Source organism: Rosa chinensis, chromosome 2 (assembly GCF_002994745.2).
Source record: "Rosa chinensis cultivar Old Blush chromosome 2, RchiOBHm-V2, whole genome shotgun sequence".
In the NCBI taxonomy this organism is placed as follows: domain Eukaryota; kingdom Viridiplantae; phylum Streptophyta; class Magnoliopsida; order Rosales; family Rosaceae; genus Rosa; species Rosa chinensis.
The window spans coordinates 46,901,354-46,972,283 of NC_037089.1; the positions used below are offsets into that span (position 1 = coordinate 46,901,354).

At 38.9% G+C, this 70,930-nt stretch overlaps 7 protein-coding genes and 1 long non-coding RNA gene across 11 annotated transcripts in view; 5 read left to right on the top strand and 3 right to left on the bottom strand.

Annotated features, from left to right (window-relative positions):
- The first annotated feature begins 1,139 nt into the window (after positions 1–1,139).
- LOC112188667 (pentatricopeptide repeat-containing protein At5g46680) lies at positions 1,140–5,958 on the top strand. Of its 4 annotated transcripts, XM_024327830.2 has the most exons (6): positions 1,140–1,348; positions 1,467–1,579; positions 1,713–1,808; positions 2,553–3,970; positions 4,092–4,216; positions 4,387–4,633. In XM_024327830.2, exon 4 carries the CDS (start codon positions 2,592–2,594, stop codon positions 3,963–3,965), a length of 1,374 nt encoding a protein of 457 aa, XP_024183598.1. In that variant the 5' UTR covers positions 1,140–1,348; positions 1,467–1,579; positions 1,713–1,808; positions 2,553–2,591; the 3' UTR covers positions 3,966–3,970; positions 4,092–4,216; positions 4,387–4,633. The 4 variants fall into 4 exon arrangements, with proteins under 4 accessions (XP_024183598.1, XP_040370893.1, XP_040370894.1 ...); XM_040514959.1 differs by lacking the exon at positions 4,387–4,633 and adding an exon at positions 5,425–5,958 and having other exon boundaries at positions 2,553–4,216; XM_040514960.1 differs by lacking the exon at positions 4,387–4,633 and adding an exon at positions 5,487–5,957 and having other exon boundaries at positions 2,553–4,216.
- Positions 5,959–7,464: 1,506 nt separating this feature from the next.
- On the top strand, positions 7,465–11,946 carry LOC112185635 (chaperone protein dnaJ C76, chloroplastic). Its single transcript, XM_024323898.1, has 9 exons — positions 7,465–7,701; positions 7,981–8,109; positions 8,215–8,344; positions 8,515–8,635; positions 9,160–9,241; positions 9,475–9,528; positions 9,851–9,889; positions 10,722–10,821; positions 11,639–11,946. Exons 1-9 carry the CDS (start codon positions 7,465–7,467, stop codon positions 11,767–11,769), a joined length of 1,023 nt encoding a protein of 340 aa, XP_024179666.1. The 3' UTR covers positions 11,770–11,946.
- Positions 11,947–15,444: 3,498 nt separating this feature from the next.
- LOC112187656 lies at positions 15,445–16,224 on the bottom strand. The gene has a single exon (XM_024326537.2). The coding sequence runs from the start codon at positions 16,222–16,224 to the stop codon at positions 15,445–15,447; it is 780 nt and encodes a 259-aa protein (XP_024182305.1).
- A 6,687-nt stretch (positions 16,225–22,911) lies between these two features.
- Positions 22,912–23,596, top strand: LOC121051256 (transcription termination factor MTERF6, chloroplastic/mitochondrial-like). The gene is made up of 3 exons (XM_040513430.1): positions 22,912–23,214; positions 23,295–23,522; positions 23,585–23,596. Exons 1-3 carry the CDS (start codon positions 22,912–22,914, stop codon positions 23,594–23,596), a joined length of 543 nt encoding a protein of 180 aa, XP_040369364.1.
- Positions 23,597–31,562: 7,966 nt separating this feature from the next.
- Positions 31,563–54,540, bottom strand: LOC121051257 (the record flags this gene model as incomplete). Its single annotated transcript, XM_040513431.1, has 8 exons — positions 54,468–54,540; positions 38,870–39,003; positions 38,420–38,485; positions 37,498–37,689; positions 37,083–37,293; positions 33,203–33,210; positions 32,035–32,162; positions 31,563–31,788 (listed from the first exon to the last, which is right to left on the bottom strand). Coding segments are annotated over exons 1-8 (1,038 nt in total), but the record flags the coding sequence as incomplete, so codon positions are not given.
- On the top strand, positions 33,297–34,517 carry LOC121051959. Its single transcript, XR_005807617.1, has 3 exons — positions 33,297–33,996; positions 34,137–34,216; positions 34,380–34,517. It is a non-coding gene; the product is annotated as an uncharacterized LOC121051959 (long non-coding RNA).
- Positions 54,541–59,848: 5,308 nt separating the features above from the next.
- On the top strand, positions 59,849–61,857 carry LOC112189102 (probable WRKY transcription factor 69). The gene is made up of 3 exons (XM_024328376.2): positions 59,849–60,166; positions 60,287–60,430; positions 61,165–61,857. Exons 1-3 carry the CDS (start codon positions 60,027–60,029, stop codon positions 61,619–61,621), a joined length of 741 nt encoding a protein of 246 aa, XP_024184144.1. The 5' UTR covers positions 59,849–60,026; the 3' UTR covers positions 61,622–61,857.
- Positions 61,858–67,829: 5,972 nt separating this feature from the next.
- LOC112188180 (ras-related protein Rab11D) overlaps positions 67,830–70,930 on the bottom strand; it is a 4,793-nt gene continuing 1,692 nt past the window's right edge. The window contains exon 2 of the mRNA XM_024327246.2: positions 67,830–68,529. Coding sequence (XP_024183014.1) covers positions 68,094–68,529 — 436 coding nt within the window. The 3' untranslated portion in view covers positions 67,830–68,093. The remainder of the gene's footprint in view (positions 68,530–70,930) is intronic.

A 70,930-nucleotide genomic window follows, 5' to 3' on the forward strand; every position in this document is an offset into this window, starting at 1 on the left:
ATAAACACAAAAAATTTCTATACATGGCTTCTCAATTTAATACAAGAATAAAGTTAGAAACTATCTAATTTAATCTTTCCTTAAATAAATTGTAATTAAATGAGGTTAGAAACCATAATATTTAGAATTTCAAAATCAATGGCAATAAATATTTTTAAAACATATCACTTTACTCCCATTTTTTAGTTAATTTTCTTTTTTGTTCTAAGAGTTATGATTAATCAATTTATTTTCTAATATATAACATCACATGTGAAAAAACTTTGTAACTGTTAATTTGTTTGATCCCTCTAATGACAACTTTTTAGTTCCACTACTGTGGCGAAAGTGAGAAACTACTGATATAGTTTTGGTTGAATGTTCAACTCATAATTTTATACTTGATTAACATGGTGTTTGGTGGATGTGAGCTCAAATAACACAAAACCTATTTATATGCATCTATTTAAAGGGAACAATAATAAATCTTTATGGATTTCTCAATAACAAACACAAGTAATCAATATTGTCATTTACAAAACGTCAATATAATAGAATATACTAATCGTATTAAATAGTAATCCTAATATAGTAAAAAAGTAGAATATTTCATGATTTTTCAGATTAAGGATATTTTAGGTACTTTGGGTTGTGTATTTAGTAAAATATTGGAATAAGAAATTAAATGAGTGGTGTATTAAGTATGGAATGTGTATTAAGTAATTAGGGGTGTGTATTTAAAACTTCTCAAATATATAAAGGAAAAATAGGACGCCAAATCTGATCTCAAACCCGCACAAAAGCAGGTATCCCCCGTTTTCTGATTCTGCGCTCCCGGATGACCCAAACCGAACCGAAACGAAACAAACCGAACCCACCATTCTGCGCTCTCGGATGACCCCACCCGACGTATAACGCTCCGTCCATTTCAAATGCCTAATTTTGCACTCTCTCTCAAACTCACACACACACACTATTGCAGCAGCAGCAGCACACAGACCCAACCTCGGTTTGAAATTATGCATCCAATTCCAGGTCTGTTTTCTCACCCATACACGGGGCCGGTTCTAGGCACAAGCTGGGTTGGGCTCAAGCCCCACCGGGCTTTTTGGGTCCAAGAAAAAAATTAGCTAAATAAGTTATTTTATTTATTTTGGAACACTTCGGCGTCTCAATCCCCACCGAACTCCCGAGTGGCCGACTCCGGACTCCCGAACCTGCTTCTGTCCCGAGTCTCGGCGTCTCCGGTCTTTCAAGCTCCACCCAGCCCCCACCGCCGAGCTCCACCTCCAGCCTTTCAAGTTTCAAGCCCAACCCGGCAACTAGCAATTTAGCAAACCCGTCTCTGGTCTCCGAGTGGAGGCTCCAGGTATCTCTCTCTCCGTCTTCTTCTCCTCATCGGCTCCTCCTCCTCTTCTTCTCTTCTTCTTGACTTCTTCTTAATCTGCGTTTCTGAATGGTTGTTGAATACTTGAATGGTTGGACAGGGGCGGACAATGCCGAATTGCTGACCGGCACTTCAAGCTGCAAGTTTTGATCTTGAATGCTTGATGTTGAAATGGGTTTGACTGTTTGATAACTCGATTTCCATTTAATTAAGGTAATGGAAATGGGTTTGATAAATGATAACTCATAATTTGATACTGATTTTGGGTAGTCCGTAGTTAGAAATGGGTTTGATTTTGATACCTTGATTTCCATTTAATGGTAATAAAATTCTTCTTCAATTGCAGTTTGTAACAACTTGTATCAGACTAACAGTGTCACTAAGGTTACTGAGGAGAAGCAGAGGCCACAACTCCGTTGAGAAAGCTTGAAAGAAAATTAAGGTAAATACCGTCATTAAATATTTAAATCTTGCTATTTTGATAAATGTATTGGCATTACTCTCATAATTGAAATTTTAGGTGTTACGTATTTGTGAATTATAATTGTATTGGCATAATGGATTGTATGGTCCTTCACATTGAGAAAGACTATGCTGAATCTATTGACAACGACGAGGTGATTAAAGAGTTTGAAGCTTCATGTACTCGTAGAGTTGGATTTAGTTAGTTATGCTCTTGCATTATATTGCATTGCACGTTTATTTTATTGTTTAATTTTGTATATGCATTTGAGGGGTAAGGCTCATTATGTGCCCCCCTGACTAGGTGTATCTTTTTTTTCAATTAATAAAATTCTCTCGCACCGTTGAGATTCTCTACTATTTTTTCCCCCTTTGTTAACAAGTTCAAGCCCCACCGAACCTCAAATCCTGGATCCGCCCCTACCCATACATATATAATTTTGGGCATCACCTATTCGTATCCAATTTACAGTCTGCCGCCATTGTTAGGCCTATTGAATCTCACCTTTATTTCTTTCTACTCTACTACTTGTTCGTATCTTGAAGAATATTGTGCATATTCTGCTATTACTGTTGTTGTTGAAGAATTGATTATGTATTGAGTGACAGATCGATAGGTTCAATGTTGTCATGGTCGCTTATGTTGGGGGGAGATAATTTTGATGATACTGAAGATATAATGAAGTGGAGTATCCTTAACACTTTGTGTTTTGAAATATTTCAGGTTTTGGTTTCTGTTAGCAAGTCATTATGTGTGATGTAAATGATGGTCTGTAGATTATCGACTTTGCTGTTGAACGTATGCATATCTTCATTTTGTAAAGTCCGGCTATTGGGGAGAGCGGAGGCAGTTATAATTGATGGTATAAGATTAGGGGTGATTCCAGATGTAGTCACTTACAATACTTTGGTTCATGCATATTGTCAGTTTGTTAGCGTAGATGCGGCTTATTCCGTTGTTCATAGAATGAAAGAAGCTGGGATAAGTCCAGATGTCGTTACTTACAATTCTTTGATATCCGGGGCCACCAGGAATCACTTATTATCTCGAGTCCTGGATCTGTTTGAGGAAATGTTACAGGAAGGTATACATCCTGATGTGTGGAGTTACAATATTCTGATGCACTGTTTCTTTAAGTTAGGGAAACCTGATGAAGCCAACAGAGTCTTCCAGGATATTTTACTTAGCGACCTCACTCCTCATGCAGCTACATTTAATATTATGATTAATGGGCTTTGTAAAAATGGGTACACGGACAATGCTCTTATGTTATTTAGGAATTTACAACGTCATGGATTTGTTCCCCCGTTAGTGACATACAATATTCTTATCAGTGGGCTTTGCAAGGCACGTAGAGTGGGGCAAGCGAGGAGAATTCTAAAGGACCTTGGAGAATCAAGTCTTAAGCCAAATGCCGTAACCTACACTACAGTTATGAGTTGCTGCTTTAGGTCTAAGCAATACGACCAAGGACTTGAGATTATGTCAGAGATGAAGAGTAAAGGGTATACATTTGACGGCTTTGCGTACTGCACAGTCATTGCTGCTTTACTTAAGACTGGAAGGATGGAAGGAGCAAATGCTTTCATGGAACAGATGATGAATAGTGGCATTGAAATGGATTTGGTGTCTTATAACACCTTACTTAATAAGCTTTGTAAAGAAGGCAAGGTTGAAGCTGCCTATAAGTTGTTGGATGAAATAGAGAATGGGGGCCTTTTGTGTGATAAGTATACCCATACAATCATGATTGATGGATTGTGTAAGGCGGGCAATATTGCTGGTGCTCAACAACATTTACATTATATGAATATGATGGGATTCCAGGAAAACTTGGTTGCCTTTAACTGTCTGATTGATGGCTTGGGTAAAGCTGGTGAAATTGATCGTGCAATGGAATTGTACAATTCAATGGAAACTAGGGATTCTTTTACCTATGACTCCTTGGTGCTCAATCTTTGCAAGGCGGGAAGGGTCCTTTGTGCATCTAAGCTTATGATGAAATGTTTAAGAGAGGGAATGATATTACTCTACTCTACCAGGCGAGCACTCCTTGATGGGCTTCGATCTTCAGGGTTTACAAATGAAGCAAGAAAGCTTCAATCAAAAATTCGGTTAGCTCGGCTGTTACGTTAATAATTTGGCTGCTGGAAATGACCTACCCTGAAGAATTATGTGAACCACCACCCCCACTCTAGTTATTTTTGTAAGCATCTGATGATTTGGGTGATAAGCTTGCTCTACAGCATACATTATAAATGGTGGTATTTTTGCTGCTGGTCCTACTGGGTTCTGCAACTTTAAGACACTGCTTTTAGTGAACAAACTACTCCCATACCATGTAAGACTTGGCAAGTCATTGACGCCAGTTTCTTCAGGGCCTACTGGTGAGTGTCTTTTCTTACTCCAAATTAATACTCAATAAATTTCCTTTTACTGTTTAGACGAACTAATGCATTTGGAGAATTACTGCATGAACATCTGCATTATTGTATTCTCTTCCTTTTTTCTCATCTGTTTGAAATAAGTTTTTAAATATATGCTTCACTTTTTCCAGGGATGCTGGTTTGCATTGTTGAGAGTCAGTTCGGATAAAACTGAGAACTCTAACCCAGAGAGGGAAACATGTATATTGAATTCTTTTCATGTGAGTAATTGTTCACATGAAATTAATAAATCGGTTTCTTACATACATTTTATGGCTGGACCAGACCAGAGAGGGATAAAAGGTTGAGTCCATTTTCAAAAATGGTTTTGATTCCTAAAAGAGAAATATAGAAGTTTAACTCCACTTCCTACAGTAATGATTACAAACTTGTTTCTGTTTTATAAAGATAATAATATGAAGTCATTGAATATTACTTAATATTTGCTATTCTGCTACTTAACTTTCAAATGAAATGATGTTTTCATTTCTTATCGGAGGAGATGAGAGATTCTTTGAGAGCAAAGTACTACTTTTAGAGTGGTTCAAAAATGCTCATTATTACTTTATTTATATTTATTTTTTACTCCCATCTCTTTCTTCTCTACCAGGATCTCTTATGTTAACTTCTCAATATTTGCAGAATTGCAGATAGTGGAATATTAACTTCAAAAATTTTGTTTCCTTTTATTAGTGTGTCTGCAGTTTAAAAAGAAAAAAAATAGTTAGATTAACTTAGGATGTCATAGAAGTTGATACAAGTGGCTCAAAATAATAGATTTATGAAATTCAGATTCTAAGCAGAGGGAGAGGGTCCTGTTATGTAGATGTTGTGGTTGTTAGATGTGATCTTATATGTTACCAAGCTGATTTGATGAATCAAGATCTCAATTCTTCAATTCACAGAATCAATATTGGTTAGGTAGAACAGTAGAAGAAAGGAAAAAGATATGAAAATATGATACCGGGGTTCCTTTCTATTGAGCATGAAACTTGTTACTGAACATGTAGAAGATGGGTTCATAGGCTAGGCTTAGTTGAGGACTTTTGTGGTAATCATGAGGTATTTAGGTAGTCTTGCTGATTTATATCTTTTCTGGATCCTTTTTGCAAGTATCTGTTTTTTATTTTTGAAAAATATACTATGAAGTGTTCGGGCAAGTTGTGCAGTGTCAATCTGGGGATTCTCTTGATATAGGGAGCAAGGATTTGAATTCTGACTCAGCTTTCAGTTAATAAGTTTCAGCCAACCTTCGGTAGCTCTGGCTTCTCTTGAGGTTCTGTTCTACAATACTGAAGTTAAAAGTTGTTGATCTTCTTGTATTGCTATGCTGCTGATGATGTTGGTTACCTGAGCTTGCTGTGTTATGCATACTTAGGCACTAACTTGAATCAAGACCTGAGCTTGCATTGTGATGTATACATAGACACTAACTTGAATCAAGACTCTCTGATTTAAGTTTCATTTGCTTTGTGAATCTGTTTTCAACTGGATCCTTCTACCGCCAAAGAATTCCCTTTGACACATCATAATATTCTACCATGTTTAGTAAACTAGTAAAGTAGTCCTGCAAACCTAGACCATAATTTCTCTCTCAGGTTTTTTCTTTTTTATTGCGCAAAGTTATTTGATACTGACTATTGATCACTTGATTTCATTCTGGAATTTAGACAGATGTAATAATAGTAATAGCATCATTATATATTACCATGTGTTGCAAGTGATGAAGTTTTTTTTTTTTTTTTTTTTCCGATACAAGTGGTGAAGTTGAAAGTTCTAATTATTTCAACTTTTACACTGTTGATCTGTTGGAGCTTGATGAATTGTTTACTTGTTGGAACTGTTATCTTTTAGGATGATGAAATTCACCCGCTAAGTTGTAATCTACACTCATTTCCTTTTTTAATTAAAACTTTTAGCAAAAAGAAAAACTTAAGTTACAAAAAAAAAAAAAAAACGTAGATTGTAAAATGAGAAATTTGAATTTTACTCTTTTTCAAGTCCATATAGCAGATGGTTTACTCGGCTCAACTCGTGATAATGCCATCACATAACCTCTCAGAGGACATCTCCATTTTTTTTGTTGGACATATGACATATTTACAATTGGTGCATATAGATAGAATATACAAATCGCAAATGTCGCATTAGGTTGATTTCTCTATTTAATAGATGTTGATAGACGCTGAGGTTTAAAGAATATATTGATACGGAGAAATGAATCAAGGTGCTAAAACTCCGAGCTTGCCTTGAAGAAACACAAAAACAGGACAAGTCTATGGTATACAAATACATTAATTTGTTCAACCTCCAAATGGGAGCAGTAAGAATATTTCCACCTTGTTCGAATCGTGGTACTCTAGCTACAAGCAACAGCCTCGAGTACAAGAACATTTAATTAATTACAAATAATTTCTCAACCCTAATAATTAGAAACACCTAATCCTAATTAATTAGCTGTCTCTAATTTTTAAATTTGTATTCAGTTTTCAATTAACTCTATGCTCTTTCAAGTTGAAAACTGTCATCATAGATTTCGAGCGGTGCCTGAATTTGGGTAGTTTGTATATTGTCAGCTAAATGTTCGAGTTAGGACCTAGTTATCTACAGGTTTAAGGCTATTCGGTTCATTATCAGCTAACTTTGATGGATCGAGAAATCTTAGAATTAAGATTGTTAATTCTAACACAAGCCGATAACAGACTTGAAACCAGCACAAAATAAAACGAGCTAAAACCGGACGATTAGAAATTTGCATGTCAGCCCGATCAACCCCACTCCCATGCCCACCCCCTCCCAAAACCCAAGCGCAAAATGTGGCACGATCCAAGCTATTCCGCCTAATGCAGATAACCTAAAGTTTGGAAACTTCCCCAAGCTTGCCACTATGGACAAAAAGCAGTTGCTGGAAGCGTGAAGCAACAATTAGAAACGAGGTGACACGTGTCCTATGTATGCTATACGTACCTGACTGTGGGATTCAACTGAGGTTCGTCCAGATTCTAAGGAAAACAATTGGCTCTGCAACTGCCATCTCAGCATCACACACACTTGCACGCCAAAATTTCTTCCACCTCAAAAACCTTCAAAAAAATCCATTTTTCGTTTATTTATCTCCCAAAAATATCCAACTTCAATTAATTCATCGATCATTTGACTCTGGTCTCATTTTCTTTCTTTCTCTGTAACAAGGTTGAGTTTCATGTCCAATGGCTCAGTTGCTGTCCCCTGTTTTCACTGAAGCTCTCAAGTTCCATAACCCATTACTACCACCGAGCGGTTGCTCAAGAAGCCCATGGCGCGTGTTGGCCAGGACCGGCAATAATAGCTTGAGTTTGATGGGACATGCTGGGAAGCGAAGAGCCATTGGCAGAGTCAGAGTCGCAACTGAGGGCTCTACTTCAGTTGACGCTTTGGCTGATGACTATTACTCTGTCTTGGGTTTGGTAAATGCTTCAAAACTCATCTGGGTTTTGTTTGTTTAGTTCTGAGAGCGTGTTGTTTGTTTGGTTTGATGGGGTTTTGTTTGAATATGCAAAATGTTGTAGTCAGTGATGCATGTGTATTTGTGAATTAAGAGACTTCACATCTGGTTGGCAAATTGTATATCTTATAATGGTTTTCTTGATTTGTTTCTTTTTTACTGCGTACTAGCTTCTTGTGGAATGCGTGGATTTGTATATATGATCTCTGATTATTGGTTGGGTTTGAATATGTTACTATAGCTTCCAGATGCCACACCAGCACAGATCAAGAAAGCCTATTACAATTGCATGAAGGCTTGTCATCCTGACTTGAGTGGTGATAATCCGGAGACAACAAATTTCTGTATGTTCATCAATGAGGTCTATGAGGTGGGTTTCCGTAAATGTTCTGAGCTCAAAGCGGTTAAAATGTTTTGGTCTTCCTTTTGTTGTTTGTTTTTGTGATTTCACTAGAATTAAAGCGTTTTAGTGCAGGTTCTCAGTGACCCTGTGCAGCGCATGGTTTATGATGAAATTCATGGTTATGCATTGACTGCAATCAATCCTTTTGTAGATAGCTCTGCACCAAAAGATCACACATTCGTTGATGAGTTTACCTGCATAGGTATGCCCATGTTAAGAGGCTAAGAGGTTATTCCATGTATGAATTTTATTGGACCTTGCTTTCTAGGACATTCGTGTAAAAAAAGAAAAGAAAAAAGAAACACTTGAACTCCTTGCTACCTTTGAGTACTGATGTTAGTATGACAATCTATAACCTATTTATCTTTTCAGGCTGCAAAAACTGTGCCAATGTTGCACCAGATGTCTTTGCAATCGAGGAAGACTTTGGAAGAGCCAGAGTATACAGTCAGTGTGGAAATCAAGATTTAGTTCAACAAGCAATTGATAGTTGGTAGGTCCTGCTTCGTGGTCATGATAATATGATGAACATTTGCAATGAAAGTTGTCAAGTTCAGTTTCCAATCTTGTTTGTCAATTGAATTCGATGCCTGCTTCATTGTTGTGCAAGGCTTAAAAAACTGATATCAGATATGGGAGGATAAACCTAAACAACATGTAAGAATATTAAGGAATAATGTATCTTTTTGTGGTCATTGTTTGCTTGTAATTAGATACAAAGTAGGATACACTTCCAAAATGAATGATAATTAGTTTCACTTGTAATATCGGGTTGGCTGCTGAAAAAGTTACTTTATATATGGTTGAGACAATCTATCATAGCATCACTCCTGGTCCAAAATTTTCATCAATATTAATTCCTATGTTTTCATGCATGTATGTGCTGTTGTCAGAAACTTGACGTTTAGATTCAAGTTTCAGGTATCCAGAAAATCATTAATTGCAGTTCCAGATGTCTTGAAGTTGCTACAACAGTAGACTTCGAACTGTTAGTTAACAAAATCTTCTTTATTTCAGCCCTGTTGATTGCATCCATTGGACTTCTGCTGCACAACTATCATTGCTTGAAGATGAAATGCGCAGAGTAGAAAGAGTAAATGTAAGGCAAACAATCAGTGTAAATTGTATTTTCCATTTAAGTTCCTTTTTTTATATAACCTTCTGATTAATGTCGCCATTTTGAAGATGCTTTACTTCTGAGCATCTTTGTAATCTCCTTGATCACAAGTTATTTGTGGTTATCAGTTCTGTGTATGTGTAGCTTCTAAACCTTCTTAAACCAGCAGAACTGCATTTATATTGGTGGCTAAAAGAGTTTTTGTGGATGGTCAGGTTGCACTGATGCTTGCAGGTATGGGCTCAGCATCAGCGGATGTTTTCAGAACAGTACGTTACTATTTCTACTCTATATATGCATTTTCTATACAAATGAAGCCAGTCTTGTAATTATGAACTAAGATATTGCGTTGTATTTATTTATTTTTTGAAATTTCTCATTGGTGTTACAGTCTTATGTTATCAAAAGACAAAGGGAGAAGGATGTAGAAATATTTATTACATGTATTATTCATTACTATCATTAACTCTTGGTTCTAAAACTCTTCTTCCTAAAACATCTTTAAAAAGACACTTATGTAAGGCATCTCTTTAGCATTGTGATAGCTGGCTGAGTTGTTTTATTACTCATACATCCTTTATACTGTGACAGGCAAGTTCTCGATGGCAAAAGAGGCAAGCAAAAGTCTTGGTAAGAACTGATATTTGTTTGTGACCTTCATCTATTTTTCTATGTTCTGATCTCACAAATTACATTATTAAGCCACGTTAAGTCATGAAAAAGAAATTTGAGACACAATAAATTTTTGCCCTGGGATTCATCCTGATACATTTGAATATGAAAGGTAGCTATCAGTCTTGTCTGTTTAGATACATAATTGATTGGAATAGTTCAACCCACCTAAAAATCACTGTTAGGTTGTTATATTCAAATTTCTCCCGAAAATTTGAAGCTAGAGAACTTCATGCCTATCACATAGCTTTATCGTATAGAGTAACTGGCGTACTTTTGGAACTTATGATTTACTAGGAAACAAACTTTTATTACGACAGATTGTGAAGATTCTACATCAACTAGTTTGAATCTAGGAAATGTACTTTTTTTTTTTCTAGACTTGATAAAAGACCAGAAATACTTATGTAACCATGGTGAGCTAAGCAGCAGTAAACAATATTGCTCCCAGGATACAAGAATGAAAAATAAAAAGACAAGGACTGGGGAATGTTTTTCACTTTAGGACTTGGAAAGTCAAATTGGGGTGGGAAGGGGAGAAGTAGGGAAACAGGAAGGTTACAGTTGTGACTCATGTTAATCTGTGGTTGTGTCAGTCGTATGAACCAAAGGTGTCCCTGGATAGTTAAATAGTCTGATATTCTACTCCAAAGAGACGTGTTCATAAATTGCTAACTCCTATATATGCTGGTCTTTCCTCTTGGTATTAAAACTCTAGATGGCTGTCTATAAGTTTTAAAATTACTGATTGCATTCTACTCTCCATTTGAATACATGGATATTATTACAGGAACAGGCTAAAGTGAGGATGACAAAGCAGAAAGATTCAGATAAAACAGAATCATACTGGGATAATGTATGGGGCAAACCCAAAGAGTACCAGAGTTCAGGTATAAGAAAGTTTTTCTTTGAGTAAATTTCATAATAATTATACTAGATGACAGTGTGCTACTTAATGTTGGATAGATATACAGAATTAAAAAAATTGAATCTAGTGTATATGAGTGTAGTTCACCTCCTCCTTCATGTATCACACTCACTATTTTAGCCTCCTTTATGTATGATCCTAAGAGCTTTGGACATCTGGATGTGTTTTTTATCTCAAAGAAAGTCAATCTCTCTCAAATATTCCTCCCTTTCGTCAATACCTTTTTATAACACCACTAAGAAAGCTTTCCAGAAAATAAGAAAAAAAAAATACTGCTTGTGGAACTATTAGTGCCTCAAATTTGATCTAAACTACCTTTGACTTAGATATTTCAGTGATTGCTAAACTACGTGTTTGATAACCACTGGTTATAAGGTATCATACATTCTTATTCTATGCACATATCCAGCCGTGTTACCTTCCCTGGAGTTCTTCTACACCCCTTATTTTGGTAGATGCTTCTTGGATCACAGCATCTTCTCGATGTACTTTGTTACTGGTTTTTCCTACCTCAGCTAGTAAAGGCTTTCAACATGATATAATTTTTAACTTCAAGCTTGCCATTAACTAACTCATCAAACAATTTATGATGCATGCTAGGATTGTAGGCACTTAAGAGTTAAATCTTGAGTAACGTTTTCTGTTTCCATTTGTAACCTTGTCTGCATTGTTGTGGTCTATTTAACATTAACTCTGCCTTTTAGATGTTTGTGTATGAATCAAAAATTGCAACATTAATTTGTTTTCCTTCTCTTTTTTTTTTTTTTCCCTTGTTGCAGAGGAGGAAACAAAAGAAAGAGCAACGAGAGCTGCCGCTGCAGCTCGAAGATGGAGAGAGTACTCAAGAAGGGGTGCTGATAAGCCTCCTAGCTATAAACTTCCAGAGGCAATCTCCGACAATGAAAACTGACCATTAGATTTAAGACCATCAGTATTCTTATAGTCAATTGTAATTAATTGATCATATAGCCTATACGTCTTGTAAATTTGTAATCCTGTAAAACTTGAACAGATATACAATATGTATAATCAGTGTAGTTGCTACAAAATTACCATACAATGATCTCTAAGGAAGAGATTTAGAGAACTAAACGAGTATCCTCTGTTTATGTTCATTTCTATTTGATTATAATCTATAAACCTGGAAGCTTTGCTTCAAACTACAAAGTTGATGAGTGGGAGGTTAATAGACCTTCAAAGTTACCCATTTGTTTTACCCTTCAACATAAAAACATCGCACAACCAACCTTCAGAGCTGGACTCATCTCCATCCAGAAGTTGGGAAGCTAGCTACTGTGATTACCAGAGGAACATGGCGTCTAGGATAACCCTACAAACATGTGGTTGCCTCACCCTCCCTCTTACGGGGTGTGTTGTACCCCTTCTTACGGGGAGCGATTTTGCATTGGAGAGCTGTATCCTAGTCAAGATGCCATATGATCCCAACGGCATATGCTCTATAACGAATTTATATATATATATTCTATCTAGAGCGGAGCTCCGCTTTGAAATTAAAGTGTGAAGTTCGAGTTTTTGGTTACTTTTCGGTCGCATATCCACATCTCGACCGTTTAGTTTTTAAGTGCTAATATATAGATCATCTCTGCAAATTTTCAGCCAAATTGATGATCATTAAGGTATCTAACTCCGTTAAACCAATGGACGAATTGAATCTGTCAACCTAAACTGTACTAGTTTTAAGCCAGTTAGCAATGCCTTAACGATCATCAATTTGACTGAGAATTTTTCAGAGATGATCTATACACTAGTACCTAAAAACTGAACTGTCGAGATGTGGATATGCGATCGAAAAGTAATCCAAAACTCGAACTTCACATGTTAATTTCAAAGCAGAGCTCCGCTCTGGATAAGATCTGTATATACACGTACACACACACACACACAACCTTGCTTAGGTGCGGATATCCGTACCTAAGCAAAAAGGTGTGGATTTCCCATTTTTACCCACTTTCCGATCATATTTTCACATCTTAATCGTTCAGTTTTTAGATCCTAATGTATAGATCATCTCTACAAAATTTCAACCAATTTGATGATCGTTAAGGCATCCAAAACTGCAATTTACACGAACGAATTGAATCTGTCGAACCGGAACCGTTCGTGTTTATAATGGTAAATTATAGTTTTAGATGCCTTAACGATCATCAAATTGGCTGAAAATTTGCAGAAGTGATCTGTACATTAGGATCTAAAAACTGAACGGTTAAGATGTGAAAATATGATCAGAAAGTGGGGAAAAACTGGAAATCCGCACCTTTTGCTTAGGTGCAGATATCAGCAGCCAAGAAGGGCTGTATATATATATATATATATAGATCCTATCCAGAGCGGAGCTCCGCTTTGAAATTAACGTGTGAAGTTCGAGTTTTGGGTCACTTTTCGGTCGCATATCCACATCTCGACTGTTCAGTTTTTAGGTACTTGTGTATAAATCATCTCTGCAAATTTTTAGCCAAATTGATGATCGTTTAGGTATCTAACTCGCTTAAACCAATGGTCGGACTAAATCTGTCAACATGAACTAGACTAGCTTCAGGGCAGTTATCAATGCCTTAACGATTATCATTTAGGGTGAAAATTTGCAGAGATGATTTATACACTAGTACCTAAAAACTGAACGGTCGAGATGTGGATATGCGACCGAAAATTGACCCAAAACTCGTACTTCACACGTTTAATGCATGCAGCTTCAATAACCAGTATAATAATCTACTGATGTTAACACAGTTGGATTTAGAGCCCAGTTGGAGCTGTTTAGAGTTGGCCGGTGATCAAAGTAGACCAGTAACCCATAATACAAGTTTGTTCCATATAACAATTATGAGCTACACATGATCAAACTTCAAATACAGACGATGCCAAAGCTGCATAAACAAAACAAATTTAGATTTTAATAAGTCAATGCCAAAGTTGACTACAAAGTCCATGTAAATGTTCTGTACACATTAGAAGTATCTGTAACTCTTTTTCGGGTCTTTGAAATATCTGGGATTAAATACTTTATCTGAATTATTGATATCAAAGGCAGCATAAGAAGACCCCAAGAGCATGGCGCATCATCTGTTTGGTGAGGAAGGTGGAGAGGAGATTTATTAAGCGATGGATCTAATACCACCCCACATTTCTTTCTTTATTTCTTTTCTTCTTTTTATATTTGGTTTGTATAATAGAATATAGATATAATAGGAATAGAACAAGCCCTTGTACATGCACAGTATTAAATGTATTAACGTTCACAAATCACATGTGAACAGTTGATTTGGTTTATGAAAATACATACTAGTATAGTAGTATGCCTGTTGATGATAAAAAAAGACAAAAAAAAAAAAAAAAAGGTAATTAAAAACACGTCAACAAGGTTGTTCTTAATCAGTTTAGGATCATCGATCAGTATTTTACAACTGAAATTTAGGTATCGAACATGTCATGATTAACTTTAGATTATTTTTTTCTGGCGGTTCGCATAATGAGTGCTACAGTGTTACACATTGTGATTAGTTACCAAATATTTTATTTTATTTTTTGGTTATAATAATTACCAAATATTGTTCACCAAGTAATGTCATTATAAGTAGTATATATGATTGTGTATATTCTTAACGAAGCTTTAGAAAAAGGAGCAAGGGTATAGTGAACATTACGTGATAAGGTTGTTTATTTCAATGATGCATGTTTCAACTTCGAGGTTAGAAAGCCAAAAAAGTTGGTATATAAATTTTGAGCTCCTCGATCTTTTCTGTTTAGAACTTAAGGGGCGCGGGAATCACGTTGGAGCTCACTTTTTCTGCACTAGGGTTAAGATCCACACCGTGCTCAAAGTTGGGAGCCAGTCTCCATGTGAAACATTTGTTAGTGGCCTAATGGCTCCACGTTTTGGCTTTTAGCGATGGCAATTATACCATTGTCCTTGATCATTGTGACCATTTTGGTTTAGTTTTTAGTCTCTACTTGACAACTTGGTTTGGAATAGGTTTCAAATTCAGAAGATATCAGTATCAGCTGTGAAAGAAACCATAAAATATGATATTTGAAATTAATATTGTGTTTAGCCAGTTAAAATTTGTGAACTTTTTTTTTAATTTTTATTTATTTATCGTGTACCTATAATTATTTAATATTTGTAATTTAAAACATCTATTCAATTAATTTAGTAGACCAAAAGAATACGTAATGTGGAGAATTTATCTTGTAATAAACACGTTTTTGTAAGTAAATTTATTAAATAATATCCATACTATATGTATTTTGTAAAATTCAACCCAAGCTACAAGAAGACCGATTCGCTTAATTTATCTTGACTTTAGATAAATGAATTAATAGCACATAGCTAGAGCATTTACAATATACTTTCTATTGTCAATAACTAAAACAAATGCAATATATTTAGTTAAAAAAATTCGAAATATGAAAACACACAAAAGAAAGAATCGCACTCAGTTTATTACATTTACAAATTCTGCATTGACGGCCACATATTGTAGCCTAGCTGAAAAAGAAGTTATTTCCAAGAAATTTCTAGTAAAAAATGGAAAATGGAAAAAACAAAAAGAAGTCTCTGCCAATGTTATCTTACGGTTGATGCAACTGTATGAGCCCAGAACTTGAGATGATGCTTCATCTCTTTATCAACAGCAGATGGAACTCTCCAATTCATCAACTGGTCCTCTTTTCTTTGATATTCCAAAACATCCCAAGCTTCAGACAGATAAGGCCTGGAAACAACATGTGAATGATGATGACTTCCATCAATCCTCTTCTCTTCATCTCTATCTTCTTCCCCACCTTCATCACTAACTCCTAGTCTTTGCAAGCCGGGAATTATCGAAACCAGCTTCGAGTCCTTGTTGTCTTCCTCAGTGAACACAAACCCCAGATCCATAAACCCTTTAAGCTCGTCAAACTCGAGGTCCGACAAGCTCTTGCTGCTCCCTAATATTTTCCTTGTTTTTGATCTTTCACTGTGCAACACCCTTTTCCTCAGTGGTGCTGACCCAACCTCAAGTACTTGTTTTTCAGGAACACTCTCTCTAGAGAAGTCTATGAGTACTTCTTTGCCGGAGGGGATTGTCTGAAGCTTTCGTGACCGAGTGGGGAGAACCGAGTGGGGAGAGAAGCTCGAATCGGAGAAAAGGCTTGACTTGGTGTCCAAGAATTGGTCACTTAGTGACCTCACGATAAGAGTTGGCAATCCTGAAGGGTTTGGTTCTTGGAGTATTTGATCTTCTTGGTCCAGTTGGAGACTTGGGTTGTTTGCTGCTGCTGCATGGGGTTTGGAACTGAAAATTACGTGTTCAAACCAGTAGGAATCAAAGAGGTTGAGCAGAGGTACTTCATCTGCAGCCATTTTTGTTGGCTTTAATGGAAAGTACAGAGAGTTTTGAGGTTAGAAGCAAGGGTGAAGAGGTTGGTTTGCCAGTTATAGATAAGAAGAAGGATGGGGGTAGGTTGACGTCGTACATATATCATATATGTATATTGGGTATTGGCTTTACCTTATTTCAGGCTGCAAGTGTAGTTGTTATATATTATCGAGCTACGCAAGTTGCTTGTTTTCTGTAGTTGATACAAGACTTATGTAAATGTAGTGGGCACATTTATATGCCATAAACTTAGGGCGCTCCAGCACATTCGCTTCTGATTCCAATTCGCTTCTAGATAAGAAAGATGAGAGGGTTGACGTGCGTGGCCAAAAGTACTCGTGGCAAATGTCGAATAATGATTTACTTGATTTGAAAACGAGTCTTTCACTCTTTTTAAATCGAACATGCAAATATCTAAATATACTTAATAAATTTTTTACGCCCGGTAAAATTATAAAATCTCTAACTACATGGTCTACACTCAACAAGTTTTCCGTTAATATCTTTTTCTTTTTTTAATTAAACCCAACAAAACCTATGTCAAGCAAACTCTACACAGCAGCCAACAAGTTTTTTCTTTCTCTGACTTAAAAGAATCTCTGCTTCTTGAAGTTTTTATGTTAGCACTTGATACATATATACATCATATATTCATATCTCTTGGTCTATGCTCTTAATTAAGGTGAAATCGAGAATAACATTTTGCCGTCTGCAATCAAAATAAAGTGATAGGTGATGTCAATTTCTCAATATGCTGCTTGTTATGTCGATAATTTACCAGATGTATTTTTGGCTTTTGTGTTCTAATGATTAAGTTAGGCATAATTGGATTTGACTTAGTACAAATAGAACAAGATGACCACGCAGTCTGTCTGATCTATTCTCTAGATATAACCAAGATGAAAAAAAGATAGGAAGTTAGGGTTTAAGAGGATCTCTAAATTGCAGGGAAAGGAATCTCCTAGATGGCTAACTAATTCATAAGCTCGGTGGCTCTATGCAGATAAGCAGCAACAATGCAATAGCTGTGTGATATATAAACTCAGTGTTCACTGCATGAGCAGTACAAAGGAGATCCTCAGCCATCCTTTGCCGACAATTGATCAGGTTCAAATCTTTGTGGAAAACAAGTTCTATCCACCCTTCATATTCCCAGACGCAATCCAAACTCCATGTATAGGTTTAGGGATAAACGTAACATCTTGCTTCCATTAGGTCCAGAAAAGATTCATAATTCATGTAAACGAGAGCCTAATTCAAGATGAAGCAATTATAATGAAAAGTGAAATTTGGGTTCAAGTTTTTTTTCCGGGAGAAAATGATGTTATGTGAACACTGAACAACTGTCTACTAGGTACAAATAGAAAAGGGGAAATGATAATTAAGGTCGTCTATACATTAGGGTTGTCAATGGGTCGTGTCGGGTCAAGGTATTTATAGTGTCGCAAGAGTCAAACCCAAATCCAAAGCCAACCCATTTAATAATCGTGTCAAAAATTAAAATCCAAACCCAACCTATTTATTAAACGGGTTACCTGTTTCCAACCTGCTTAACCTATTTAATAAATAGGTCGTGTAATGTTAGACAAAATGACACATTTAAAGGTTAACAATTCGACCCATTTGTTAACAAAAAAAAATCGACCCATTTAACAAAAAAAAATACATAAATTGATTAAATTCACTAAAAACTCCACAAGAAGAAGAATATAAATAATTATATATAATTCATAAATAATTAAATCAAATAATTATAAAGCAAAATATTTCAAATTGTTTAATCCTATGATCAAATACTCCCAACGTCCAAAATTTCAAAAAGAAGTGCAACATAATTGGATTATACGGGTTCACTTCGTGTTGGCAGGTTGGCCAGTGGCTGACCCATTTATTAAATGGGTCATGGCGGGTTGATCAATGGCCGACCCGCTTTTTAATCATGCAGATTCAATCCGCTTTATTTCGTGCGGGTTTCGAGTCGTGTTATCGGATCATGTCGGAATTGACAGTCTTACTATACATGTGTTATGATAAATTAGGTTGCATAAATAATTCTTGTTAAACCATTCCATCTCTTAGTAACATGACCTTAAAAGGACTAAAATTTACATCTCATGCCATCATCTCTCTTCATCGTCAAAGCCTTGGAAGGCGACATGGCCACTGATCAAGCCCATACCGCCCCTCTCCCTGACGTCATGAAGGCCTCAATCTAACCGATATCATCACCTTCGTCTGCCATCATGCCTACGCTGTCTCTAAGAAGGCAGGTAACTAGACCTTTGCCAAGTCCTACATCCGGAACTGGCTGTGTTGTCTGGCATTTTCCGGGTGGCGAGACCAACCACGTCGGGCAGAGTAAGGTTCAATCACTGTCATATAAGAACACAGGAAGGTAAAAAGGTAAAATTGTAAAAAAGAGTGGTGAAAAATGGAGGGAGGGTGAAATTCTGATTGAGTTGCATGGAGGGCAGATACCATAATTTTTGTCACTAACCAGGTCACAATGCATGTCACATGTCACATTATAAGCCACAGTCAAGGTTGCACGTCACAACCTTGTAGGTCCACATTATAGGTCACTGATCAAGTCAAATGCATTGTAAATTTTTTGCAAGAGATAAATATATAACATTTCACAGTACATGATTAATGACATGGTTAGTGACGATAGTTTATTTCACAGTTCATTGATTTATGTCACAGTACATGTCATGTCACAACTCATTGGTTCATGTCACAGTTAAATTTTTATCTTATTATATATATTGCTGCAATGTGGTTGATATAATACAAAAGATGCTCTATAGTTCTCATTTTTTTGAAACATGTGCCTTGATACACACACACAAAATAAAAATCTATATGAGCCATACACTAATATGGTATCAAGCCTTGCAAGTGATCATCAATTAATCAAGCTTTGAACCATTTAGGATAGAGGGGTGAAAGTGAAGAAATCCTTGCCATCCTTGGGACTGAAAATTGGGCGTACCCTATTCATCCGCCCAGCATAAGCACTAGCAAAAACAATATCAACTTCTACAATCTTATCTAACAAAAGACTATCTTGACTTCTCATTTTGCAATTTCCGACGTAAGGAAGCTCAAAAACTCAACCAAGTTGCCCAATAACACAACAACAAAAAATTCTCAATTTCTAATGCAAAAGAAGAAACAAATTGGCACAAAAAACTTCAACAAAGTGGCATTGATCTCGGAGGACAACTTAAACAATTTCCTATACTCCATGTAATTGTTCAAAATCAAAGTTTCCCTTAAATCACACTCCATGAGAACCAGAATCTATTTAATTTTGGCAAATCCAGCTACACATTCACCCACAACGTACTCTGCCATTTGAATCCCACCTTCATAGTCTCATAGACAACATGCAGCTCCTTGTTTTCTGTGGTCACCATATGGAACATGGTCATTCACAAGCCTCTTTTGGGTCGAAACATGGTTTTTCAGTTGCTTCAGCTCACTCTCCCGCGCCTTACTTCTTCAAAGATTCTACAAATATTCACCCACCACTTATTTTTGCAATCAAAGCATCACCTCTGTTCTCTATTGACAAGTAACCAAGTCGACACCAAATTACACCTCAGAGGTCGTGTCGCGCTGCGTGGAGTTCTCCATTTTCGGGAGGTCTGTGAAGTGAAATCAAGATCTGACCTTAGAGTAACTTAGAGAGAGACAGAGAGAGAGAGAGGCCCCAACTATTCTCAGATTCTCCGGCAGCGATATCCAACCTCACATTTCTCCCCAAAACAAAAAATGGCAGCCACTCTCTCCGTCGGCTCATCCTTCCCTCGGCCTCCGATCTGCCAACCCGGCCCGACCCACATCTGAAAACTCGACGACCAATTTGAATCGTGGAGAGGCTCAATCATTCTCTCTCGTCAGCTTGGAGTTTTGACTCGAGCGTTAAGAACTTTACACTGAGAGGAAAATATCGGCTTGATAGTTGATATGCCTTGAAGGGTAAAATTGGAACAAACGTTAGGTATTACCCGAAGTAGTTAGGAATATAGAAAATTACACACAAGTGTCAGTTTGAAACTTAAATTAGCCATAAGGCTACCAAAGTTTTCTTGTATACGTAAGGCCACTTGTAGCTTTAAATTATTTTCAACCTGACAATTTTACCCTTCCACTAACTCCATGATCATCTGGCCAAAACGAAAAGAAATTCTCTCTCTCTCTCTCTCTCTCTCTCTCTCTCTCTCTCTCTCTCTCTCTCTCTCTCTCTCTCTCTCTCTCTCTCTCTCTCTCTCTCCCCGATCTCTCTTTTTCTTCTCTTCCCTCTGCAATCAACGGAAATAATCAATTCCAGCCACCATCTCTCATCACTGTCACCATCAATTGAACCACAACACAAACCCGACCAAAGCCCAGCCACCCCATCACCGATTAAGGCACGACGCTCTCTCCATCCACCCCGCCCCGCCCCGGCCCGATTCCGATGACCACTGCCTTCGATCTGGTGAGATTCCAATGGATTCAAGTTTGCAAAACCTAGAAACGGAGCCGCATTGCCTGAAGATGATAACGACGACGATGACGAAGAAGCTCCGATCGGATCTACCTCACTGGAGTCCAACTCAGATCTCTCATATTCTCTACACATCTCCGATTCTCTCACTGAAGTCCAACTCAGATCTCTCCGGCGGTGAAGAAAGCGGCTTTGATCTCTCCGTCACGTGCAAGGCCGACACCGCTGCCCTTTGAATTTGATGTTGGTGCGCTTCCGAATTGCGTTCTCGGTGTAGATTCGAGCGTCGTCGACGTTGCCTTGTGTTATCATGCTCCCGCTTGGATCTCCAGGCCTCGGGAAAGTATGATTAGGGAGCTTACAAATTGAATTTCAATTTTCTTGTTGTGTGATTTTGTATCTCTAGCAGTTATGAATTGTGCAAAGTTTGATGGTCAAGTAAAAAGTAGTTGTTTGATTTCTGATCTTGCACTTTACTTGTGATATGATTCATAACACTCATTTGTTGCTTTTGCAAATAAATAGATGTATCAACTTCAATTATTCGTGTTTTTGATCAAGAAGTTCCTGAGCTTCCTTTAGTTGCAACGAGTAGTGGTAATTATAGCAAGGCGAGACTAAATGTACTTTTCGCTTAGATTAATTGACAACATGAAGTGTTCAAATTATGTGGTTTGTGCATTTTGTTAACGAATATGTAGAAATCACTTATCCAATTCGTTTAATTTCCTTTAGTTGTGCATATTTTGTTTAGTTCTCTCTATAATTGTTATAATGGATTTTCAACACAATTATAGTAGCTTTTTATGCCTATTTTAGTATATTTTCAAGTGGATGTCAGTAGCTTTTCTGTTTCATTTTGATTGATTTCAAGTCAGTAACTCTCTACAATTGTTATAGTGGCTTTTCAATACAGAGAAATTAGCTTTCTATGGTTACATTAGTATCTTTTCAAGCTGATAACAGTAGCTTTTCTATTATTGTTTTGATTAATTTCAAATCAATAGCTCTCAATAACTGTTATAGTGGTTTTTCAACACTGTGATAGTAACTTTCTATGCTTATGTTAGTATCTTTTCAAGCTGATGTCAGTAGGTTCTCTGTTTTCATTTTGATTGATTACAAGTTGTCTTTTGTTAATGGCTTATCAAATTGGAAAAGCATGATTCCGAATGAAATTCAATTTTCTTGTTGTGATTTCGAATCTCTAGCATTTCTTGTTTGGAATTTGTGTTACACTATCAACATGTACAATTAGTTGGTTTTGTGCAATCAGTATCTATGTCAGTAGTTTTTTATTATTGGTCCAGTAAATTTGTACATGTGTGATAGTAGTTTTCTGTACCTATGTCAGTAGCTTTTTATTATTAGTTTAGTAGCTTTGTACATGTTTTATAATAGCTTTTTCTACCTATGTCAGTAGTTTTTTATTACAGGTTTAGTAGCTTTGTACCTGCGTTATAGTAGCTTTTTGTACTTATGTCAGTAGCTTTTTGTATGTATGTCAGTAACTTTTGATTTTGGGGAGCGTAGCTTTTGTTTGTGACAATAGCTTTTTTCGTTGGTGATAGTACGTAGCTTTTGTGACCTCGCCGGAGGTTGCCGAAAATCTCATCAGAATAGTTTTTGTTGCTAGCCACAGTAGCTTTTGGTGTTAGTGACAGTAGCTTTTGTGGTCGCCGGAGTTTGCCAGAGACCCGCCTGAAGTCTGCCGGAGTTGGCCGGAGTTGACCGAAGACCTCGCCAGAGAGTAGAGAGAGAATGATTGTTGACTTTTTACTCTAGTGGTATTTATGTAAATATGTTGGTTTTTATATCTAAAATATAACACATTTTTTAATCTAGTGGTCTTATGAGGGAAAAAACCTAGTTGGTGGCCTTATGGCTAAAAAAACATTCAAATATGCACTTATATGTAATTAACCCTTAGGGATAGGTGAAGTAATTTAACATGAACTTTAAAAATATATGGACTAAATTAGGATATGGCTTTTTACTTCAACAGTGTCTGAACTCTTCAAGGACTTTTGAAATGATACCTGAACTTTCAAAGTGATCAAAGTGATACCTGGACTCTAATTTTCTTGTCAACGGAATACCTACGTCAGAATTCCGTTATGGGTTCGTTAATTTTATCACGTGAGGCGCATGTGTGTCAGTAAAACAGAGCAAAATGGCTTATTTGCCCTCACACCCAAGAGTCCTTTTAGCTGATGCTGAGAAAACCCTTTCACCCGAGATTGAGTTTTTCAGCTCTGTTGGGCTCTCAAGGGTGGACCTTGCTAGAGTTCTTAGTTTTAATCCACATCTGTTGTCAAGAAGCTTGGAGAATCAGATTGTGCCCTCTTATAATTTCCTCAGGAATATGATTTCCCAGGAGAATGTTGTGGCGGTTTTGAAGCGCAAGTCTTGGATGTTCTTGGAGAATCATTCCATGAATGTGATTCCCAATATTGAGGCTTTGAGAGAGAGTTGGGTATGCCCAGAGCATGCATTTCTCTGTTGCTTGCTCATGACACCTAAGTGTTGACGCACAATCATGATGAGCTTGTTCAGCTTGTGAATGAGGTCAAGGAAATGGGATTTGATTTGAAGAAGTCAACTTTTGTTGTTGCACTGAGAGCATTGTGTGGGAAGAGCAGTAGGGCCATATGGAATCGAAATCACGAGATTTACAAGAGGAGTTGGGGTTGGTCTGATGATGATGTTATCTCTGCTTTTAGGAAGAGCCCTCAGTGTATGATTTTGTCTGAGAAGAAGATTATGCAGACAATGGATTTTCTGGTGAATAAGATGGGATGGTCTGCATCAATGATTCCCACATATCCTATAATTCTGTGTTTCAGTTTGGAGAATAGGATCATCCCGAGATGTTCGGTTGTCAAAGTTTTGATGAAGAAAGGATTGGTAGATGAAAAATTGAGTCTGGCTGATGTTGATTTGATGGGGATTGGGGAGGAAGAAAAAAGAAAAAAATATGAAGTAGAATTGCAGAACTAAACACAGAAGAAGAAGAAGAAAGGTCGAAGACCAGGACACAGAGAGAGAGAGAAGATTCTGTTTTGTGTTTAATCTATCACCTAAGAACATTATAAATATAAAGTGTGTAGAGGTTATAACACCGGCAGCTCGTGCTCCAGTGGTAAGGAGTAGAGCTGTTGTGAAAGAGGTTGGGTGTTCAAATCTTATGTGTTGGAAGGTTTATGTATTTTGTTTAATTATTCGGTATCGCCTAAAAAGAGTATAAATACAAAGTTTGAAGGTATTATATTGAGGACAGTTCGTGCTTCAGTGGTCGGGAGTTGAGGAGTTGTGAGAGAGATTGGGAGTTCGAATAAGTCTTCCAAGGTTTATATTTTGTATAATTATTCGGTATCTCTTAAAAAGACTATAAATATAAAGTTTGGAGACATTATATTGAGGACATTTCGTGCTCCAGTGGTGGGGATTTGAGTTGTTGTGAGAGAGGTTGGGGGTTCGAATCTCATGTCTTCCAAACTTTGGAGAGAATGGAGTTTTTGATCGATTTTAGGGGGAATTAGGATAAAAAGTCTGTTTTGCCCTCACTTTTTTGATCACATGTGCCTCACATGCCTCCAGATAATGGACCCGTAATGGAATTCTGACGTAGGTATTCCGTTGACAAGAAAATTAGAGTCCAGGTATCACTTTGACTACTTTGAAAGTTCAGGTATCATTTCAAAAGTCCTCGAAGAGTTCAGACACTGTTGAAGTAAAAAACCCTTTAGGATAACACATAACTTTAATCTAGTTTAACATTTAGTTGGTCATAATGATTTTTTTTTTAATATTATTTCTCCAATAGAAAACATAATTTCAAATTTTATTGTTTTTTCAAGGACCAAAATATCTACCATTTAGGAAATTTCGACGGTCTGATATATAGATATTTCGATGAAAATATTGAGAAATTATAGATATTGATGAATTTTCGAGATAAATGATGGAAAGAGGGTTAGATATATGGAGAAGCTGTATATATAAATGTACATAAAATAACCAAATAACATCCTAGCAAGGATGGTTGGAGTGTTTTGACATACCTTGGGCAACCAAGGTTCGGATCACCTTAACTTTACCTAGTCTTTTGTCCAAATTTTTCAAATTTAGGCCGAAGTTTGGAATTTTTGAGTTTGGGCCCCAATTGGGAGCGTGGGCCATGAGCTAGGATATCAAGAATTTCGCGGTAATTTCAAAAATTTCTCAAAATATTGTGAAATTTAGAAAATTTCGCACGATACTCTTTATATGTTAATTAAATATCAAGATTATGAAAAACTGTTTAAGGACACCTAATTTAAAAAATTTTGGACGATACTCTCTTGATATGTTAATTAAATGTTTGTTGTAGAGAAACTGAATTTGAGATGAATTTGCTGTGTGTTCTCATTGATAATAGGGGCTTCTTTATATAGAGGATTACAATGCATAGAATCTCAATCATACAAGGAAAGTAATTCTACATTGATTAGGATTCTAGATCCTTCTAATTAAATCCTATTACCACTAGGTCAAGTAACCTAGAGTTTGGGCTAAACACAAATTAGGTTTTCCTTCAACACTCCCCCTTGTGTTGCCCAAACGCGGTGCTTCTCTCGTTGCCTCGTTAAAAACCTTGCCGAGTAACAAAAACCCAGTGGGACAAAAATAACCTCGGTCGAAGGGGAAAAAGAGCACAACACACCCTTCACGATTCGAGACGAACATGTAGACATCTCCCCCTGATGTCTGCACCTCCCCCTGATGACTACGATCATGGGAGTTCAGATAATTTCCGCAAGTCAATTCTTGCCACATGTTTCTCGAACGTGGTATTGGGCAATGACTTAGTAAACAAGTCTGCCTCACTGTCCTCAGATCGAACCTAGTTCACTTTGATCTCGAGGAGTGTCTGTTGTTGCTGATTATGCTTGGTGTTGTCGCTTTTGATGTAGTCTTGCCTCATTTGTTCAAAACAAGTAGCATTATCCTAAATGCTCGTAGGCTCATCTGTGGGAGACTTCAAACCACAACTGCTCGAACATGCGTAATTATGGATCCAATCCATATTCATTCACGAACCACTTCATGAAGAGCAATGATCTCTGCATTGTTCGAAGATATAGCGACTAGGGTCTAATATGTAGACCTCCAAGATGTCACGGTCTTTTCCCATGGTGAACACTTAACCGGATTGGGAATGACCATTGTGTGGGTCAGACAGATACCCAACATCAGCAAAACCTTCCAAAACACATGTCGTTTTGGAATGGGGATAGAGAACGCAGGCCAGCGTTGGCGGCGTTTCTGGTGTGTGATGGGTCCGAATCCATCATCTCTTCGTAGGGATAGAACAAGCCCATATCAATCGTACATCTCAAGTATCGAAAGATATCTTTTACACCAATCCAATGGCGTCGCGTTGGCGCAGAGCTATATCTTAGCTAACAAGTTCACAACATATGAGATGTCTGGTCTTGTGCATTGAGATAAGTACAATAATGCGCCTATTGTACTAAGTAAGACACTTTTGCCTCTAGCACATCTTCGTCATCATCCTTTCGACGAAGATGATCCTTTTCAGGATCAAGACTACGGACGATCATGGGGGTGCTTGAAGGTTTGACCTTGTCAAAATGCCTAAGCATCTATCGACACGATGCTCAAGTTCCAAACTGAGACATAATCGTGTTCTCCCAAAATCCTTCATCTCAAACTCAGATTTCAAGTGTTCAACGGTTTCCCTTAACTCTTTAAGGGCTTCTAAAGAAGATCATGTCCAACATGAACCGCGATAGAATCTGAAACTTGTCATAGAAACGCGTGGGCATATCCCTTCCCAATCAAGTAGTCACTTTAGTGAGCGTTTCAACCTCTTTGTAAACACGCTCCATGGTCTAGAGCCACTTGACTTGGGTAAATGAAGTTCACCATGAATCTTCATGTATATTCCGTATCTAGATCCCTATACAGATACATAGTGACCACATTTGTAGGCTGCATGTTCAGTTATTCGGAAACTACCAAACTGACAGGGTAGTGGAGTGCAATGACATCCATTACGAGAGAATATGTCTCATCGTAGTCGATTCCAGGGCGTTTTGTGAGAAGCCTTGCACCATAAGGTGAGATTACCATCTCTTTTTCTCATCACGCTTTCTAACGAAGACCCATTAGTCAACAGGTTTTATGTTAGGAGGTGTTGGCATCTCTAGCTCGAAAACCTTCCTCTTCGTTAGAGAATCCATCTTAACCTGGATCGCATCTTTCCATTTAGGCCAAAAACTCTCTACGTTGGCATTCATTCATCAACGGAGCGTGGTTCGACATCATCGGACTCAACAAACTCATGCGCAACAAAATGCGTAACTACATCATCAATTATGATGGAGTTTCTATCCCACATCTCATGTACACTAGTGTAAGTTTCATAGAGCTCTATATTCTCAAGAATAGGGTTTGACGTTGAGGCGTCCCCCAACGATAACCATAACCCGGAAGATACTCATGAGATGGATTTTGAGTCATGATGATTAAAGGATTGGAATGTGCCAAAGTATCCTTCGAACCCACGGGCCTCCCACGCATCCTAGCTGGGGCCAGGGCCTGTGATGCGGCTGAAATAGCCTCACAATTTAACCCTGCAAAATGTAGTTGTCAGTATAGGATAAGCAAGGATCGTTCAGTCCGGGGATTGTAGGGTACACCTACACAAAAAGGTCAATTAACAAATAAAAGAATAAAATGGGGGGTTTTGAATTTGGTTTCTAATCTACTTAAAAAAATAAAAACAAAAAAAATAAAATTATCTACAATGATCGACTTCCCTAACCTAGACCAATACCACTCAGAAATTACTAAGTGTAAAAACAGAAAATTCATTTCAACATGCTACAAAAATGTGCCCACCTTAAATGCCTAGATAAGAGCCAAAATGAAAAGCCTCAGCGGATCAATCCATTTATCTGATTCGTTCTAATGTAGGCTTGGATCGGAAAAGTCCTTACCAAGCCTAATACTACTGATTTTCGAAAACACTCAGCGTAATTCTCTTAACTAGTAGTATTATCTAACCCTCGAATCAACTCACACGTGCAAATTAACCATTACACATAGAATTTAACACGTAATTTCCAGAATCGTTTAACCATTGAACATAGTTTTTACCACCCGTTAGAACTAATTGCTACTTGTTTAACTCAGCGTCTTAACAAATAACAATTACTCTTGGTAAATTAAGAAAACACACAAAAACTCTCACCGTTATTCTAGCATGCAAACTTATAAACCTAACTCTGAAAATTACCAAAACACATAAAAGGGCACAAGATTGTAACATGCATCATAAAAGAATTCTCAAAATTAACTCAATAATAAACTGAAAATCTCAAAAATATTAATAAAAATATTCTGAAAATTTCATGTCTCCAATTACACAACTCACAAATTGAAACACACAAAACCGAAACAAAAATTATAAGTAGAGTCATAGTTACACTTTGAAGCTTTCCTCAGCGGCTTAGCAACACGGTGATGAACTCGTCTCTGCGATGGTGGTGGAGCGTCCTTGACTAAGCGCCTTAGAGCTTTGTAGATTGATGGATGGATGGTGTCACGGTCTTGTAGGTGATGAAAGTTTAAGGAGTGAATTGGGCAGTCTTGGAATGGTTTTTGGCCAGGAAGTGATCTTGGCTGGGAAGTGATGCAAATTATGTTCTGGATGTTGCCTATTTATAGGGGAGCATTGGTTGGCTTTCCCAACTGAAACGACTCCTTTATGGCCTTAACTCCTCTCATAATAGGGCAATTCCTTTAATTTCCAAGCTGAAACGTCTTTCTCTTATTTATTTTTCAGCTGAAACATCTTTCTTTTTTATTCCTCAACTGAAAACGTCTTTCTCCATTATTCTTCAGCTGAAAACTTCTTTTCTCCTTTATTTATTTTCCAGCTGAAACGTCTTTCTCTTTTATTCCTCAACTGAAAACTTCTTTTCTCCTTTATTTCCCTTCTTCATTGCTTGGTCAAATATCTTAATGCTTTATTTTATGACTCCATCATTGCTGTTTCCAAGAGTTCCACCAGGCAATGTTTCCTACAACAAGCAGGAGAATATCAGAATTTTCTAGAGAAAATAAAGGGAATTAAAATGTTAAAGACCGCAAAAACAGTTGACAGTTAGGAATCCTGATCCAGCTAGGATTTTTCATGAATTTTACTTTTTTCGCCTATTTCACTCCAAACACTCAACAAGACTCTGAAAACGACTCACTGACTCAAAACACGAAACTTAAGGGAGAAACAATGCTAAAATGGGGCACATATTCAATAATATTGTCACACTTTTTTCTCCTATCAACTACCCCACACTTAGCTTTTGCTAGTCCCTTAGCAAAACAAAAATACAAAACAAAACAAAACAAAACAAAGACTCAACGAAAAGCAAGTAAATGACTCTATTGCTCCTAACTGTTGTCTCAGAGACTCCAAACTCATGGCTTTCACGTTAAACACTTAATCAAAATTGCATAGATAATTCCATGGTTAATAAACCTGTGACATTCATATGACTAAGCAAGATATGGAGAACTTAAGTTATACAGTGAATGATAGCATGTTTCGAACAAGTCCAATCCAAACTCACAGGGCATACTCTCGATTTTTCTCTCAGAAATGGCTATGCTTAAAAGCTTCACTCTCAAGTATATGCAAGAGAATAAATTGTAAGGCAACAAACAGCTTGCATATTTCATCAATAAACGCATTTTGTGAAGAATTTATTAAAGACCTCATGAAATGACTAAGTGCACAAATGGACCTAAACCATAAGCTCGACTGCGTACCTGACTCCACTAACCAAAGACTGCCCATCTCAAGGATCAAGTCAGCACTTAAAACAGGTTGTAATGGGGCTAAGCTAGGGTTTTCGAAATGAAGATTAAGGATACAAAAATCCTAAGGACCTAGCAGAGCATATATGGACCACCTTATGTCATCATTTTTGTAGGCTAAATATCATTGTTTTGGGCCAAACCTTCACTCTAACCAACATGGGAATGGACAAAGGCATAATTTTCAACTTTGAGCCTTCTACAAATTTGAAAGTCCGAAAACCACACTTCAACAATTTCCCAAGAGTTTTCTTTTCAATTTTTCTTCTATTTTGCCGCTTTTCTTTCTTTCTTTCTCATTTTCATTTTTTTTTACGGCAAATTTTTTTTTTCTTTTTCTTCTTTTTTTCTTGGATTTTCCCCACCCCACACTTGTCTTTCATCGTCACCCCTACATACTATGTCATGCTCTACTAAGTCCCTAAGACAAGGGTAGAGATATCCTGTACTAAGCTCATGGTAGGGTAGTGAGGGTGATGAAACAAAGGTTTTCAACGTAGGCTCAAAGGGGTTCATTCTAAGGAGTCCCACGACGGGCACAATTGGGGACACATGCTTGTTTGGCTATGGTGGTTACCCTAATGCCTTCTATCCTATCCAGGATCAGTGCATATTATGGCATACAAGTTTTGACAGTCGCAACAGCCGAGTTCTAGTACTCTCTAGTCCATTAAAATCTATGGCACATGATCATTGGATTTTCAAAGAATGATGAGGTTTTGCAAATACAGCCACGAAATTCTAGAATTATCAGTTAAGCACTCGAAAAGAAAGTATTTTAGCTCAACAGCTCACTTAGAGTCAAATGAATCAGACTTAATCCTAGCATGCTTAATGAACCAAGTTACAATCCTATCTCAAATCTTCATACAAGCATCACAATGTCGATTAACCACAGAATTCAATTAAGTCCTATTTCGATTGTGAAAACCTTCAGCCCTGAATTCAGAGACATGTTCATCCTAGACGTTAGGGGCATCCTAAGACTCAAACAAACAAACAAAAAAAGACTCTAAAACCATTTTTTTTTTTTGTGAACTAAAATAAAGGTGTAAACCCACCCCACACTTAGAATCTACATTGTCTCAATGTAGGCAAAAAAATATGGTATATAGACCCTAAATGTGGGGGGCTACGAAAATAAGGGAAAAGTAAAATAAACAAACAAATAAAGACACAAGTACAATTCAACCTAAGCAAGTGAAGGGATAGAAATGTCAAACTCTCGTTGATGGCTCCTCCACAGCTTCAATTGAAATGGGTTGCCTCCCATGCAGCGCTTAATATTTATAGTCCTTCAGCCTGGACTCTTCTCCTTGTTCACACGTCATGGGGTGCCTCCTGGAGGGGTATCTCTTCCAATGTATGCTCCACCAAGGATTCGTAGTAGGGTTTGAGACGATGCCCATTTACCTTGAACTCCTTCCCCGTCTTCTCACTCTTGATCTCTACAGCACCATGAGCAAACACATTTGTAACTATAAAAGGGCCAACCCAACAAGAACGAAGTTTACCCGGGAATAGCTTAAGTCTGGAATGGAATAACAGAACTTTCTGGCCCACTTGGAAGCTTTTTCCGCGAATCATTTTGTCATGGTAGGCCTTTGTCTTCTCCTTGTAGATCCATGAAGCATCGTAGGCCTCATTCCTTATCTCCTCAAGCTCATTTAGCTGTAGCTTCCTATGTAGGCCCGCTTCATCATAATCTATGTTGAACTTCTGGACAGCCCACCAGGCCTTGTGCTCTAGCTCCACTGGAAGGTGGCATGCCTTTCCGTAGGCCAACCTAAAGGGAGACATCCCAATAGGTGTCTTGTAGGCCGTTCTGTAGGCCCACAACGCATCATCCAATCTCTGGCTCCAATCCTTCCTTGTCGGGCCCACTGTCTTCTCGAGTATCCTCTTGATCTCCCTGTTGGATACCTCTGCTTGGCCACTGGTCTGAGGGTGGTAGGGCGTTGACACCTTATGGGTTACCCCATACTTCTTCAGCAAAGCCTCTATTGTACGGTTGCAAAAGTGAGAACCTCCATCACTGATTAGCACACGTGGCACTCCAAACCTGGAAAATATGTTAGTTTTCAAGAAACCTGCAACCACTTTTGAATCGTTAGTCCTGGTGGCTTTTGCTTCCACCCACTTTGATACATAGTCCACAGCCAATAGTATATATAAACAACCATTAGACGAGGGAAATGGGCCCATAAAGTCAATGCCCCAAACATCAAAAATTTCTACATTTATTATTGGGTTCATGGGTATTTGATCTTTTGGGCCAAGATTACCAGTCCGTTGGCACTTATCACAAGAAATACAAAACAAGTTTGCATCCTTGAAGATAGTGGGCCAATAAAATCCACAATCTAAGACCTTCAAGGCTGTTCTACGAGGCCCAAAGTGGCCTCCACAAGCCTCACTATGGCAAAATGACAGAATTGACCTATGCTCAGACTCTGGGACACATCTCCTAATGACTTGGTCACTACAATGTTTCCATAAATAGGGCTCATCCCAAATAAAGTGCCTAGCCATTTTCTTCAATTTATCCTTACACTACTAGAAAAATACCATTTAAGGACACCAAACAAGGACACATAATTTTTGTGGAGTCCTTGAAGGTTTTTAAGGACACGCATCATTTAATTGAAATTTTCAGGAGGAGGGAGAGTGTTTCCACGACACAGGACATCTTTAATGTTGTGTCCTTAAATTCAATTCGACCCCAATTTTCATTGAAATAAGAAAACGCGCTGCAACACTTCCCGTTTTCCCTCCCTAAATTTCACTTCCCTCCTCTCCCAATTTTCAACTTCCCTCTTCAATTCAATTGAAACCCACCAAAAGAAAAAAGATGTTGTTTCATTCATTCTATTTCCATTTTTTCGGTGTAATTGAAATTAGCACAGAGACTTCTTCTTCGATCTTCTTCCAATGAGCTTCTCTGTAAAGCCACTGCCATTTGCCCTACTCTCATGCACACCTCACTCCAGTTCCCTCCGCCGCGACTTCGTCAGGTGCCCCCACAGCCTCCTCCCCCTTGTCGGCGGCCTCAGGCCGCTCAGGAAGAACAGGAGCACCCTCGGACATCAGCATCCGCCGTCGCAGTTCTTGATTAAAGCGTCTCTCGATTCTCACTGTATTCTACTGTTCGTCGCGGTGGTGACGTTCTCGGAGGTGTCTGTGGTGTACTTCAATCAGCCATTGAAGCCAAAGAAGATGAATCACAGAGAGGTTAGCAGTGAAGTTCCGATCAAAGATCAGAGTATTGTTTTGTTGTTTTGAAGGATGAGATTAGAGATCTATTGAAGTTATCATCTTTGTTATAAAGTACCTTTAATTGTTTATAGAAATCTATTGGTAGTTTGTTATAAACTCATCCCCAAATTTCAGTTACGTGATTTGAAGGAAGTGAATGAAGAGGTTGCCATGTACAAGGTCAGGTTACTCGATCTTTCCCCCCCACCCCCCCCCCCCCCCCTAATGTTTTTTTTTTATATAATTTGTTTGATATGTTCAGTGTGTATTGATCTTGGATTATAATCATTTTCCTTCCATCAGTTTAAGGATTATGATACCAAGAACTCTGGTATTTTGAAAGAAATCTGCAGAAACTGTCCTGCAGTACAGCCTTCTTTGGTACTTCTTTTTCCTGACTTATTGACCTCCAAATGACCTGAATTTTTGATATGTTTCACTTCTGTTAGTTAACAAAGGATCTGGAAAGTTTCATCGCATTTCGACGTAAAGTGAATGTTCTGTGAATTTTCCAAGTTTGGTCTGTAATTGAGAAAGTTCCAGAATTTTAAATGTTCCTCTGATTTTCTGTTGAGATTTGAACTTCTACTTGAATCATTTAAGTTCTGGTTTTTCTGTATATTGAACTAGACATCCCAATGCTTGTTTGAAAACTAATTCCTTGTCATTTGGATTTGCAATGAATTTTTGGTGAATTTTCGAAGTTGACCATGCTGCTGAGAAAGTATGTGTGGAGATATTCATAGACTGTTAACTCAGTAATTTGACTTGGATTTGACAATCTTATTTCAAATGTCATTTACAATTTTAGGAAAATCTACTCAAGTTTTGCATATTATCACATTTCTTAAAAGGATAAACAGATAAGATGGAAGGCTAGCTGTTTCAGGATTTCCAAAACTAGTATAACTAGAACTAAAGTGTGCCACATTTTTGAATGAGTGATCATCAGCTTTTGGATTGTTCCGATCAATCTTCATCCTTTATTTTCTGTGAATTTAAGTAATCGCAAGATTTGATTCACTTACTTCTCTGTTTCATATCCTATTGAACTTCTTGTTCACTCTGGCTTGAAGAAGGTTCTTCAACAATGGCTTGCTTGAGGCTAGGATAGGTATGCAGTACCTGTTTGATTCTAAATCCTAGTTTGTATATTTTCTTTTGATAAAGAATTGAATTTTGAAAGCTGCTTGGCTTCCTATTGGACATCTTGCTTACTAAATCCTAATTTGTTGTTCTTTTTCTGACCCACAGACTCCACAGAGGAGACATCAGGCCTCCCTTGGTCTGGTTTGAAGTCAACTATGGCCTTCTTCTGCTCTTCAGGAAGATAGGTATATATGCATAATCTTTTGCTTCTTGTAACAAAAGAAAAAGAGAAAACAAAGTTCACATAGATTTTTATTTCTTCGAGCATGAAAGCTTTATTTTTATTTTTTTGCTTTAAGAAGTGAAATTTATGAAGTTGATTGCTTCTTCTGGAAACTTTTCCTTTAGCTGCAGGTTTCCAAAGGCTTTCATGGCAACCAAAAGTACCTCCTCCTCAGTTTTTCCTTCTTCCTCTTCTTCATATCCACCTTGGACCTATGATGTCTTCCTCAGCTTCAGAGGTGAGGACACCAGTAAAAGCTTTACAGATCATCTATATTTTTCTTTGAAACGAGAAGGAATATCCACCTTTAGGGATGATGAACTTGAGAGAGGGAAACCAATTTCATCAGAACTCGTGCAAGCAACACAAGAATCAAGGTTTGCGCTTGTTATTTTCTCAAGAAACTATGCTTCTTCTAAGTGGTGCTTGGATGAACTCGCAGAGATTGTTGAGTGCATGAAAGAGATGGGACAGACGGTGCTTCCCATTTTCTGTAATGTAGATCCATCAAATGTACGGAAACAAACGGGAAGCTTTGCAGACGCCTTTGAAGCACATGAAGAACACTTCAAGGATAACTTAGAAAAAGTGCAAATGTGGAGAGCTGCTTTGACTGAAGTGGCCAATCTTTCCGGATTTCATCTCCAAGATGGGTATGTAACATTAACCTTGTGAGAAAGCCTAGCAATTTTTTTTTTTTGTTTCATGAATTGACTTTTACAGAAGTATGCATGTAGTTTAGACATATATCTTGTCTTCCTGATTAGAAATTGAATTTGGAACTTTGACTGCTTAAATTTTGGAATCAACCTAGTAGGATAATGATCCAAAAAAAGATTTCATCTACCTATGCATATAAAACTAAACTTACCCAACTGCAAACACATAGATAGATATGTACAAGGGGACTGCTGATACAGAAAGGGATACTGCAAATAGATATGTACAAGGGGACTGCTGATACAGAAAGGGATACTGCAAGCACAACCCCAGGGAAATGGTGAAGGTATGGGCTGAGAAAGAAAATAAGAATCTGGACAGGTAAGATGGACAATGATCTTAACTTATTTCTTGATAAGTAGATTATGGCGATATCATATACAAAGTACTATAATTGAATTACATGGATTGTTGAATTGGGTTCTATAATTTTTCATTTTGAGGTGGGTGTATATTAAATTCTGATTATGGATGATAATAGTTTTGTAAATTAGTTCAAATTTTGGTGCTAATCCTTTCCTTTATGTCTAGGTAATTGCCCCTCTTATGCAACATGCCCTGACAAAGTTTGGGAGTTTAGATTATGTGAAAAGGTCTACTCGGCTGGACAGGTAGTTTTTACTTATTCATAATGCCATTAGATATTAGGTTTCATATATAGCTAGCATCATATTGTGTATGTAAGCTGATAGTGTTCTTTGCTTTTTAGACCTTATATATACAGTAGTTGATGCTCCTAACTCTGTGATTACATCCTATTGCCGCCTAAGACTAAGTAAACTAAACACAGTCAATAAACTAATGTGAAACTGAAAAATTATATATATATATATATATATATATGGAGGTATACTTTTCTTTCAAAATTAAATAAACTCTATGTCTTGAATGTTTCCATTATGTTGAATGATTTCGACAAAGTTTGGAGGTCAGCTTATGTTAAAGCTCTACTTGGTCGAACATGATTATAGTTTTCACTTTCAAGGGGTTGTATGTTTATAACCTCGATGGTTATAACTTGAACTTATTTTTATGGTTGGGCTCAATTATAACCTCCTGAAGTAATACTATTTCAATGGTGGTAATAAGGTTAGCTCAATTATATGTACTGCTGTTTTTGATTAGTTGTGCACATGCTTACTGGCTTGCTTTTTTGTTTAGTGTAATATTCACTTATGCTCATCATTTCAGTTCAAGGAAAAAGACACTAACACTCAAGAAGAGATTGATGTCGTTCGAGTAGAGTGGGCAGAGCAGGTTGATAGATATATCCAAGATAAACTAAAGTAGTTAGCATATGTATATGCAGATTTCTTACTTCTAGTATGAATCAAATTAGTTATATATATTTGAAGCCTACTTAGTGTAGCAGCAACTTTGAATTAAATTGGTCAAAACAGTAGTATGACATTTTGGATCTTTATTCACCTTTAATGAGATGGACTTATGGTGTTTATAAATTACTTGTATTGGATGTTTTCTATATTAATTCTCATATTATAAGGACTTATGGTGTTTATAGACTACTTGTACTGGATGTTTTCTATATCAATTCTCATATTATAAGGACTCTTATTGATGTGTCATCTATATGCAAATTTGATGGGAATGTACAGAAAATAGGACACAAAAATGCATTCATATGTGTCCTAGTACAAAAAAGAGGACATATGAGAATGTATTTTTTGTGTCCTCTTATTGATTTAAGGACTTCATTTTCAAATCTGTGAGGACACAATTTGTGTGTCCTAGAATAGAAAAGATGACACATATGAGAGTTTATTTTTTGTGTCCTCTTATGGATTTAAGGACTCCATTTTCAAAGTTTTTAAGACACAATTTGTGCGTCTTTGTATAGAAAAGAGGACACATATTAGGTAATATGAGGATGCAATTTAGGTGTCCTCTTATGGATATAAGGACACCATGCCTAAAGCTTTTAGGACACACAAACTGTGTCCTCTGATAGATAAGAGGACACATTTCTAGTGTCCTTGTTTGGGACTTATGATGACTCCCGGATAGAGGACTCTTTTTTAAAGAGTCCTTGTATGTATTTAAGGACACAGTTTCAATGTCCTTAAATGGTGTTTTTCTAGTAGTGTTACTAGCTTTGGAAAGTGTGTCAGGAAATGTCCTAGTGACTAAATAGTTAACTATGTCCGCATACCAGGGCACACTAACCTCTATCCCAAAGAGCTGCTCATCTGGGAAAGTTTCCTGTAGGGGCTGGATGTCTTCCTCATGTATTATCCTACTCAAATGGTCCGCCACAACATTCTCACTGCCCTTCTTGTCCTTGATCTCTAGGTCAAACTCCTGAAGCAACAAGATCCATCGAATCAATCTGGGCTTGGCCTCCTTCTTGATCATCAGATATCTCAAGGCTGCATGGTCAGAGTAAACAATTACTTTAGAGTGCAATAAATAAGAACGAAACTTATCTAAAGCAAAGACTACAGCTAAGAGTTCTTTTTCAGTGGTGGAGTAGTTGAGCTGGGCATCGTTGAGGGTCCGAGAAGCATAGTAAATAGCATAGGGCTTCTTATCCTTCCTCTGGCCCAACACAGCACCAACAGCATAGTCCGATGCATCACACATAAGCTTGAAGGGTAGACTCCAATCTGGAGGGCATATGATGGGGGCCGTGGTCAACAACTCCTTGAGCTTTTCAAACGCCTTCTTGCAATCCTCATTGAACACAAAGGGCATGTCCTTTTGCAATAAGGCACACATAGGTCTTGCCACCTTGGAGAAGTCTTTGATGAACTGCCTGTAAAATCCTGCATGGCCAAGAAAAGAGCGTACCTCCCTCACAGTTGTGGGGGAGGGTAAGTGACGTACAAGATCAACCTTAGCCTTATCTACCTCAATGCCCCTATTAGATATTATGTGTCCTAACACTATTCCTTGTGTCACCATGAAGTGACACTTCTCCCAATTCAGCACAAGGTTAGTTTCTACACACCTCTCAAGTATCAATCCTAGATTCTCTAAACAAGTATCAAAATCTTTACCAAAGACACTAAAGTCGTCCATAAAGACTTCAATAATATTTTCAATGTATTCTGAGAAAATGGAAAGCATACATCTTTGGAAAGTACCTGGTGCGTTGCATAAGCCGAAGGGCATGCGCCTATAAGCAAAGGTCCCAAAGGGGCATGTGAAGGTCGTCTTCGATCTCCTGATCCTCGTGGGCTATGCAGATCTGGTTGTACCCACTATATCCGTCCAAGAAGCAATAGTAGGAATGGCCCACTAAGCGCTCCAACATCTGGTCAATAAAAGGCAAGGGCATATGATCCTTCCTTGTTGTGGCATTCAGCTTCCGGTAGTCGATACATACCCTGTGACCAGTGACTAATCTTTGGGGCACTAGCTCATTCTCCTCGTTCTTCACCACTGTCACCCCAGACTTCTTGGGCACCACTTGCACTGGAGAGACCCACTTACTATCAGAAATGGGGTAGATCACCCCACAATCTAGCAACTTGATCACCTCGTCTTGAACCACCTTCATCATGGGCTGATGTAGACGTCTTTGGGCTTCTCTTGTGGGCTTGGCGCCATCTTCTAATAGGATCCGGTGGATACACGTGGTTGGGCTGGTCCCCTTGATATCTGCCAGAGTCCAACCAATGGTAGTCTTGTGCTTCTTCAACACGTCCACCAACTTTCTTTCTTGCTCTACCTCCAGCGTTGATGATATGATCACTGGGAGGGTCTCCTTTTCTCCTAGGTACGAGTATTTCAAATGCTCAGGGAGTACCTTCAATTCCAACTTGGGGGCCTGAACAATAGAGGGTAGCATTTTATTAGTAGAAACCGGAATTGACAAATAGGAAATTGACCTCTTTATAGGTTGAGCCTCCAGTGAGGCCACAGTCTTGATCACTCTAGGCTCCTCAACGTCCCACTTAACCTTGGGGATAGGTTCCCCATTTGCATCATACCTGACCCCATCCTCTAGGGTCAGAGCCAATTCATCCTCAACCATTGCTTCAGAGAAAACCTGCGCGAGTGAATCAACTACATCAATAGCAAAGCAAGGTTTCAAATCAGAAACAGGGTACCTCATGGCTTCAAGAATGTTGAAGCGTATAACATCACCATCAAACTCCATGGTGAGAGTCCCTTTGTACACGTTGATTTTAGTTCTTGCAGTCCTCATAAAGGGACGCCCTAAAAGTAATGGAGTGGTATTTAGGGGCGATTCCTCCATGTCCAATACGTAGAAATCCGCAGGGAATATCAGATGGTTTACCTGCATAAGAACATCCTCAACATACCCTTGAGGGTATTTGTTAGACCTATCAGCAAGTTGAATGACAACATTATCTCTCTTAAGAGGGCCTAGACCTAGGGACACATACAAATTATAAGGCATAACATTTATGGATGCCCCTAAGTCTAACATCACATTTTCAAACCTGGTGTCACCAATGATACAGGGAACATAAAAACTCCCTGGGTCCTTCAACTTTGGGGGTAGCTTCCTCTGGATAACGGCTGATACCGTCTCGCTCATTTTCACCACCTCCTTCTCTCTTGTCTGCCTCCTTGTGGTGCATAGCTCCTTCAAGAACTTGGCGTATTTGGGCACTTGTTTGATGCACTCAATCAAGGGCATGTTCACTTGAACCTTCTTGAAGATTTCCAAGATCTCTTGATCAGATTTATCTTTCTTCGTCTTGGCAAACCTGCTTGGGAAAGGTATAGAAACAACTGGGTTAGTCTTAACTAAACCACTAGAGTTAGGAATTGTACCTTTGGGTGCATCAGCTTGGGGCAAGTCAACTTCGACCCTTGATGTAGCTGGGTCCTTCTCAACATCCTTCTTAGACACCTCCACAACGTCTTCTTCTTCATTATGGGCCGCTTGGGCCTTCTTGTGGGCTCTGGGAGGGTCAACTAGTACGCGCCCACTCCTAGTGATGATGGCTTGGGTGTGCTCATTCCTTGGGTTAGGCACTGTGTTGCTTGGAAGTTTCCCTATTTCAGCAATCCGGCCCATGAAATCCACCACTTGGCCCATTTGATTCTTCAGTTCTGCAATATCCTTTGAATGGGTTGCCTGTCCTACAACCAAAGCTTGAGTAGCCGTGTTAAGTTGTTGTTGCCCCGCAGCAAGGGACTTCAACAGTTCATCATAATTAGGGGCATTCAAAGTATTAGAAACAGGAGGTGGAGGGACAGAATTGGGAATGCCAAAAGCTTGAGGTACCTGAGGCCTCAAAAACAAACCTGGTGGGCGCTAAGAATTCTGACCTGGGCCTTGAGGTGGTCTCAAGGTGTTATCATTGTTGGCCCAACGAAAGTTGGGGTGGTCTCTGAGCCCCGGATTGTAAGTATTTGAGTAAGGGTTGTACCTCGGGCCTCCTTGACCTCCTTGATACCCTAGGGCGTTAACAGATTCCCATCCTTCTGGAGAGGCAAGCTGGGGACATTTATCAGTGGGGTGCCCTTGAGTCGAGCACATCCCACACACTTGAGCCATTGCTCCTCCTCCATTAACGTTTAAGACTTGAGACAGCAAAGTAGACATCTTGTTGACCTTGTCTTCCAGAGCAGAGTTAGTGGACACCTCATGTACCCTCCGTTGAGAGGCAAGTACCCCCTCATATTGTTGATAGTTTAGCGCACGATTAGTAAGTAGGACCTTGGCATCAGCAGGTGTCTTATCCATAAAGGATCCTCCAGCAGCAGCATCTAACAGACCACACTCATTAGCGGTGAGTCCTTCATAAAAATAGGTAAGGAGGGACCCCTCACTCATCCCATGGTTAGGGCATGATGCTACAAGGCTCTTAAATCTATCCCAATAATTGCAGAAATTCTCCTCATGTCCTTGTGTAATTCCACTAATCTGCTTCCTCAAAACAGTGACCTTTGAGGCCGGAAAGTACTTCGTAAGGAACTCGCCCTTCATCCTATCCCAAGTGTTGATAGTCCCAGCAGGCAGCTCAAATAGCCAAGTCTTGGCCTTGTCCTCCAAAGTAAAGGGAAATGCCTTCATCTTCAAGATATTGATATCAGCTCCTTTAGGGCACATACTCCCACAGACAAACTCGAACTCCTTGAGATGCTTGTTGGTGTCTTCACTACTCATCCCATGAAACTTGGGTAGGTGATGCAGAAACCCACTCTTTAACTCAAAATCATTATTAAGCCCCTCTCCTGGTTCTGGATAGGCAATGCATAAGGGCGCAGCACCCCCACCTGTCGGATTAGACAGTTGCCTAATAGTCTCAGCCATTGGTGCCTGTACTTGCTCAACAGGGGTGTGCTCTTCCTCTTCTGTATCTGCAACGTCCTCTTCAGTGACCTCCTCTTCTTCCTCTTCAAAGACTTGTTCTTCTCCTTCTTCAGAATGGTCAGGTTTGTTGATCTCCTCGGTTGATCTAGTTGAGGAGTTATAACCTGAATAGCTAGAGTCCTGAGAATCCCTCCTTTCTAGAGGAGGGCGGTCTGAAAAAGTGAGTTCTGCCCTTTGCCTAGCACATTCCAATTTTTCAAAGAGCTCCTTAGTCTTATCAGAGACAGTGGACATTCATGGACCTTTAAGACCAAATCAAGTGTTAGTAACATATACAAGGTTCGAAATACAAACATTATGTCTTTCCTACATTCTAAGTTACTTTTACATTTACATACTTAGGTACTGGAACAGAGGACCTCGTTTGTGCAATGGGACTATAGAACAGCTACCCTCGACAAAGTCATGTTTAATCCAATATACCTTAAGCAGGTCACACATCATTTTTTTTTAATTTTTTTATTTTATTATAAACATAGTTAATATCTCAATTGATTCCAAGTTGTAAGTCGAGCCCAATAGAAACCACTACTATTGGTGAGATACGATATAGGGATAGTCGCCCAGACATAAGTCTCTTTCCTTTGTTTCAGAAGGCCGAATGGCCAAATTAAGAGGTAAGTGAGAGGGAGGACTCATTTTGGTGATACTACGGAGGCTACTCCCTCATTGAGGTTTTGGTCCCTATCGGCTACTCCCACATAGTGGTTTAGGCTCATTCTATAGTATCTCTGAGATCCAATTGAACCCATCACCCAGGGTCTCAACCTTAGACACCATCTGTATGCGCCCCTTACTCAGCTGGGAAATTAACTTATGTGTTATACAGTTCTCCAAGTGCTAATAAAGGCCGCCCTCAACCTCAAGAGACCTGAGCAAGGTACTAATGAAGGGTTTAGGCCAATATTAACAAAAGGGCCCTTGTCTACTCATATGATTTTACACACTTACAACAATTAAGTATTTAGCTAAATTAATCTAAGTGAAACACATTCAATTTACAATATGGTTAAAGGAACAACTTCTACAAATTGTACAACAATGATAAAAGACATGCTTAATTTTGTAACACTCATAAAACTTAAACTAAATCACAATTAAAGCTTGGCCTAACCGAAATCAAAATTTGTCACCATTCCACAAGTGTAGTACAAAAATTAGCATGCATTCTATATACAACAAAATCGATGACACTTTAAGTGCAAAGGATTTTAACAATCCCCGGCAACGGCGCCAAAAATTGATGCGGCTGAAATAGCCTCACAATTTAACCCTGCAAAATGTAGTTGTCAGTATAGGATAAGCAAGGATCGTTCAGTCCGGGGATTGTAGGGTACACCTACACAAAAAGGTCAATTAACAAATAAAAGAATAAAATGGGGGGTTTTGAATTTGGTTTCTAATCTACTTAAAAAAATAAAAACAAAAAAAATAAAATTATCTACAATGATCGACTTCCCTAACCTAGACCAATACCACTCAGAAATTACTAAGTGTAAAAACAGAAAATTCATTACAACATGCTACAAAAATGTGCCCACCTTAAATGCCTAGATAAGAGCCAAAATGAAAAGCCTCAACGGATCAATCCATTTATCTGATTCGTTCTAATGTAGGCTTGGATCGGAAAAGTCCTTACCAAGCCTAATACTACTGATTTTCGAAAACACTCAGCGTAATTCTCTTAACTAGTAGTATTATCTAACCCTCGAATCAACTCACACGTGCAAATTAACCATTACACATAGAATTTAACACGTAATTTCCAGAATCGTTTAACCATTGAACATAGTTTTTACCACCCGTTAGAACTAATTGCTACTTGTTTAACTCAGCGTCTTAACAAATAACAATTACTCTTGGTAAATTAAGAAAACACACAAAAACTCTCACCGTTATTCTAGCATGCAAACTTATAAACCTAACTCTGAAAATTACCAAAACACATAAAAGGGCACAAGATTGTAACATGCATCATAAAAGAATTCTCAAAATTAACTAAATAATAAACTGAAAATCTCAAAAATATTAATAAAAATATTCTGAAAATTTCATGTCTCCAATTACACAACTCACAAATTGAAACACACAAAACCGAAACAAAAATTATAAGTAGAGTCATAGTTACACTTTGAAGCTTTCCTCAGCGGCTTAGCAACACGGTGATGAACTCGTCTCTGCGATGGTGGTGGAGCGTCCTTGACTCAGCGCCTTAGAGCTTTGTAGATTGATGGATGGATGGTGTCACGGTCTTGTAGGTGATGAAAGTTTAAGGAGTGAATTGGGCAGTCTTGGAATGGTTTTTGGCCAGGAAGTGATCTTGGCTGGGAAGTGATGCAAATTATGTTCTGGATGTTGCCTATTTATAGGGGAGCATTGGTTGGCTTTCCCAACTGAAACGACTCCTTTATGGCCTTAACTCCTCTCATAATAGGGCAATTCCTTTAATTTCCAAGCTGAAACGTCTTTCTCTTATTTATTTTTCAGCTGAAACATCTTTCTTTTTTATTCCTCAACTGAAAACGTCTTTCTCCATTATTCTTCAGCTGAAAACTTCTTTTCTCCTTTATTTATTTTCCAGCTGAAACGTCTTTCTCTTTTATTCCTCAACTGAAAACTTCTTTTCTCCTTTATTTCCCTTCTTCATTGCTTGGTCAAATATCTTAATGCTTTATTTTATGACCCCATCATTGCTGTTTCCAAGAGTTCCACCAGGCAATGTTTCCTACAACAAGCAGGAGAATATCAGAATTTTCTAGAGAAAATAAAGGGAATTAAAATGTTAAAGACCGCAAAAACAGTTGACAGTTAGGAATCCTGATCCAGCTAGGATTTTTCATGAATTTTACTTTTTTCGCCTATTTCACTCCAAACACTCAACAAGACTCTGAAAACGACTCACTGACTCAAAACACGAAACTTAAGGGAGAAACAATGCTAAAATGGGGCACATATTCAATAATATTGTCACACTTTTTGCTCCTATCAGCCTGTAACGCCAGAGTGCCACTCTCTTTGGCATTGGTGCCATGCCTACCTCCGTGTAGGGTGGCGCTTACGTCCTCTCGTAGGGACGTCCTTCCTTGCAGGCAAGTTTGCAACATAATTGTGTGATCTCGTCACTTTAATAGGGATCAAGATGAGACATAGTGGGGACAGACTACGACAATTCCTGTCGTTCATGTTGAACATTCTTGTTCTTATCTCCCCCTAACGACGGGAAGACTGTCTCATCAAAGTGACATCAGCAAATCTAGCGGTAAGGAGATCGCCTAGCAAGGGCATTTAAGTGGCGGACGATTGTTGGAAGCGCAAATCCAACGTAGTTGCCCATTCGTCTGTAAGGACCCATCATAGAGCGCTGTGGCGGCGCAATTGGCACATAAATGGCTCACTCAAATGTGCGTAAGTACAAAATATGTGTACCCAGTCACTAGCTGTAACGCATAGGTACATTGAGTGGCGGTAGGTCGTAGACGAATTAGCATGGCTGCATGCGATATCGCATCACCCCAAGCGGATGTAAGAAGATTGGTGCGCATTACCAATGTTCGGACTACCATCGTAGTCGTTTCCGCGAGACCAATTGGGTGTGTACATGGGAATGTGATGTCCAACATCAAACCCATTGCAATATCCATCGAAAGTCTTTCGATGTAAACTCTCTAGCATAGTCAAATCCAATTGACTCAATAGGATGATTCGGGGAGTGAGCCCGTTGTCACATGATATGTGCTAGGAGTGTAGCATAAGTAGCATTTATAGGTGGACAATGACACAACACGTGACCGGCGTGTTTGCGTGTCAACCAACATCATGAAATATTTAAGCATCCGCAAGTTGGTTGAATCAATCCACAAAATCCCTACGGATTCTTTGTAAGAACAGAATGAGTATTGTCATATCCTTTGCATAGGACGGTCTCAGTCCTAATTTCCCTAAGGAACGGGCTTAGTAAAACGAGCGAGAGGCCTTAGAAGCAACCAATGAGGATTTTGGTTAGGCCTAAGCGTCTGTAGCGCTATTAGAAGCAAAATGTGTGACTACATCTCCCATCATGGCGTGGGAGCCATGGAAATTAGCATGTATGGCGTCATGGCCACAAGGAGGAACAACCATGGCGTTATGCCCATGGTTGGCGCCTTTTATGGCGGCATCTTGCTTCATTTTGCTCAAAAGAAATGATGTCCATGTGAAGTCTTTTGTAGACGGATCATCATATCATCACTAGGATGATCTATCCTGTCGTGACAAAGCCAATATGTGTCTAAATCCAAGAGATCTTCTCTCATAAGTTTATTGGATTTAAGAGCTCGAATAGTGTCATAAAGTCCACTAGAGAGACACATAAACGTCTCTAAGATGCGTCTTTGTTCGCAATCATTAGAGGTAATGCAAAGGAACTAATTTCCGTTCTCTACATGCATTTTCGCATGGAATTCATTGGCTATTCATAGGGTACTATTTGCCCTAAGAGCGTAGAGAGTTTCTGTGACAACTGTAATCAAGGTGCCATTTGGCAAGTGGAACTTGGGCTATTCCATGTCCTTAAATTAATACGGATGGTCTAGCCATCATAGTCACAAAGTCATATGCTCAAAATCAAAATTGAGTCATAATGAAAAGAACTCGAAATTTTATTCATAAGCCAACGAAATACATCATTGTTTCTATGATCAAAGAAAATCTAATCCAATAAAAATGAATATGGCAATCGCCTACATCTCTTGGAAAATAAAAAGACTTAATCAAAATCGCCAGTTTCTGGGTCTTGATCCTTGTAGTCTTCCACCCTTAGATCTAGATCACCATCTTGATCTTCTTGTTCCATGTAATTTGCTTCCCTTGCTTCACGATACGTCTTGTATGCGTTTGCAACATTCTGGGGTGCGGTACATGTTTTGGCCCAATGTTCAGTTGATCCACATCGAAAACAAACATCATTATGGTCAGGCTCCCTTCAGGCTCCCTTGATCGAGGCGCCATTGGGGCGCGATTTGAACGACATATCCTTTTGGTGGCGTTACCACCATGGTCGGAGGCTCCGCCTCTCTCTCTCTTCACACGTTGACCTCCACGGTTCCGTGCACGCCCCTCGTGGCGATTTCCTTCCTCTTTAGGGCGAATATATGGACCAGAACGTCCAGAATTGTCCCTATCCTTAGGGTTTCGCTCCTTGAGTCCTCCATTGGGGGCGCGACTATAGTTAGACTCCGGAATAGGCTTAGTTCCCACGGGTCTAGCATTATAGTTCTTCACAAGGATATTATCGTGCTTTTCAGCTACGTTCATGGCGCCAATGAGCTCATGAAACCTTGTGATACGTCCTGCATTTACATCAATCCGATAATTCTTTGAAATCATAAGTGCAGAGACGGGGAAGGTAGAGAGAGTCTTCTCAATCAACATCGTATCAGTTATGGCTTGGCCACAATACTCCATCAGAGACTTGATACGAAGAGCTTCCGAGTTATAATCAAGCACAGACTTGAAATCGCAAAAGCGGAGGCTATGCCATCGCACTTCTAAATCAGGAAGCAGGGAGTCACGAACGTTTCCAAATCGCTGCTCAAGTTCTATCCATAGCTTTCTTGGGTCTTCCTCATTGAGGTATTCATTTTGGAGCGCGTCATTCATGTGCCTTGTCATGAGAATTATGGCCTTAGCTTGTTTTGCTTCAAAAGCAGTAGCTTGCTCGATTGAGAGCACGTTCTGACCAGGCTCTTGGATGGTTTCCAGAATTCCATCAGCCTTAAGATGTTGGCGCACATCTCGGACCCACCTATGGTATCCTGCGCTAGTTGTCTCGAGTGGGACAAAGCTCAACTTGTTCAGGTAACTCATCCTGAGAAACAACACAAGATTAGGGTTAGTTTCGGAGCGAAAAAGGCTACCACGAAAAACTATTAAATTTCTGAGCGTAGTCGCTTCCAAGAAATTAGGAATTTTCTGAGCGTAGTCGCTTCCAAGAAAATCCGATTCCAAGAGGGGTTTTGGATTAGATCGAAATAACGATGTATGTGGTTGATCGTTTTCTTCTCAACAAACTCTAAGTTTGGAGGACTCTACAAGATCCAAGCTTGGAGTGAGTGCGAACCCCCACAGTTCGGCTTTTGGTCTCCCCTATGTAGAGAAAGGGGGGTAGAAGAAGGGATTTTGGAAGTCCCCGAGAAAAGAAGAAGAAATTGAAAAAAAACTTCAAAAACGGGAACTTTTAGAAAAATTACCTTGAAAGATGGCCGAAAAAGTGGTCGCCGGAAGTTACTGTAGCTGAACGGAAAAGTGGCCGGAAGTTGGCCGGAAAAGTTGCCGGAAAAGAGTTGACCGGTCGTTGACCGGGTGCTAACGTGGCAGGTCTGAGCTGACGTGGCAGGTCCAGTGCTGACATGGCAGAAGGGCTTGGCGGCTTGGGCTTGGTGGCTTGCTGCACGTGGGCTCACCTATTTGGGCTTGGATTGCATCTGTTGGGCTTAGGCTGGGGCCTCCTCCTCCCTTCCTCCTTTTTTTTTTTTTTCTTCCTTTCTTTCTGCCGGTTCAGGTTAATAAGATTCCGGTGGCGGGTTCAACGGAATTTTGGCCGGTTCCGGTGATGAAATTTCCGGTTCCGGGTTACTGGGGTGGAAGCGCTGCAGGTGGTCGAGTATGGCTGCAGGAGGTGGTGAGGAAGGCTTTGAACCGGGCAGAGAGACTTTGGCTTCTTCCGGTGGCCGGTTCGGTGGTTTGCCGGCCGGTTCTGGGGATGGGGCCGCCGGTTTCGGACTCCTGGAGTTGAGATCTTCGAGTTGGGCGGCTGAGGTTTTTGGGATTTGAAGGCTACGAATATAGGGTTTCAGGGTTAGGGCTCGTGCTGATAACGTGTTGTAGAGAAACTGAATTTGAGATGAATTTGCTGTGTGTTCTCATTGATAATAGGGGCCTCTTTATATAGAGGATTACAATGCATAGAATCTCAATCATACAAGGAAAGTAATTCTATATTGATTAGGATTCTAGATCCTTCTAATTAAATCATATTACCACTAGGTCAAGTAACCTAGAGTTTGGGCTAAACACAAATTAGGTTTTCCTTCAACAATATTAAAATTATGAAAAAAAAAAAAAAACTGTTTAGGAACACCTAGTTTTTGTGTCTGGCCTAAACTCTGAATACTTGTCTGAGTTGTAATAGAGTTCGACTTACCAATATCTACGGAGATTTTCTAATCATTGTATGATTCAGTTATCTTGTAAGATGGAGATTATTTGCTTGTTCTCTCTACATCCCTTTTTCCTAAAAGTTATCAGCATGAAGTCCTAACCCTGAAACAAATAGTCAAACCCTAAATTCAAATACAAAACCTTAAAACTCTTTCTGCCTTCGCCGCACACCGTGAAGACCTTGACCCCAGGAGTCCAGAACCGGCGGTGGAATCCCAAGAACTGGCCTGATCGAATCGACCCCCGGAAGTAGAAATCAATCCTGCACTAGTTTGCCGCCTTCCAGACTTCCTCTTGCCACCAAACTTTGTCAGCAGTAGCATATTGACCTATGGATTCCAGAACCGGTCAAGTCATTCCCAGAACCGGCCAAAAAAACACTGAATTGGCCTCCTAAATCATTGAACCGCAAGCAGAAAAACAAGACATAAATTATTTAGGGCAGTTCTGGCCACTACCGGCCAGCCACCAGCCAGAAGCATCTTTTTTCAACCAACTTCAAGCCTAAAGTTTCGGCGCCCCTGTTTGTCATTTTCAAGGTAATTTTTCATTAAAGTTTTCGCTTTTGTGTACTTTTCTTTAAGATTTCAATTCCTTTTCTTTTTCTCGGGGACTTGCAATCTCCCTTCTTTTAGCCCCCCTTCTTATTTTATGGGGAGACCTAAGCCGAACTGTGGGGGTTCGTGTTGTCTCCAAGCGTGGAGCTTGTTGAGATCTCTAAACTTAGAGTTTGTTGAGAATTTATGATCGACCACTTACATCATTGTTTTGATCGAATCCAATACCTCTTGGAATCAAATTTCTTAGGAGCCACGCTCAGAAATTCCTAATTTCTTAGGAGCGACTATGCTCAGAAATTTTTATTGTTTTCATTATAGCCTTTTTGCTCTGAAACTAACCATTTTTTTCTTGTTCTCATTCAGGATGAGTAACCTGAATAAATTGGACTTTGCTCCATTGGGAACAACTGGCTCTACATATCACAAGTGGGTTCGTGATGTCCACCACCATCTCAAGGCCCAAGGAATGTTGGATACAATTCTTGAGCCTAGATAGGACATGCTAACTGTTGATCGAGCTCAGGCTTGAGAAGAAAATAGAGCAGTCTTCGAGGCAAATAAGGCGAAAGCCGTCATCCTAATGACTTGACATATGGATGATTTGGTCCAGTACGAGTATCTAAATGAAGAAGACCTCAGAAGGCTATGGGTCTCACTCGATGAACGCTTTGACAACATCCATGATTCCCTGCTTCCTGACCTAGAAGTGAGATGGCATAACCACCACTTCTGTGATTTCAAGACAATTCTTGATTACAACTCAGAAGCACTTCACATTAAATCCTTAATGGAATTTTGTGGTAAAGAGATCACAGATGCGATGTTGATTGAGAGGATTCTCTCTACCTTCCCCATCTCTGTTTTAATGGTTGCTAAGAACTATCAAATCAATGTTACTGCAGGACGAATCACATGGTTTCATGAGCTCATTGAAGCTATGAACTTCACTGAAAATCATGACAACATCTTTGCGAAGAACTATAATTCAAGACTCGTGGGAACAGAGCCTATTTCAGAGTCCAATTATAGTCGCACCCCTAAGGGAGGGCTCCAAGAGCGAAACCCTAAATCTAGGGACAATTCTAGATGTTTTGGTCCATATTATGGCTCTAATGAGGAAGGTAACCGCCAAAATAGGCGGACACAGAACCAAAGAGGTCAACGTGGAAAGAGAGAGGGAGACAACGCCTTTGGCCATGTTGGTAGCCCTACCAACACTAAGAGTGATCCTAATGACGCTTTCAAAGCACCTTAATCAAGGGAGCCTAAGCACAGAGATGTCTCGATGTGGAGCATCCAGGCATTGGGCACACATTTGTAGAGCTTGTGAAAATGTTGTCACAGCCTACAAAGCATATTGTGAAGCAAGAGAAGCTCGCTACATGGAACAAGAAGATCAAGAAGGTGATCTCGAACTAAGGGTTAAAGACTTCAAATTAGGCCAAGATCAAGAGGCTGGCGATTCTGAATGATTTGCTTTGGAGTTATATTTGTTTTGGAGTTACCTAAAGAAGTCAAACGAATACCTTTGTTTTGAATTAGCTAGTATTTGGATTAGATTCTCTTAATGATTAAGCAACAATGATGTACTCCGTTAGCTTATGAAGAAAATTGAGTTCTTTTCATTATGATTTCAATTGAAATTTTGAGCATATTACTTTGTGACTACAATGGCTAGGCCATGAGAATTAGTTCAAGCTCATGGAATGGCCCAAATTCCTCCTGCTAAATGACACCTTGATTACTATCATAGAAACTCTCTATGCTTCTAAAGCAAATCGAACTCTATTAAGCTATTCGAGTCAACAAATTTCATGCGGAAACGCATATAGAGAACGGAAAAGAGTTCATTTGCATTACCTCTAATGATTGCGAATAAATTAACGCGCATTTTAGATAAGCTTATATGTCTCTCTAATGGAGTTTTTGTCACCACTATTTGAGCTATTAAATCCAATAAAGTTATGAGAGAAGATCTCTTAGATTTAGACACATATTGGCTTTGTCACAACAGGATAGGACATCCTAGTCATGACATGATGATCCATCTACTAAAGACTTCACACATACATCCATTCTTTTAAGTGAAACGAAGCATGAATCAAAGGTTGATTCCTGGACTAAGTGTGACTGCCATCGATGCCTCTGGAGTTGTCGCCGTCCACTGCCAACCTAGGGCTAATGTAGTCCATATCCATGACGTCATGGATGGCGTTTATCATGGTGATGGCGCCCCAGGTGATGTTACAATCACCAACTTTGCTTGCAATAGCATTTCAAACGCGCAGGCCCAACCAAAATCTTCATTGGTTGCTTCTAAGGCCTCTCGCTCATTCTACAAAGCCTGTTCTTTAGGAAAATTCAAACCAAGACCGTCCTATGCAAAGGATATGAGAATACTCATTCTGTTCATACATAGAACCGAGGGGATTCTGTGGACTGATTCAACCAACTTGCGGACATTTAAATATTTCATGATATTGGTTGACACGCAAACACACTGGTCACATGTTGTGCCATTGTCTACTTGCAATGTTGCTTATACCACACTACTAGCATAGGTTATATGGCGATGGGCTCACTCCTCGGATGATCCCATCCAGTCAATTGGACTTGACAATGCTAGATAGTTTACATCGAAGACTTTCGATGATTATTGCATATCACTAGGACTAATGTTGGACATCATATTCCTATGTACACACCCAAATGGTCTCGCAGAAATGACTATGATGGTAGCCTGGATATTGGTAATGCGCACCAATTTCCCTATATCTGCTTGGGGTGATGTAATATCGTATGCAGCTATGCTAATTTGTCTACAACCCACTGCCACTCAATCTATCTCTGCTTTATAGCTAGTGACTGGGTACAAGTATCTCGTACTTACGCCTATTTGAGTGCACCATTTATATGCCAGTTGCGCAGCCTCAGTACACCATGATATGTCCTCATAATACGTTGGATATGAGACTCTAACAATCGTCCACCACTATTAACCCTTGCTAGGCAATCTCTTTACTGCTAGATTTGCTTATTGTGGCTTTGATGAGACAGTCTTTCTGTCGTTAGGGGGAGATAAGAACACGGATGTTTAACAGGAACGATAGGATTTGTCGTAGTCTGTCCCCACTATATCTCATCTCGATCCCCACTAGAATGACGAGATCACACATATCTGCTATAAGCATGCCTGCAAGGATGGACATCCCTACGTGAGACGTAGTGCCACCCTACATGGAGGTAGGCATGGTATCAATGCCATAGAGAGTAGCACTCTAGCGTTACAAGCCATTGCCCCAGCTAGGATGTTGGGAGAACACGATTATGTCTTGGTTTGAAACTTGAACATCGTGTTGATAGATGCTTAAGAGCTTTAACAAGATCAAGCCTTTAGGCACACCCATGATCATCCATAGTCTTGATCCTAAGAAGGATCCTCTTCATTCAATTGATGATGACGAAGATGTGCTAGAGGCAGAAGTGTCCTACTTGAATACAATAAGCGCATTATTGTACTTAGCTCAGTGCACAAGACCGGACATCTCATTTGCAGTGAACTTGTTAGCTAGGTATAGCTCTGCCCTAATGCGACGTCATTGGACTGGTGTAAAAGATATATTTCGATATTTGAGATGTACAATTGATATGAGCTTGTTCTATCCCTACAGAGAAATGATGGATTCATCGCATGAAGCCGCCAACACTGGCCTGCGTCCTTTATCCCCATCCCAAAATAGCATTAGTGTTTTGGAAGGTTTTGCTGATGCTGGGTACCTCTTTGACTCACACAAAGATCATTCCCAAACTAGTTATGTGTTCACCATGGGTAAGACCGAGATATCTTGGAGGTCTACAGAATAGATCCTAATCGCTATATCTTCGAACCATGCAGAGATTATTGCTCTTCATGAAATAGTTCGTGAATGTATATGGATTAGATCTATAATTATGCATTTTCAAAGGAATTGTGGTTAATTTGAAGCCTACCATAGATGAGCATTTATGAGGACAATGCCGCTTGCATTGAACAAATGAAGCAAGGCTACATCAAAGGCGACGACACCAAGCATAATAAGCAACAACAGACTCTCCTTAAGATCAAAGTGAACTAGGTTACATCTAAAGACAGTGTGGCAGACTTGTTCATTAAGTCATTGCCTAAATCTACTTCCAAGAAACATGTTGGTAACATCGTTTGCAGAAGTTATCCTAACTCCTATGACCATAGTCATCAGGAGGAGATGCAGACATCAGGGGAAGATGTCTACATCTATGGTCTCGAAACGTGAAGGGTGTGTTGTACTCTTTTTCTCCTTTGATCGAGGTTTTTTTTGTCCCGCTAGATTTTTGTTACTCGACAAGATTTTTGATGAGGCAACGAGAGGAGCACCACGTTTGGGCGACACAAAGGGGAGTGTTTGAGGACACTTAGTATGTGTGTCTGGCTGAAACTCTGATTACTTGTCTAAGTTGTAATAGGGTTCGACTTACCGATATCTACGGAGATATTCCAATCATTGTATGATTCAGTTACCTTGTACGATGCAGATTCTTTGCTTGTAATCCTCTATTATCCATGAAAGTATAACTCATTCTCCCAATTCTCTTTGTTGTTCTCTGTGCATCCCTTTTTCCTAAAATAAAAAAGTAAATATCGCTGAAATTTGGGGGATATTTTCTATTTTTCAGTCCTTGGGTTTTTTTTTTTGTGTTATTATCTTAATTTATCATGGTTTTCAACATCATTTCTTATGAGGCATAACTGTCTTTTCATGTAAAATTGATTTGTTAAGTGTATTTATATATTTGTTGTGTACATTTAGAAAGATTCTTTGAAAATTAATCGATCTTACTTCAAACTTCGAAGTGTACGTAAAACTAAAATATTTGTTACTAAACGAAAAAGAAAAAGTCACATTCCCCTCTTTTTTTTTCCCTTTCGTTTCGAGTAAAATGATAATTGATTGTTAAATTGAAACAAACACCAAAATAAACTCAGTTGGAGAGTGCTTCTACTATTTTCTCATGGTTTGGGATGTGTCTTCTCTATTTCTCTTCTCCCTCTTCTCTTCCACCACTCAACTCACAGTCTTCCCTTCTTTCTCTTCTTCTCTTTAGCTTTCTAGCTTTCTTTAATCACCATGTACGAACGATGTCATGTGGTGGCACTCACATTCCACAAAGGTTTGTTGGACATCAATCTTGCTAACGCAAATTTTATGTAGTAGCTAAATTTTTACTGGGTGACTTGTTTAATTTCTATGCACCCAAATTTTGTTATCGAGTCTATCAAGTGGATTTCACCCATCTCGGGTAAGGTTTCATTTGCGACTACCCGAATAGGCATTATGTTTTAGAAGGTTGATGTGAAGGCCAATAAAGATTAGGTCTTTCATGGTGATTCGTGGTAATTTTACCATGAATATATTCATGGTGATTCTTGTTGATTATGTTGTCATCAGTGAGGTTGATGATGTGACCTAGTCCCATGTTTAGATTTGGGTTGAGATTCGAAGAGTTCCTCGCTCCTTACTCGATAATGACATGATTTGAATGATTAGTACATCGATCATTCGGCTCCTATATTGATTATCATTGGCGTCTCCTGGTCATGAAAGATGAAACTTGGGTTTAAATGCTCATTAATATCAAATGTTTGTTCATGTGTCCATCAGAGACTAAAACCAACCGAAAGCATTGGTTAGGACTGGTTTTTAATGTCCAAAGATTACAACTTGTTTATTACGAAACAAAATTGGTTTGATTCGGTTTACAAGTTGCTCAAACCGAAGGGAGGGAATTGATTTTGATGAGATCTTTTCACCGATTGTGAAACATACCACAATCTAGGTGGTGCTTGGTTTAGTGGAAGCTGAAGGTCTGTATTTGGAGCAGCTAGACGTCAAGACTGCTTTTCTTCATGGGGATTTGAAGGAGGTCATATACATGAAGTAACCACAAGGTTTTTATAGCACCTGGTAAGGAGGACTTGGTATGCAAACTGCAAAATAACCTTTATGGCTTGAAACAAGCCCTAAGACAGTGGTACAAGAAGTTTGATGCTTTCATGTGTTAGAGTGGGTACACAAGTTGTCAATCCGATCACTGTTATTACTTCAAGAGGTTTGACAAATCTTATATAATTCTTTTACTGTATGTGGATGATATGTTGATAGCTGGGGAAGACTTCAATGAGATTGAGAAGTTGAAGAGAGAGATGTCAAACCAGTTCGCGATGAAGGATTTGGGTGAGGCGAAGAAAATCTCAGGTATAAAGATTATCCGTGATAAAGTGGCTGGTACTCTGAAGCTTTCACAAGAGGAGTATGTTGAGAAAGTGCTTAAGCGATTCAATATGGATGAATCGAAGGCTGTAGGAACACCGTTGGTGGCTCACTTTAAATTGTCCAAGGAACAATCACCCAAGAGCGAAAAAGAGAAAGAATATATGAAGAATGTACCTTATGCATCGGCAATTGGATGCTTAATGTATTCTATAGTGTGTACTAGACCCGATATTGCTCATGCAGTTGGAGTTGTGAGTAGGTACCAGGGTTCTAAAAATCGGCCTAGGCGCTAGGCGGCTGTAGGCCGTTTCGATTATGGCCTAGACGATCGAGCTAGGCGTGAGGGAGAAAATCGGCCTCCTAGGCGGGCTGGGCGGCCCCGACTTGGCGTTGGGCGGTCGGCCACTAGGCGGACTGATGCAAATCATAACCACATCTCTCTCCACCAACCTCTCACTCCCGCCGGTTCTCCTCCTCCTCATCCGAATCGCTGCTGTATGTAACGCCCCAAGTTGGTAATCTTGGTGACATGATCGACTTCTTTATCAAGAGCGTGTAACCAAGCCAGAACGAAGCTGGAAAGGTTGCCGGTAACGATGAAGAAGGTAGAGTCGTAGCTACCCAGAACCACAAACCATCAAAACCCAATCCAAACTTAAAACTAATTACTTAGACATGTAGAGGAAAACGAGGGGAGGAGATTCCATACCACAGGTAGTCTAAAAGGTGACCAGAACAGACGGGGATTGCAGAGCTCACCGGAGAAGTCTCGGAACTTCCAGTCGTTGCTTCTCTGTTCACCGTCGATGCATGGAAGATCTGAGGGTGCAGGGAGGTAGGCGACGCAGAGACGAAGACGTGGGTGCTCGCGCGCCGTCTTGGGGTGGCCGGAAGTGGAATTTCCAGTCGGGTCGCCTGCCAGGTCGCGCTGTGTCTCAGGTCAGAGAGCACCCAGCTCTCTCTCGAATTTCATGTATTCTTCAACTGTTCACCAAGTTATATAGATGTGTCCAATTGATAATGGATGGCTAGGATCAAGAGGTGGAGACGGTGGATGGCTAGGATCGCTCCACCTATTTTCTATTTCTTTAATTAATTTCTAAAATCTCAAAACTTCGGTAAATCACTATAAAATAGTTTTAAAAATTAAAATAATTAAAAACCGCCTAGTCCCCGCCTAAGCTCCCGCCTAGGCCCTTAGGCGCTAGTCCCCGGGTCACCGCCCGACTAGCGCCTAATGTTTTTTAGAACCTTGGTAGGTACACGAGTAATCCAGGAAAGCAACATTAGGAGGCTGTGAAGTGGATCATGAGGTATCTTCAGGGTACTACTGATATGTCTCTTTGTTTCAAGAGAGGTAGTGCTGAACTACAACGATATGTTGACGCAGACTTGGCAGGAGATCATGATACTTGTCCGAGTACTACTGGTTATGTCTATACTCTGGGTGGTGCTGTCGTAGCTTGGGTCTCAAATTTGCAAGGGCAAGTGGCCCTGTCTACAACGAAGTCTGAGTATGTAGCAGTCTTAGAGGCTGGTAAGGAGATGGTGTGGCTAAAGGGTCTGTTGGAGGAATTGGGCAAAAAGCAAGAGAATTGTGCATTGCATAGTGATAGTCAAAGCGCAATTCACTTGGCAAAGAACCCTTCTTTTCATTCAAGGACTAAACACATTCCTATGAAGTATCACTACATACGAGAACTCGTCGAGAATGAAGTGCTGCAATTATTGAAGATTCAAGGAAGTGAGAATCCTGCTGATATGTTGACTAAGTCTGTGTCAATAAGTAAACTGAAGCTATGCTTGTCTTCAGTTGGTCTCCAAGTTTGAAAAGAAGGAGATGTTGGCTGTGATAATGGGTTTTGTGTTGGCTATGATTGAAGAGTATTGAAGAATGTTAGCTACTGGCATAATAGACTCCAAGTGGAAGATTGTTGGGTGTATGGATCTGATTCCTCATAGAGTCATAGAATAAGGATTTGTTAATCCTTGATTAAAGAGGAGTTTTGATTGTTTCCTACCTGCTTACATAATCCTACTTGGTAATGGTTTCTATGTCTGTTGGGAATAGGTTTCTAATGTCTTATAGGGTCTAGTTAGATATCTATAAATAGGGGCATAGGTTGTAGTAGTAGATCAAGTCTTTGAAGCATTAAACAGAGAGAGCAAGTGAGGTCTTGAGAGTTGGTGAGAACTTCTTGTGAGAGACTCTTGTATTCTTGTTCGTGTATTCTTCTTCTATAGTGAAACCCAAGCAGCCTAGGGACGTAGGCAAAGTTCTTTGCTGAACCTCGTTAACAAGTTAGTGTTCATTTTCTTGATCGTTTATCTATATTGTTTTGCACTTGTCTGCTTCCGCAAGAGGAATTCTAGGTCGAATTCCTAACACTAGGATTATAGGAAACCTCTAAAGATCAATAGCTTTAATTTCATAGGATCAATAACTTTAGTGTTTAGTTCTTAAGATTTGTTTGTTTTTATGTAAATTGATGAGTTATGTGATTAAGAATAGTAAAAACCCAAATTCTATAAGCTTATTAAGAGTCAATAACATTAAAATGCTGAACAATGAGCAATTTAGGATTATATGGACCCCTCTAAAGATCAGTAGCTTTAGTTTTTAAGGGTCAATAGCTTTAATTTTTTAGTTTTGTTTGTTCTCATGGAAATTGATGAGTTTTTTTTTTTTTTTGTCTAAATGGACATTGATGAGTCATGTAATTAACAATAGTAAAAAATAATAATAATAATAAATAAAAAAATTTGATTATCTTATTGAGAGTTAGTAGCATTAAAATGTGCAATATGTGCAATGTAGTATTGTGACGCCCCGAAACAAGTATATGTGAGATTAGGTACCTAACATCGAATCTGAGGTGTCAGCATGGAAATGTAAAGCGAAATTTAAAATAACACCAAATACATTTTCAGAAATCGTCGAAATAAAACATTTGAATTAAAAAAATTTAATAAAGAGAAATTACATCTCATTGTCGAATCTAACTCGCTCTTGTCTTCTGTAATCTTTTTTTAGTCTCGTAAACACAAGTAACGTCTCGCTTAGTCCTCTCGATAAACATGTCAAACACCCTGAACAAAATAAATACTATAGGGGAGCTCAGTGATTAGAGCACCCACTACCTATGTACGAAGTCATGGGTTCAAGTCACCATGGGGGCAGGAGTGAAATCCTTTGATCCTCTTTTTTATTAAGAAAAAAAAAAATACTATAGGGGAGCTTTCGTTCAGTAGGGCCAAAGCTCTTTATATCATTCTTAACTATGTAAACAATCAAGTTATCAACCAATACTTATTAAATCATAATAATTGATGTATGTAATCTCCTCATTTTCTTTCCCAATCAAAGTTTTGTTTGACTTTTTTTTTTTGGAAAGAAAGTTTTATTTGACTTATTTTAGAGAGATTAGTCCATTTTCCCCCCAATAAACTTTTATTGGAAAGAAATAAAAAAAAAATTTGGGTTTTATTGGGGCTAATAAAAGTTTATTGGAGGGAATGCTCAAATTAGATAAATAAAACTTTGATTGAGGAAGAAGATGAAGAGATTACATCAATTCAAAATCTTTCATTGGGGGGTAATAAAAGTGTCCAGTGACCTCTTCGGAGTCCCGAGACCGTTGATCGGTGACCGGAGTTTGACGAACTCTCTAATGACTTCTCTCTCTCTTTAAGTGACAAAGGGAGAGGGCAAAATTCTCTCAAAAATAAATAAAAAATAATTAAAAAAAAAACTTAATTGGGTATTAGAGCAAAAAATAAGTAATGTATTGAGTATGTGGGTAATCTTATAAAATATTTGGGTAAGTGAGGTTAGTGTAACTCAAATTTTAGTAAATAGACATTTAATAATTGAAAATTGAGTTAGAATTAAGCTAATTAATATGTCTATTTTTCCTCTTGCATGTCCATATTCGACATATTTTCAAGGAAGCAAATGGTGTCGCTAATCGTTTAGCTCACCTTGCTAATGTAGGTAGGATTGATTCTATATAGTTAGATTAGACAACTGTTATTATTCAGGATGTTATTTACGAGGATATGTGTCATGTCATATGTATTCTGTGACTACGAGTTCAATTTTTATGTTTCCTCCGATGCCAACTATTAATATATATAAATAATGGAACCGAAAGTGGGGCTGAAACTCCCAGCTTGGCTGGGTTCCAAACCTCTTATTCAAAAAAAAAAAACCTAATTAAAAAAAAAACTAATGCATTCACGTGAAACAAAGCAATTTAATTTGTGAATTTTTAATTATACATGTATTATCCACGAATCTGAAAACAGAAATATTAATGAAGAGAATCTCCACTTGATTTTGGACCGTGTGTTGTCCCATCCCATCCAATCATTTGAGTATTCCATAATTCCTTATAATGTACTCTCTCTTACCTTATCATACACTTTAGTTTAGTCTCATTGCATATTTTTTACTATAATTGTCCTTATTTGCTTGCACGTCCCTAATAAACAACTTAGCTGCCCATTTGCCAATATCAATATGACGATATTAAACACCTCCACAACCATTTCCCTCACACTTCTCTCTCTCATTCCCAACTTTTATCTTCACCTGAACACTTTTTATCCTCGTTTTACGGCAAACCCATGATTATAATCCTTTGAAAACTAGGGTTTTAGAAAAACCTCATCGTCAGACTCTTGATCATGGAGGAGCACCCTAAATTTTACAGAAACCCAGTTTTTAGAGATCCGCAAGATGCAGAACCCATCTCAGAGAATGATCCGGACTCGCCGTCCTCCGGTGAGGAGACAAAGGTGACCACTGCACCATCACCCAAGGGAAGGTATGCTTTTATTCTTCTTGTTTTTTTTTTTTTCCTTTGGGAAAGCATAAAAGAAAATTATGGGGTTTTATTTTATGAGAAATTGATGACCGTTAAGGTGGTTTGGTTGTTCTGTTATAGGAGGGGAGTGCAGAAGAGGGTTGTGTCGGTTCCGATCGGCGACGTGGAAGGATCCAAGGGAAAAGGAGATGGCTATCCACCCTTCGATTCATGGACTTGGAGGAAGTACGGCCAAAAACCTATCAAAGGGTCTCCATATCCCAGGTAATTTGAAACTTTAAAATGTTCCTCCCACTTATTTTCTCAGCATGAAAATGTATTGAGTTTCTACAAAAAAAAAAAAATGAAATTTCTCCTTAAATATTTTACTTTAGTTTCATCCTAAGAATTTCACCAACAATTGCACCAAATTCACATGTTGTTTATTTCTTTTTGGTAAAGATTTCACATATTACGTCATTAAACTGTTGATCTGAATCATTAATTATATAATTATTCAATGATATTATAATATCGTATCCTAGAGTATACTAAGATGAGTGTGCTAATTATATTTTTAGGGCCAAATGAGTATCTTACATAAACAACAGTTTTGAGAAATATAGAGTGATAGATGACATGAGATTCATGCGTAATTATGGCAAAGAAATTATGGACATTGAAGGATGAGGAGATTATATACCAATTATGGTAAATTAAGAGAATTTGGTGTAACAAAAAAAAAAAAAGGAGAATTTGGCGGTGGACTTGGGGCAAAAATGAATGCGCATGCAATTTTCTTGTTTTTGCCGTCGGAATGAGCCTGCTACTGGAGTAGGGACCATCCAGGCTCCATCCAAATTTCGTGAAAATCACGCTCTAAGATTTAGAATGAGGATTGCATGTATTTTGAAATTAATTGAGTACTTCATTTGCTGGATTTTTGTTGTTGTTGCTGTTGTTGTTGTTGTTGTTGTTGTTGTGTATGAGCTCAATTTAGGTTTGATGATCTTTTTCAGGGGATACTATCGATGTAGTTTTTCCAAGGCTTGTCCGGCGAGAAAACAAGTGGAGAGAAGCTGTTCAGACCCAAGAATGCTCATGATCACCTACGCTTGTGACCACAACCACCCTATGCCCACCACCAAAGGATCCCACCCCGCCGCCTTAACCACCCCTGTAACTGCAAAATCACCCATCACCGAACCTGAACTTCCCGACAGGGTTGCACCTAGTGAGGAGCTCACAACCTTCTCAAGCCAAGTCGACCTCGAGCTTAGTGGCAACTCAGAGGCGTTGCTTGGCGACTATGGCTGCTGGTTCAATGACCTGGGGACGACAACTGTACTAGAAAGTTCAATTTGCGTAGGACATAGTGACTATGTGGACGTTGATGTGGCAACGAGGCTGGAACATGAGGATGAGTATTTGTTTGCTGATTTAGGCGAGTTACCTGAAAGTTCGGTGATTTTTTGACATAGGATTTTAAAGTCAGACGAACAAAATCAAAGTTACTACAGGATAAGATTATAGACCTCTCAATCAAATAATTGAGAATAATGCCAAATAGATCACATTTTTTAATCGCATTAACTGATAGGTGATGTAATTGTTGATGCAAGTGTATTTGCAATCTCAATTATTACTAACTTCTAAACCTTGGTCAAGAAATTTGTTGCAAATTTGTTGCATTCCGTGGAACCTATTATCTTATAAAATAGTCTTGCTCATGTATGTGATCAGTGGCGGACCTAAGAACATATGTTCCTGAGGGTGAAAAAAAATTAACAAATTACATATAAATTAGTGAAAATGGTTCGTACGGTACCTGAATTTTTCCTCCTTATAACTTTTGGTACCTGAACTTAAAAAAATATCAATACGATACCTGAGGTTCTTTATCTGACCGAGGATTGGTACATATGGTCATTACCTCCGTTACGGAACTTGCTAGCTAACAGAAACAGGCTATAGTCTAACAGAACTTACATAAGAAAACCCAAGACAAACTGGATAACTTATCTAAGCCACTCTAAACTCATTAAAATCTAAAGGGACGCTCGCTGAACAGCAAGCCTAAACTAAGCAAGAGTAGTCTCTCTCTAAGGAAGAAATATTCATCTAGTCTAATCTGCTAGTCACGCAATTGTAGTACAAATATCAACTAGAAACGTCTTAGAAAAACCTATAGAAATTACCCCTACTTCAAAAGGCCTGAGTCCAGAATGTCTAGAAGCTTGTGGGACTTAAGAAAGCGCAAGTTCCTTCCCCGTAGGGTTGGAACCAACACCCTCTACAACCTCCTCAGTAGCCAACAGCCTCGGCATCAGGTTGCTCCTCGAGCTTTTCTTGAGAATCTGTAGTCCCCCATTTCCATATTTAAGCCAAATAGGCCCAGTTCCTGCCTTTGGCCCAATCTCTGCCTTAGGCCCAGTCAGCTTCGGCCTAGAACACAACCCAGTCCTAGTTCTCCCTAGTTCAAAACTATGGTTTCCTGCCAATTTTCTCAGCACTTCCTCTTGCCCACCTTTCGCCGCCTTGACCTCCATCCTCTGTCCAATCTCAACCACCAATCCAGTCACCGCCGGCGTTGCCGAGACCCACCTCAGAACCTTTGTTTCCACCACAAAGCACGACGCACCTTCATCACCACTACCCGAGCCGAGGGCGTCCCATCCCGACACTACCGAATGAAACAAACCACGCCCCCACTACGACGCAGACCCCGAACTCCCTTAGAACTGTAGGCTCCGACCCCAATGTCATCGCCTTGACCCGATCCGCCACACCTCATTCACCAACACACCCTCAGTTGAGAAACGCTTCAACAGCAGCCTGCGAAAAACTTGGTCGGGGCCCCGACGTCGTTGTAGAAGAAACCTCAGTCTCTCCAAGCCTACGTCACTGTCATCCTGCCACTGCTTGGTCTAGAGAGCATGAAACTCCCCGTCGCCAGCACGAACCCTGGGTTCACCTTCCCAGGTCGCTCCGCAAGTGTCGGAGGCCCTCTCATTCAGGAGAATATCCCTTTATGTTACTTCTCAAAAGCAAATAATAATAATAATAATAAAATAAAATAAATATATATAAAATTTCTTCCTTTTACAAGTTGCTAAGAGAGAGAATCTCAAATCTCTTCGTCAAACTTCTTTTTCTTCTTTATTGTTAAACGTGTCTTTAGTTCAGGAGCAGGAGTAGTAGCAGTATCAGGAGCAATTAGATCAATTCAATTCCCATTAATGAGCAAATGGATTATGATCACTAAAGCTGGACTAAAAAGACTTGACAGTGAAGCCTAGGTTTGAGCCAATGACTATCCAAATCAGCCGCCCCGACTCATCACCTAAACAATTAATCAGATCAAACCCAGAAAAGGAAAAATTATAAGAAAAGCCAACGGAAAACAGCACCAAACTGCACTGAGAGAATATGACCAAAACTATATTTAAAATACAACCCATTTATTAAAATTAAAATATAAAAAATTAAAGAAGCCACAGAAGAGAAGAGTCACAGACAACTGGAGAGAAGGAACAAAAGCAGAGAACCGATGATCTTACCACAATTCCTTCCATCCTTCTCTCTCTTCCTTCTTCTCAATCTAAAACCCTAGAATTCAAATCTCAATCCCATAAACCTATACAACTATACATACACAAACCAATTCTCTTCTTGTCATATTCAATATGTATCAAACACATTGCAATTCCCATTGAATCCAATATGTCTCTGAACATGAAGACCCTACAGCAAGCCCTGGCCAAGGTTGGCACGATCATCGAGAAGACGGTACAAACAATGGTCCAAGAAGTCGTCGGGCCCAAGCCTCTTTAAGACTATGAGCTCTTCGACTAGATCAGCTCCGGCGGACCAACCCTGGTTTGGAAACTCTACTCCGCCAAGGCCGCGCGCGGAGGCCAACACCAGTATCCCACTGTCTGCGTCTGGTCTTGGATAAGAAGGCTCTCTCGATGACGCGTGTGCATGCCGGGCTATCTAAGGTGGCTGGATATTGGGTCAGTAGCAATGCCCGTAAATTGTGATGAAACTCGAGCATTTTGATCATTTTCATTAAAATTGGGAGTCAAGCTTGCATCATTTGGCTTTTGAGTCTGGGCTTATGTCCTTATTTGTATAAATCTTTTTTAAAGTGAGTTTTCTATATTTATATCTTTAGTCATGTGCTACTATGTAATTTTCTAAAAAAATAAATTTGAACGACCATAAAACAAAATGTTAATAAATAAAACAAGGCTTCAATTAGTACATTACCTAGCAATAGGGCTATCAATGGGTTGTGTCGGGTCAATGTATTTTTCGTGTCGTAAGAGACAAACCCAAACCCAGCCCATTTAATAATGGTGTCAAAAATTTAAACTCAAACCCAACCTATTTATTAAACGGGTTACTCGTTTCCAACCCGCTTAACCCATTTAATAAATAGGTCATGTAGTGTTAGACAAAATGACCCATTTAAAAGTAAACAATACAACCCATTTAACTAAAAAAATGCATAAATTGATAAAATTCGCTAAACACTCCACAAGACGAAGAATATAAATAATTATATATAATTCATAAATAATTAAATCCAATAATTATAAAGCAAAATATTTCAAATTGTTTGATCCTATGATCAAATGCTCCCAACGTCCAAAATTTCAAGAAGAAGTACAGCATAATTGAGTTATACGGGTTCACTTCGTGTTTGCAGGTTGACTCGTGGCCGACCCTTTTATTAAATGGGTCATGGCATAATTGAGTTATACGGGTTCACTTCATGTTTGCAGGTTGACTCGTGGCCGACCCATTTATTAAATGGGTCATGGCGGGTTGACCCATGGCCGACCCGCTTTATTTCGTGCGGGTTTTGAGTCGTGTTATCGGGTTGTGTCGGAATTGACAGCTGAAAGATTTTCAATAATGCATCTTCCAACGGGCAAAACTTTTGCATTCAGTTATAAGAAAATAATAAATAAATTCTCATAAAAAAAATAAAAAACAAGAATCGAACCAAAGTAATTTAGAAATCTATATATATCTTCAAATTCCATGCACTAAAAAGAAGACCCATTTGTAATTCAATCTTTAGCGCACTAAAGAACAAAATAACAAATTAAAGGAACATTAGAACCCCATTAGTTAGTAATTCAATCATATGTGGTATTACTAAAAAGAAAAATGAAAAAAAAAATACAATCTATCGTGAATTCAAGAATTTACTTTTTCAAATTCTATGAATTAGATATATAAAAATAGGGTTAAATACTTGTTACTCCTCAAACTTTTCCCTGAAAATCAGTTTAATCCCTCGCCTTTGAAATTAAACTGGATAGTCCTTATTCTCTCTAATTCTCGCACAACTAGTCCAAAATGATCCGAAATGACTATTATGCCCCTCATTTTCTTTTTTTTTATTATTATTTTTTTCTCTATTTTTTCTAATTTTTCTCCCCTTTTTTTATTCTCTCTCTCTCTCTCTTTCTCTCTCTCCCTCTCTCCTGGCTGCGCGTCCTTCTCTCTCTCCCTTCAGTAATCCGCCGCTGGCCGTGACATCTCCGTCATCGCCAAGTCAGCCATCGAAGATATCGTCGCCTCCGCCGTCTGCAAGAAGCTCGCCTTCGACCTCATCTGCTCCACGCGCCTCACCGCCGACCTCTGGGACACTGTCTGCACCGGCATCCTCACCGATCTCGACTTCCCCGACCCTGACGTCAGCGCAGCCGCCGTCTCGATCCTCACCGCCATCCCCAAGCTCATCTTCGACACCAAGAAACCCCTAAAATTCCCCCGCCCCCAAAAAAAAAAATCTGGTACGTCCCTGTCGTCCAGTCTACTACCTCCAAAGCCCCTCCCACGAGCTTGAAGGAATTCCAGAGCTTTTTTTCACGGCTGGTTTTTCACTGCCGCTCAGAGTGACCTCCGTAACCTGAAGGTCGTCGCCATAATCCGAGAGGAACGCCGACGTGCGAGAGGTCTACGACAGGTCGTTGAAGCTGGACGACGAGCTCTGCCACCTGGACGCCATGAACGCCGAGTTGACTCTGGTCCGGAACGACATCGAGGATTTGAGCACGTCGTGGATGGAGCTCGCGATCGAGTTGAAGACGATGCAAAGAGAGATTGAGAGGGCTCGCTCTGACGAGTCGAAGCAAATCGAAGCCATTAGAGACGAAATTGAGACTTTGAAGCTGGAGATTGAGAAAGGAAGGTAAAAAATTGAATCCTTTTTCGAATTTGTGAGAGAATTATGAAATTGCTGAGATTTTGTGGGATCTAAAATTCCAGAGTGTGAATGTCGTCACCGGATCCAATAACAACACACAAGGCTGTGACCTTCATCCCGACGAAGGTGGCGATCCGTACCGGATATTTGGGGGGGGGGGGGGGGGAGAGTTTTAGGGGTTTTGTTTTAGGAGGATAGAGAGAAAGAGCTGAGAGGGAGAAGTAGAATAAAATAAAATAAATAAATAAAAAGAGAGAAAAATTGAAAAAAAAATGAAGTGAGGGTATAATAGTCATTTTAGGCTTGTTTTGGACCTGTTATGTGAGAATTAGAGAGAATATGGACTATCCAGTTTAATTTCAAAGACTAAACTGTTTTTCAGGGAAAAGTTTGAGGAGTAACAAGTATTTAACCCATAAAAATAATAGCTAATTAACAACTTGCATAGCAACAAGCCCAATAGCTAAGTTTGAAACTAAGAATATTGACCAATTTTATAAGTTTACAGACTGGCGTTGGAAAGTGAAGATTGAATTTGCAGTGTGTGTTGTGGTTACACTTCATGAACACAAGTTTCTTATTATTTGCCATTTGGCAGGAGTCCAGATACTGCATGATCAATATGAATGTTGTTTAGTGTGTAGGTCTAGGGCAAACAATGAAATAGTATAAAGATGCAGGCCTCAGTTGGCAAACATTGCACTCTAGGGCCACTGCCCTCACTAGTCCCGGTGTGCATCATTGTACGTGGAATTTTTTTTTCAGAGACAAGTGAATGTAACGATTGAAAATTAATGTACACTTAATTTTAAATTACTTTAATTTTAACTTTTAAATTTATTACATATGAGATATGACTTATAAGTCTAACAGTCTCTTAAAATTATCCCTTAAGTAAGCAGAACTATCTTACAAAAATCATTTCAATTTAGCACGTCAACTTTCAGTTCTTGGGATAAAAAAACCGTCATACATCTAAGCATTACTCAATATTCTATGATTTCTATCTACTCATTCCTATGAAGCTAGAAAACTTGTCTATTTTTGGTACTCTTAATTCTTATATCGTTTGTCCTCAGAAGGGATAAAGACAATGAAAAAGTGGAATGTCATTTTCAGCCTCTGATTTTTTATTAGATTGGTTCACATAGTATCAATAGTAGTTTGATATTGTGGCCGACCAGATCCAAAAGGATAACGTTCATTGACAACATAACATAAACAAAACCCTGTAGTTGTACATTAATAAAAATATAAAAAAAACATACATTATTTATTTATTTATCTGAATTTGATAAGAACTCGATCCCAATGTGAATTCTGTTTTAAGCAATAGAGCATCAGCAATTGCTTTGGTTTCTTGGTTCATCTCCACAGCTCAAACCCATCATTACAACTTTTTGATTGCATTCTTTTGCTCAAAATAAATTTCATGATGATTTTCAAGGAGCATAAATAGGGAGTGAATGGCTGAGATATAATAAGCAGACAAATCTCATCTGGGACCATAAGTTTGGGTACAAAAAGAACCCACCTGATGTTCAGTAATCAGTATACAGATAGAACCTGGCCTACTAAGCAATGTTTGCAAACAATGTACCTGACAAACTAGTTTCTTATTCTAAAAGAGAGAATGCTGGTGATCATATACAAAGTGAAAGATCGAAAATAAGGATATAGAAAAAAAAAATTAAAAAGCACCAGCAGGAGAATATACTAACTCTAGTTTGAGCAGCATCCAAATCGCTTCAAAACAGAGCCATCATCTTTGACATTTATGGTCTGTCCTTTGGAAGGTACTGCAGAAGCACTGCCATTGTCGCCTGCCTCGACCGCCCTCTTGCTTACGACCCGGTATATTTGACCCAAGATTTCAGTAAATGCATTTTCCACATTGGTTGCTTCCAATGCTGAAGTTTCCATGAAGTAAAGTGACTCTCTTTCAGCAAAAGATTTGCCATCCTCTTTAGAGACTGCCACCAGGTGACGAAGATCTGATTTGTTGCCAATGAGCATGACTACAATGTTGGGGTCCGTGTGATCCCTCAGCTCCTTCAACCACCTTGCTACATTCTCAAATGTTGCACGCCGAGTGACATCATACACTAGCAAAGCACCAACAGCTCCTCGGTAGTAGGCACTTGTAATGGCACGGTACCTAAAAGAATAAGAAATTTAGTGGAAACTACACGATAGCAGTGGGTTTATAGCACCAGTAATTTTACAGTTTTATTACCAACTGGAAGATCCCAGTATTCACTAACCAGGGCATTTCACCCCACAATGGAGGTATTAGAAAGGCACTATACCTATAAGAACATGGAATTTAGTGTAAACTACATAATACCCGTCAGCTTAATACCTAACCAGCAATTTTATAGTTTTTAAATTCAAACTTGGAACATTTTAGTATTCACCTTGCCAGGGCATTTGACACAACGAAGTAATTTCCACTCTGAGCTTGGCATTCAGTTTTAGGAGATTTAGACCATCACAAAATTTTGCCAACTAATATTGATTTTTCTGGAGTCTTAACAATTTGACCATCACAAGATCCAGACCATAATAATCCAACAATTTCATTAGTATGCAGCCAGAATGTAATGAGATTTAATGATGAAGCATGCTGACAAGCAAAAACTCATTTAAGATAATATTAGTGAAGAAATTTTAACCATCCATGCCCTCTCAGAAAATTGTTGTTGCTAGAACAACTTCAGGAAAATCATGCCACTGATGAAGGTATTATAATCAGCAACCCATCTTAATCATCATAGCATAAAAGTAGCAACGCAACTCATGCTAGAACAAGGCAGCTAAAAGGAACTAAGCTGGTTGAATGAATGTAGGAAGGTAACAGTTGGCTAAAGTGTCTCAAACGTCTAACTGATGATCAAGCTAACTTCACGAATGTCATGCCCTCTTAGGTTCCCTGGTTACAGTTGGTTACATGAACCCTGAACATCCATGAAGCCGATACTAATCATCAAAGCGAGAATGAGAGATGACCAAATAATACTAAGAAGATTGACACATTAGCTAGCAGCCGATTTATCTTGCCCTCACTGAACAAATAGTGTTGCTAGCCAATTCATCCTTCTACTATAATATTCTCCCATTGGGACTCAACAGAGATCAATCACTAACAGGCAGCCATTTATAACACTCGTATGTAAAACATGGACTGGAATGAGTAATTTGGGTTGGGTATTTTGAGTAAACATACGACAGCCAAAAGAATTTGCAATTTAGACAACTCTTCTTCTGATAAAGGGGACTGGTCGTAACAAAAGCTGAAAAAACCGGTACTTTTTTCCAAGTCAAAGACCACAGTAGAGATTATGATCAAGCAGGGAAGGACAAGAGTATTTCCATGAAACTAGAGGCAAACGATGCTGCTAAGCACAGCAGAGTTGCATGCACAACAGTAACAAAGATCAAGAGTGAAAATTTTCAAACTAGTTTTTCCTTTCCTCTGAGGACTGGTCACAGATTACAAGTGTGATTTAACATCTGACTACAAAAATTGAGCTATAATGGCATTAACTTAAGCACGTAAACACAATATCAACCCAGATACTTTTTTCCACCAAATGAATAATTTGGATACAAAACAACAAAAAGGCATGCCACAGACACTTCCCCTAGCGAACATTTGAAACCTGAACATGGCCTGGTCCACACACTAAAGATTACAGAACCATGATTGGCCTGACCCCACAACATTTAAAACCATGAATGGTTCAAGATATAGGGAACAGGCAAGGACAAGTAGGGACTCACAAAAATAATTTGTTGGGAGAACTGTTGGCTTTGTGTTGGAAGCTCTGAGAACATAATAATGCAATTTATTCAAGAAGCACAAGACATAACCATATCTATTTAAATAGAATAACTAATAAATGTCTCACACAATTTGTCTTCTCATACAACACCATACAGAAAGAACCAAACAATTCCCCACCAACACCAACTGAATTAAAAACCTATGATCTATTCCCAAGAGGATAACTCACTAAGTGAAAAAATAGAGTAGCCTATGTTAGGAATACACTTTGAAAAATGAAAGAAATAGAAAAAAGATTATAAAAAATAAAAAATAAAGGGATAACAGCAACTATTTCGAGTCTCCAGCATCTCATATGAAGTGACAAACAAACAATAAAAGTGTCTTATAGGTTACCACATGAACAAAGTTGCAAACAGAGGAGGAAATGGATAGTTAACTGTCACACTATAACTACTCATGCTATATGTTGCATTTTAAAACATTTTGCAACTTCATGTCCCATTTGACTCCAAGCTTTTATCTTGATTAGTTGTAGGATGCAGTTCTTTCATTACACACCTAGTAACTAATTTCACAGCACTTCATCACAGTCAAGTTATAAAAACTGAATGAAAATGACTAAAAAGCTAGAGCTAGTAAGACAGGTATACAAATAATTAAGTTCTGTGATTTATGCTTCTGCTTCTTCATTGTATAAAGCGAGGCAGTATCAACATGCCAAGGACAGATGGGGAGGGCTGCAGACTTGCATTACTGAACTTAGGAAGTT

What these genes read in the sequence shown, in the direction of transcription:
- LOC112185635 (XM_024323898.1), top strand. Translation starts at nt 7,465, where the DNA reads ATGGCTCAGTTGCTGTCCCCTGTTTTCACTGAAGCTCTCAAGTTCCAT. An exon ending in TCATCAATGAGGTCTATGAG is followed by an intron (nt 8,110 to 8,214) that starts GTGGGTTTCCGT and finishes GTTTTAGTGCAG; the next exon opens with GTTCTCAGTGACCCTGTGCA. An exon ending in GCAGAGTAGAAAGAGTAAAT is followed by an intron (nt 9,242 to 9,474) that starts GTAAGGCAAACA and finishes GTGGATGGTCAG; the next exon opens with GTTGCACTGATGCTTGCAGG.
- LOC112187656 (XM_024326537.2), bottom strand. Translation starts at nt 16,224, where the DNA reads ATGGCTGCAGATGAAGTACCTCTGCTCAACCTCTTTGATTCCTACTGG.
- LOC121051256 (XM_040513430.1), top strand. Translation starts at nt 22,912, where the DNA reads ATGGCTTATTTGCCCTCACACCCAAGAGTCCTTTTAGCTGATGCTGAG. An exon ending in AGGCTTTGAGAGAGAGTTGG is followed by an intron (nt 23,215 to 23,294) that starts GTATGCCCAGAG and finishes GAGCTTGTTCAG; the next exon opens with CTTGTGAATGAGGTCAAGGA.
- LOC112188667 (XM_040514959.1), top strand. Translation starts at nt 2,592, where the DNA reads ATGATGGTCTGTAGATTATCGACTTTGCTGTTGAACGTATGCATATCT.
- LOC112189102 (XM_024328376.2), top strand. Translation starts at nt 60,027, where the DNA reads ATGGAGGAGCACCCTAAATTTTACAGAAACCCAGTTTTTAGAGATCCG. An exon ending in GCACCATCACCCAAGGGAAG is followed by an intron (nt 60,167 to 60,286) that starts GTATGCTTTTAT and finishes GTTCTGTTATAG; the next exon opens with GAGGGGAGTGCAGAAGAGGG. An exon ending in AAAGGGTCTCCATATCCCAG is followed by an intron (nt 60,431 to 61,164) that starts GTAATTTGAAAC and finishes GATCTTTTTCAG; the next exon opens with GGGATACTATCGATGTAGTT.